The sequence below is a fragment of the Rhinolophus hipposideros genome (genome assembly GCF_964194185.1).
Source record: "Rhinolophus hipposideros genome assembly, chromosome: 14".
NCBI lineage: Eukaryota > Metazoa > Chordata > Mammalia > Chiroptera > Rhinolophidae > Rhinolophus > Rhinolophus hipposideros.
The window spans coordinates 55166825-55238913 of NC_138060.1; the positions used below are offsets into that span (position 1 = coordinate 55166825).

At 39.4% G+C, this 72089-nt stretch overlaps 1 protein-coding gene across 7 annotated transcripts; it reads left to right on the plus strand.

Moving 5' to 3' along the window:
• Positions 1-8694: 8694 nt before the first annotated feature.
• Positions 8695-49749, plus strand: MOBP (myelin associated oligodendrocyte basic protein). 7 transcript variants are annotated; one of them, XM_081072453.1, is made up of 7 exons: positions 8695-8812; positions 12733-12811; positions 29356-29565; positions 29852-30151; positions 38248-38449; positions 45505-45588; positions 45707-49749. In XM_081072453.1, exons 3-5 carry the CDS (start codon positions 29360-29362, stop codon positions 38285-38287), a joined length of 546 nt encoding a protein of 181 aa, XP_080928579.1. In that variant the 5' UTR covers positions 8695-8812; positions 12733-12811; positions 29356-29359; the 3' UTR covers positions 38288-38449; positions 45505-45588; positions 45707-49749. The 7 variants fall into 7 exon arrangements, with proteins under 7 accessions (XP_080928579.1, XP_080928582.1, XP_080928583.1 ...); XM_081072456.1 differs by lacking the exon at positions 45505-45588 and having other exon boundaries at positions 29852-30196; XM_081072457.1 differs by lacking the exon at positions 45505-45588 and having other exon boundaries at positions 29852-30157.
• Positions 49750-72089: the final 22340 nt, after the last annotated feature.

Genomic DNA, 72089 nt, shown 5'->3' on the forward strand with positions numbered 1-72089 from the left:
CAGAGAAAGAACTGATGGTTGCTAGATGGGAGGGGGTTGGGGGATGGGAGAGAAGGTGAGGGTGTTACAAAGTACAAATTGGTGATCATGAAATAGCCATGGGGATGTGAAATACAGTATGGAGAATTGTAATGTTGTAAAAGCTATGAATGGTGTCAGATGGGTACTGGACTTATGGGGGGGATCACTTCATAGATTATCTAAATGCCTAACCACTGTACACCTGCAGCTAACATAAAATGATAATGAATGTCAACTATAAATACACATATATGTCACAGGATGTCAAGTACAGTATAGGGAATATCGCCAATGGTACTGTACAGGGTCAGATGGGTAGTAGACTTGGGGTTATCACGTTGTGAGGGGGTAAATGTTTAATCACTGTTGTTTTGTACTCCTGAAACTAATAATAAAAAAATAAAGCCACTTTTTCATTCTCTAGTATATTGTACATAATTTATTTATCCTTATTTTTCATTTAACCTAATAGTTTTATTAAAACAGGGGTGTTCCTCTCACTTGCATTTTTTAATGTATAATAATGTCTCACGCGAGTCACCCCTGCATGTCAGGTAAGGCTCACTGAAGAAAGCCCCCTCAGCACTAGAAAAGCTCTACACGAACCACAAATTGAATTCCACACTTACTGCCAAAGAAGGCAGTTGTGGAAAGCTTGCTTTGTCCCGCTGTTTGGTGATCAAAGTTTCAGAACAATTAAAATCACCTTTCTAGTCAGTTATTTTAAACTTCAAGTACACAAAATGAGGATTTCTTTCTTTACTGCTGTACTGTATTTTAAAATTTATCCTTTAATCAGTCAGAACACTGAGAGAAGGAGAAAGAAAGGAAGAAAGGAAGGGAGGGAGAGAGGAAGGAAAAAGAAAGGGAAGGAAGCCAGTCATGGTCATGTTCAATCCTGGACCGTGGTGATGTTATATTCATAAATGTTGCATATTTTGTCAGAATTTAAAATAAAACCACTAGGCCCCTGAGACTGTCACTTTACTTACAAAATAAGGGATTTGGTTAAGTGCCCTCTAAGCTCCTTTTTCTCCCAAGTAGTCTTGATGGACCAGGCCTCCAAGTTCCCTGAGTGACTGGATAAAACTTAGCATGGGAATGGACAGATAAAGAAGTGAGGCTGCCTTCCAGGGTCTCCCGGATGCTTGGTGGCAGGATGGAGACTGGTACCTGCCCCTCTGAAAAGCGCAAAGCTCCTTCCATCACACTCCCAGACACGGGTCACAGACAGAGCCTGACTCACCCCTTCTTGGGCTGTAGCGTCAGACAGCCACTGATAGGTGATGGGAAAAGGTCTCTAAAATGTTACTTCATATGACCTCAGGCTGCAGGGCCAGGGCAGAGGCCTGACTGTCCTTGCTTGGCCCACCGAGCTGGGCCCACACTCGGGAGGGCTGGTCCCTCCTGGTCCTCAGACAGTGTGTGTTTCCCATAACTGCCCTCGTCTGCGAATGTAATTTGGGTCCCTGAAGATAATAACTATAAAGAGGGGAGGACTAATATAGTGATTGCAAAAATATAGGGCCTCTGGCTTATGAATTATATAATACACAATCATTCTTGATTCAATAAGTTGTTTACCCAAAAACTGGGTAGACTTGGAAACCACAGGGATCCAATCTTTGTGCTGGTTGCTGGGGCAATACTGGCCAGGATTCAGTCATTTCAAATAACCAACCGCTTTTGCTCGGCTTAGGGACTAAAGTCCCTACGTAACCAATAGAAAATGTCAGAATTTTTCTCTGCTTATGTCCCCAGGCCCATGTCACTACCACCTATGAAAGCTCTAAGCTCTGTTCATACAGTTGGCCTGAGGAGCGCGGGTCCCTCTCCCTGCTGGGATGTCACAGGAACGGTTATCTTTTCTTTCATCACTTTTCTCATGTGGCAGTATTCACAACATTCTTTGGAGAGGAACATATTTTTATTTTATTATTCAAAAATATGTTTCAACAATTGTGAAATACCACATGCTGATAACTCCAATAAAACAGAAAAATGTAATAGCTATTTGCTTTATAGATGTTCCTGAAAAATTCATAATCGCAACTGTTCGCGTGTGCTGCCAACTCCAAATTATCTTATGCTCGAATTATTTATTTTATGGAATATCTATGGGAAAACTTTAAATTCTAGGTTGTGCTTTAAATCCTGTGTTTTAAATCCTGGTTTGTGCTCCAGACTCAACATCTGGAACTCTCTTTATTTTCAAGTTAGTATATTCTCAGAGCCTGTGAACTAATTTGAGTGGCTGCCTAAGGAAGCATAAATCCAGGCTAACAATGATGTTTTCCACAGCTTAAGAACATTTTGCAACCAGAGTTTTCTCCCATATTCATAGAAAACTAGGACTGGCTTAATTGAAATTACAGGTATGATTAACAAGTTACACTTGTTATAGAAAGAGTAAAAAAAAAAAAGCAAAAACAAACACCCAACATCTAAATTCTTTAAATCCCCAAACCTGGGACTATGTCTAAATCACTGAGTACTTAAAGAGCTTTTCCATCTTTAAACTTGTAGAAAAACAGATATTACAGAAGCCATCTACCCTATTCCACAAAGTTCCGCTCAGCTGGAGGTAAAAGGAAATCAGATCACTACTTTCAGCTTTGGTTTTCTTTAATACAACACTCTGATACCTTCTTTTTCTGAGTCTCTCTTTTTGCTAGAATCCTTATATCTTGCTACCCTGTGTCCACCCTATCCTTCTCTAATAGTAATATTACAAGGGGTGAAATCCGTGAATCGGACCCAGAAAGTTGAACAGGAGAAGCATGTTGCCTAAAGAGTAAGTTTTCACACAACAATTTGAATAAAACCCAGTCCCTTAATTATGGAACATAATGTACATTACATAGGGGGGAGGGAGGGAGGAAGGGGGAGAGAGAGAGAGAGAAGAGAGAGAGAGAGAGAGAGAGAGAGAGAGAGAGAGAGAGAGAGAGAGAGAGAGAGAGAGAGAGATGGGTGTGAAACTTGGGAACACACAGAGGCTTTGTCTGTTTGGCTGGCAGCTCAGTTGGTGTCATATTCTGTTTACCATTGAAAGTTGGGGACTGTATAGCTAAAAACCTGTCAGATCAAGGCCAAAGTCTTGGAGGAGACAAATTTGCTCAGAAAGTGAGGATTGGAGGGCAAATGAAAAACCATTTAGGTTTGTTTCTCTCATATTTGATTAACCAATTCATTATATACCTTGAAATAATTAAATGGTCTTATAGCTATTTATCTATTCATGGTTTATCTATCATCTATTATCATAGCTTATCTATAGCTCATCTGTTCACATTTCCACAGGAAAAATAGCATTGTTATCATGAATCTGAAAAATCTCTGAACTGTCTTTTATCATTTTAATCAAAAGTTAATTTTCACAACACATTTTGATACACAATTTTGTTAGGTAAACAGTTATCTAATTGTGGATATAACGATATACATTTAAGTTTTTAGGTGAAATAATGGAGATATCATCTTACCAGTGTCTTCCCTAAGATAACTTCCTTTTATAGATGATTCACTCATTTTATACTAATTTTCAGTAATCCCCATAACAAATGTTTGCCATACCCTCCAGCCCTTTTTATGCTTGACTCTTTCTGTGTGCTCATGTAAAATAGTATTATGTTTCTCTGCTAGTGAGTATGGATTTATTTTTAGAGTGATGAAAATGTTACAGAATCAGATAGTGGTGATGCCTCTACAACCCTTTTGTATATTAAAAATCTCTACATTTTATACTGTAAAATTTTTCATTTTATGGTACATATGTAAATTATATTTCAATGAAAACAATTACTGTGTTTTTGGTTAAAAATGGCAGGTTACTGCACATGCTTATTTTATCCACTTTTTCTTCCAAAAATTTACTAAAATTATAGTAATAAAATATTTTTAAAGGTAAAGAATTAAAAAAAGTTTACTCCATAGGGGCAGTAGAGAATTTTTAAAAAGGTTTTAAACTCCAAAGAAAAGGAAACATAAAAAGAGGATAGATTATAACACAGTTTTGGGAGATAGAAAAAGTGTGGAGGATGGTAACTGACTTGGCAGAATGGAGGAAGTCCCCTTTAAGTGCCTGGAGAGGAGATGCCAGAGAACAGCATGTATACAATTGTCAAAACGCCAAGAGACTCTACACTTGGAATGCCAGGTAGAGTGGAAAGCAGGGCTGAGGCCTGGGGAAGCTGCACATTCCAAATAGATTCCCAGGTTCATGGTACGAATTTGCTCACTGGAAGTTCATTATGAAATTTCCATACTCAAACTGTGGAGAGCAGGGATGATGGGCAGGGCTTAGAAAAGGGACAAGTCCACATATTCATGGGGGTCCCTTATCCACCTTGATCACAGAATATCATTAGCAAGATATTCAAACTCCCCTAACTTCCCTACTGCTGCCAACCTATAAAATGGATTGCTCTTCCTTGAAGAAACTGAATGATCATGGCAAATCTTCCAGCTACTTAGATTTTGAGGTCTGCCCAAGGAAAAACCAGCATGGCTGCCCATTATTTCGCTCATCAACATGCCCTGTGCTTGGAAAAATATTTTACTACTATAATTTTAGCACAGCAAAGCCATGAAGGGAAATTCAGTCCTTCAGCAGGCTTAGAGAACAACCCGTCTAGAACAGAGCAAGAAAATCAAGGATTACAGAAGACAATAAAAGTAAACAATTATCTGACATATCGGAATGCTTGAAAAAATTAATAGTTAATGGACAGATGTGTTCAAATACTTGGAATAAATGTGTCATAAATAAATAAAAAAGTAAGCAAATGAACTGAAAGCCAACACAGAACAATTATTAACTCCAGGAAAAACAAAATTGTACAAAGAAAGGAAACAATCATAATTGATCACCAGGTTGTGTAGGGATATTTACATATTTATAACAATATACACACTGATATAACTATGTTCAGTGGGTGAGGGAAAAGGGAGAGGAAGGACTAGATTGTAAGAAAATTAAACCCTCAATAGGAAGCCAAGAGCCTACAATAAATGAGCACATAAGTGGCTGTTTCTGGGAGTCATTTGACAATAAAGAAATAAATAGAGAAAAAATAGCTAAAAAAAGTTAAACGTGGTTGCCTCTGGTGAGTGGGATAAAGGAGAGGGATGGCGTGGCAAAAAGGGCTATTGTTTTTCAACATAAGCCTTTTAATACTATCATAACTTTGTGCAAGTATTATTTTGATAAATACCAATTAATATACGTATAGAAACTGGTGTATTAGTTTGCTAGGGTCGCCATAATGTAGTACCACATACCATGATTCCCTGAAAATAAGACCTAGCCAGACCATCAGCTCTAATGCATTATTTGGAGCAAAAATTAATATAAGCCCCAGTCTTATTTTAATATAAGACTGGGTCTTTAATATAATATAATGTAATGTAATATAATATAATGTAATATAATACCAGGTCTTATATTAATTTTTGCTCCAAAAGAAGCATTAGAGCTGATGGCCCAGCTAGGTCTTATTTTCGGGGAAACACAGTAGTACTACTGGGTGGCTTAAATAACAGAAATTTATTGTCTCACAGTTCTCCAGGCCAGCAGTGTGATACCAAGATGTCATGGGGTTGGTTCCTTCAGGGGACTGGAGAGAAGGATCTATTCTAGCTCGCTCTCCTTGGCTTGTAGACCATCTTCTCCCAGCGTCTTCCCCTTTATGAGGGTTTCTGTGTCCAAATTTCCCCTTTTTGTAAGGACATTAGCGTCCCACCCTAATGACCTCATTTTAACTTAATTACCTCTGTAAAGACCCTGTCTCCAAGCAAGGTGACATTCTGAGGTACTAGGGGTTAGGTCTGCAAAATATGAACTTGGAGGGGACACAATTCAGCGTATAACATGTAGGGATTGTCATTTGCATCTGACGGTTCTATGGAGAAATTACCTGTAATGGTAACAAGTTAGTTGTTAGTTTTGGCCTTGAGTCCCCTTGGAGTTCTGCCATTCAAAGGAATGACATTGACTTAAATGTGGCCTCCTAAGTTGATTTTCTGGGTCTGAGAATACCACTACATGAAAGGCAAACACCAAAATTTAAATAGGAATAAAAAGAGATGACATAATGAGTGTTCTGTGGGACCTCCATATGTTGGTTGCATAAATTATATGTCACTCCATATATTATGGGGTAGAAGATATGAGGTGGGACTCCACAAAAAATTGCCATTAAAGACTTTTTTCATAAAGGTTTGACAAGTAGAGTCCTTTAACAAAGATGAATCTTTATAATCTACCCATTCTATCTTGTACATTTTTAATAAGAAAAGTATCACTTTATTAAATGTTTAGCAATCAAAAAAATCAAAAAATAAACCCTCTTTGTACATTTCAAAAAAAAAAAATCACAATAACAATAGTGGGTTTTTCCAACTCATTTGCATGTAAAGTTATCAAGTGTTTCAACTAGTCCATTATTTTTTATATATTTACTTCACATCAGAAATATCCAAACATCCCTTTTGATCTTCTGGAAGAACAAGTAAATAAAAATAATAAAAACATTTAATACCACAGATATCTAGAAGTTTCAAGATTGCTTTCTTTGATGAAAATAAATAATTTGGGGTAAAAATTAGTTGATCCTAATTAGATGCAAGCCCTGGTATTAAGAAACTGCCTAACTACACCATTTGAACTATGTGAATTTCCCACAATGCACTTAGCTCCATATTGCTACTGTTATGCCTTCCAATATTGCTTAAAATGTAGTCTGCTTTTATCTTGCACTTTTTAACCAGACTGAATTCATCTCCCATTGTTTTTTTTTTTTTTTTTTTTTTTTTTTAACAGGACTTTATTAGGGAACAGTGTGTACTTCCAGGACTTTTTTCCAAGTCAAGTTGTTGTCCTTTCAATCTTAGTTGTGGAGGGTGCCTTTCAGCTTCAAGTTGTTGTCCTTTCAGTCTTAGTTGTGGAGGGTGCAGCTCAGATCCAGGTGCAGTTGCCATTGCTAGTTGCAGGGGCACAGCCCACCATCCCTTGTGGGAGTCGAACCAGCAACCTTGTGGTTGAAAGGACGCACTCCAACCAACTGAGCCATCCGGGAGTTCAGCCCATTGTTTTTTAACTAAGAACTTATAACTGCTTATAACTTATAACTGCTGCCCACCCCTGTTGTGCAAGCTTCTTTAGGGCCAGAACCACGATAGCTAACATTGATGCATCTCTATGTGCCACGCACGATTCCAACCAGTGTGACATCTTAACTGACTGAGTGACTATCCCTGAGACCTCCAGAGCCCATGCTCTGAACCACCTGGCTCTGCTCTTATCCTTCAAACACAACCGCTGCAGGACAAGCAAAGAGCTGGCCTCACAGCTGGAGTGAATCAACCAGCAAACACGTACAACTGGTTACTCAGATCATGAACGTTTAGTTAGCCATGAAGTCAGTATATGATGAGATGTATATTGGATGTTTGCCGTCTCATTGGACTGCCTCTTCAAGGTCCCCTAGGATGATTCTTTTTTGCATAAACTGTGACAAGAACTTAAAAGGAAACTTAATGACAATGTTGGCATTGATGTCTCACCATCATGCAGGGAGCTATGGCTGCTGATGGTTGGATTAGTTTCAGAAATACCCTTTTATCAAATCATTGGTATGCAGTTCTACACATATGCGTATAAAATGAAATTTAGCAAAAGCTCTGGGTTATAGGACCCGTGAAATTTAACAGAGGCACAGAGTAGTAGTACTCAATGGTGTGACCCCAAATTTTAGAAAAATGATAAGACAATGCCAATATCTGAGACTGAAGCCATGTTAATTGAATGAGATTTATCATTTACAGAAATCATCTACCACATGAGATGTTTTTTAAAACTTTCATAAATTTGAATGCAAATGGTAACTGTTATAGAATCTTCCAGAACCAATCTCAGTTGTCACTAGACTGAGGTACTCCTGTTAAATTGTGTGAGGGAATGCATGTGTGAATGTTAGTCGGGTGTGTGTATGAGTGTGTGTGTTTATGTGGGGTATGTTAGGGAGGAGAGTGTGGACAGGTATTTACTCTGCAAAGAGTATGACAACAGGATCCCAAAGATAAGAATTTGTCAGTGTTATTCCAATTCTGTTCATGGCTTGTGGGTTTGGCTTGTGGCATGTGTGGTGAGGTACTGCATGGTGGGGTGAGATGGTTGTTGTGGTGGGTACCACATTGGCGGAAGGGTGTGTGGTGTGGTGGGGTGAGCTAGGGTGTGGTGTGGTTGGAACTGGCATGTGGTTTGACGTAGTTTAGAGTGGTGTGGAGAGAGCCTTGGTGAGGGGTTTGTCACGAGGCATTAATTACGTGGGCTGTGGGAGGTGAGAGACTGGAATATATGAGTGTGTGTGGGGATGTAGTATAGCTGTGGTTTGTGAGTGTGTGTGTATGTGTGTGAGATATGGTTATTACTAAGCTACAACCATATAGCTTTTGTTTAGATTTTCTTTTGCCCTTTGTTTTGGTCTTTGTTTTGGTCTTTGTTAGCCTTTTGTTTTGTCTTTGTTTCACTCTTTGTTTAAACTTTCTTTGGCTTTTGTTTGGTCTTTCTTTAGCCTTTTGTTTTAACTGTGTGTGGCCTTTTTGTAGTCTTTGTGTAGCTTTTGTTTTTAAGTGGATCTTGGCTGAGGACCCATCAAAAACACCTTGTGTAATGAAAACCCAGGATATATAATCTCTCCCTATATATTCTGCAGGCATTGAGTATCCTCAACCTCCCCAGGGACCTGGTACAGACGTGGAAGCTGTTTCACACAACAACTGCTACTTGAAGGTAAGGGGATTCCATTGGTTTTCATCTTCAAATGGCAAGTGCACATTTTTGTATGGGCCATTTCCTTATAGAGCAGCCAAGATTGGGAGGACATAAAAGGATGGAGAAAACAAGAGCAGAGGATACCAAGTTTATGGTGATGTGGGGAGAGAGCCCTCCTGGAATGTTCTGGCTAATGTTTGGGAACTGGCTGAGCCTTGGGAGAGGCTAACTCAGGTTCTCTCAAGTATCCAGCTTCATGTTCCTGGAGCTAAGATCAATGGGGCTAATGGCTTCTTTTTTGTCTATTTCTTTTTTTGTTATTTATCATGATTGAAAATGAGTTTATCTTCTTATTTAGGAACAATGCCTTCCCGCATACAACGGGGTTTATGTGTGGGGGATACTAAGAACAATGAAGTCCAAATCTTGTAAGAATTTTGCTCCCTATCGATTAGAAACCTTAACTGGAAATGCATTCATGCTTTATCTTGTACAGAATCTCAGAAATCGGGGTTTTGTCAGTTTTGTGGTTGATAGAAAAAGGAAAGAAAAGATTGTGTTAAGGGAATAAAGTCATGAACTTGGCTGGAGTTCTAGGAAGAAATTGGGGAAAAGAATGCTTTGTGAATAAATCAGTAAGGCAGAAAACAGACTGTTGTCAGATGTTCAGCTATGCTATTTTAAATTATTTAGAATAGCAGGAGAATGCCTTGGTGAGTGGATTTTAAAAATCGTTTCATATGTACAGAAAAAATTGGAAATAATACAAAAATTCCAGGTGTATCTAGATTGTTCAAATGTTGACATTTTACAACATTTGCTTTATCATTCTTTCTCTATGTACACACACATATATATTTTTCTGAGCCATTTGAGATTGAATTACAGACATGGTAAAAATCTGGAAATTAACATGGAGAAAGAACTATTGACAGACCTTGATATGACCTTGACTGTTTTGAAGAGTACAGGCCTGCTGTTTTGCCAAATGTCCCTCAGTTTGGGTTTGGTCTGATGTTTTCTCATGATTAGGCCCAGATTATGCAGTTTTGGAAAAGATATGCTTGCATTTGAGGTCATACATTTACAAATTAAAACCTAAATCTGACTGTACAAACTTTTAATTCTTATTTATCTAATAGTAACTGGGATTTTAAATGAGTACCTAAAATCTTACAAGAAAATAGAAAAATTGAAACCCCAAGACTTTTTATTGATAATTCCCCAAATTCACCAAAAGTGTATAAGCACTGCCCTTTATTCATAAATGGTAATTACACTGACATGTAAGTGAACTTGAAAGGTTTAAAGAGAGGTATTTAACCTAGATTCTTTGTATGTGTTGAATTCATGTCTATTACTCTGAGTATTCATTTCATAAATGTGGAAATTCCTTTCTAAGCAAAACAATCTGCTGTAAACAGATACAGTTCAACAAAGAGCTGTCCTAAATAGCCACTCCAGGCTTGCTGGCCCCCTTTAACATGTTGACAGGGTACCTGATAGAAAGAACTTTCATTTTGTTTGTTTGTAAGTGGGAAAATGTCTGTTTGGGGGTGGTTGGCAGTTTTATGATTCTTAAAATAGTTTCGTTAGATATGCAAATATAAATCATCCATTTTTTTCCTCAGAGAAAACTCTGAAGTCATCATAATCATCATAAATGTGGGGAAATTGATGAATTGGTTATATGATCTTTGTAGTCAAGTGAATGTATTATGACTTTAACAGGACTATTTCCTGGATGAGGTAGATAAGTACTTTCAATCCTGCATATGGAATTAAATGAGAAGTTTGGGGTTCTGCATGAGGTGCTATTTAAGCTTGAGGAACTCAGCTTTTGGGAAAATGTAGCATTAGCTATTCTGATTGTCTTATCTGGGCAAGAGAAATCACTCTGGAGTTTGAGAAAGTGTTTTCTACTTAAAGCATGATGTGTTCCTATGATGGGCCATTCTGGGGTGGAAAATGAGGGCCTCCTTCTCTCGCTCAGTCAAAAGAATTGGGGGTCAGGGCATGGAAGATTTGGAAAGCCAGGAGAATTTTGTGGATAGGATTTGAATTGCTTTCCACAACCTGGAAGTCTGGAACTCTAGAGAACCCTAGGATTAGGTTCCATCACGTGGGCTCCAAGAGTGGTCTCTTCTATGGGCTGGGCAGGTCTCTGTGGCTTCCGGTGCTTCTGTTATAATGCATTAGGTAAAAACTTGGTATTAGTTGTGCTCTGGGTGGTTAAGGGACCAATATCTTGTTAAATGTACCTGGAATTTTGTTTCTGTTTAGGTATGGTGAAGCCAGCAGATCCAGAGATGACTGCCATTGAAAAGATAGTTTGTTACTAACAGTTCCCAAGAGGAGGGGGCATATGAGACCAAGAAGGGCCTGATGGGGAAGGACCAGGGTCAGTCAAGAGCCAGAAGGAGCGAGGAAAGCATGGGCCAGAGACTCCATTGTATCTTTTTTGCAGGGAGGACTGAGCAAGGCAGGGTAAGCCATGAAGATGGATGCGATGCCCTTGGTGACAGAACGTAGAATGAGAAGAGGGTATGACTATCCTTTGGGGCACTCCCACATTTACAGGTTAGATGGACAAGGAGTGACTGGCAAAGAATAATGACAAGAGTCAGAGAGGAAGGAGGGAAGCTGGAACATGTGGTATCATGGAAGCCAAAGGGAAGGAAGCCAGAAGAGGGAGTGGTCATCTTTGCAGAATGATTCTGAGTTGTGGTGTGATGTGAAGATATAACGAGTACATTAGATTAAGTGACATGGAAATAGTTGGTGACTTTAACAAGAATTGTTCCCATGGAATGATTAAAACAGGAATTAGAGGGTTTGTGGGGGGAACAGGGACTAAGAAGTTGGAAAGAAAACTATAGTCAACTGAAGCCAGAAATTTGAGATATTTTTGCTCAGTTATCAGCCTCTTAGCAACTGTTTTTTCTTAGGCTTCCCACAGTCTCACTCTGAAATTGCACAATTTTGGTATTGGCTAAATGTCTGAAAGAAACTGTCTATCTATCTATCTATCTATCTATCTATCTATCTATCTATCTATCTATCTATCTATCTATCTATCTATATCTTCTTAGTAGTTCCCTACTATTTGTTACTCTCCCCGCACCCCTTCAGATCCCTGCAGTCTTAGCAACCCGTAGCTCTGATCTCTGTTTCTTCTTCTCTCTGCTTAAGCTCTTTTCCCCCTGTTTAGCAGTTGTCAACAAAGACAACCAATCAGAATAAGAGGTTTCTTTTGGAGGTTATTTTTGTGTCTAGAATCTTCATAATCTTATAAGTCCCCTTTGTCCAAATATCACTTCAATGATCTGATATATATTTTAAAACTATGGGACAATGGCTATGAATAATCTCATAAATCTCCATATTGCATGGGAAAACAAGATTGATATTTTGAAGTTCTCAATTGAATGCTTTATCAAGTTGGACTCCCTCACTGTGTTTATAACACAAAAAACACATCTCTCTTCCAGAGCTAGAGGGGAGAGACAGTCCTTCAACTTCTTTCTTCAGATGTTTTACTTAATTGCGAACACTTGCATGTTTGGATACAGACCTGAAATTTCATTCATTTCAGAAATTTCATTTATTAGTGGTGAAGCAAAAATCAGGTTTATAGAGCTCAGATATACTAGGAGAAATGACTAAAGATTTTTTACTTAATGACAGTGAATTAACTGGACATACAGCATTCTTCCTCTATAATGACAAGATGGGCTTTAAAAAGTTTGCATGTGTTTTGTGATTATTGTGAAAACTTCCCCCTAACCCCCAATTGACTGCCAGCATCTATATCCATCATCAAGATCCTAGAACTGTGAGAGCGAAGCTCTGTGTATAATACACTTGAATTAACTACAACCTAAGTAACCAAAACGTTAAATTAGTAACCAGGACACATTGTACTGCTTCTCTTTCAGGAAAAAAAAGAAGCAAATGATACCAAGACAAGCTCATAACAGAGATCTAATCATCAGATGTGTACGGATGAAAATACAGGTACAAATGAATCCCTTATATTGTTTTAGATTTGCATCTGAATTATTGTATAATGATTCCTAGTATTCAGAATGTCAAAGTAGAATGCAGAATCAGCAAAAGACTAAGCTATCAAACTTTGAGTAAGAGGTAAACACTTTAAATAACTATTTCAGGTGTTTCACAGTATTCTAGGTTTTGGGAGTAGAAATTTGAAAAAAAAAATCTATACATCAGAAGTAGTATGACCTCAGCTACCTTTGTCCAGCCCAGGTACTATGTACTCTGCCTCAATCATTCATTGTCATGCGTGGAACTTGTCAAGACTTGACAAGTTCGTCTATGAACTCTGTCTGTGAATCAAATAGTGCAAACATCTAGGAGCTCATTCACAACCTCCTTTCTTTCACTTGCTTTGTTAAGTGTTCCACTACAGCTCTTCTTCCACTCAGTACTTCAAGTTGATTTGCCCCTCCACCCGTCCATTCATTTAAGAATCCATTCACCTACCATCCATCCTCACTTTTCTCTATTTTCTTCTCATTATGGATAGATTCTAGGATTCATTATTTCAATTATTCTCTTGCAAATTCTTTGGCAAATCCCAACCCTGGATGAAACTATTTGTCTTCTCCATGTCTGCACCCAGGCTGCTGAGAACAGTTGGAGAAAAGCACAATGGGGGCAACTGGTATCACTACAAATTACAACTAGGCTGTCAATCAAAACTACCTGGCAACTTGGTCTCTAAATTTGTGCAAAATCTATTTTAAACCCCATTTTTATTCTCAAATCTCCAGCTTTCTCATTCTCAGCTCCCACTTCCCACTTCCCTGGAAAAATGAAAGGTATTAGATGGGAACTTAATACAGCCAACTGTTTTCCCTCTTCCAACAAAGGCCAACCGTTCTACATATGCTCTGCATTCCATCTCCTTTTTTTTCCCTTAAGAATACTAATTATTTCCACTTTCGGATTTTATTTCAATCTTTTCCTCTCTACTGGACCCTACCCATCAGCTCTTATGTATGCTCTCATCATAACAAAAAAACCCACAAATCAACAAACCAACCAATCACCCCTCTTCCATCCTCAAAAACAATAAAAACAGCACCCCACCCCTTCACCCCACCCCACCCCCAAAAAACACTCTGGAAAACTTTTTTCTAGCTACCATGACTCTACTCCCCTTCATTCTCACACTTCTGGCCTGAGTTGACTATAGTTTTTCTCTCCAAATCCTCAGTCACTGTTCCTTCCACAAACCCTCTAATTCCTGTTTTAATCATTCCATTGGAACACTTCTTGTTAAAGTCACTAACTATTTCCATGTCACTTAATTTAATGTACTCTTCATATCTTCACATCACACCACAGCTCAGAATCATTCTGCAAAGTTGACCACTTCCCTTTCGCTTCCATGATACCACATGTTCCAGTTTCCCTTCTTCCTCTCTGACTCTTCTCTTTATCCTTTGCCAAACACTCCTCATCCATCTAACCTGTAAATGTGGGAGTGCCCCAAAGCATAGTCACACCCTTTTCTCATTCTACATTCTGCCACCAAGGGAATCACATCCATCTCATGGCTTCAATTGCCATCTATACTCCAACAACTTTCAAATTCTACTCCCACCCAGGTTTCTCTCAACTTTCTACTTGATGTCTCCATCTAGATGCCCCTCTAACACCTCAACTCGAATGCATCCGAAACTCAACTCATGACTCTGCATCTTTCCCCAAACCTTCATCTCCAGTAGATGCTTCCACCACCCACCTAGTTGCTCAAACTACATACCTTAGAGTCACCCTTGACTTTTCCTCTTGCTTTTTTAAAAAATGAATGAATAATTTCAATACAACGTGGTAAATATAAAGATAGAGGCATGTAAATTACAAAATGGAACAAAGATAAATTGCGTTTCATCCACCCTAAGCAGTCTACCAGTGTAACTGCCATTGGATGACTCAGATGATGACCTTGGACTCAAAATTTAGGAAAAGGGGTGGCCAGCAATCCAGTGCTTATTTTAGCTTGTCTCTAGCCTGGTCTCTTTGTTTCCCCAAAACTGACACCTTTGGAGAACCCAAGTTACCGTAGCAGGTCTCACCTTCCACTAGCTATCAGTGGTGCAATACAGCAGCCCATCAGGTAATCTAGGTTCTCTCCTTTAGCCCCCTGCTATGACTACAGCCCAAATTAACACTTAGGTTATAAGAAAATGCAAATCTGGATAATTGGTTGGCTTCTCTTCATCCCAGAAGAATTCTGAGAGAGAATTTGTTTTGCCTACATATATGTGCATTCAAAATCCCATCATTTTCAGAGAGGGAGAAACACAATTCTTATTTCGTACATCACAAACAGATTAAGAAAGACAAATAATTATAAAACTAAGCACACCTTGAAGAAATATTTTCTACTGAGAGACCACTTTATGTTAAAATCTTAATTCTTAAAATAACCCTGCTTGGAATCTGACAAAAGCAGCCTGAGTTCTATGTAACACCCCGGGGAACAGAGGCACCTGGGGATTTTTTACAGGCACCTTCAATTCAATCATAGTTAACACTCATTCAGTGAGTGGAGGGCACAGCAGAACCCTTTGGATTAGATAGAAGCCCTTTCCTCAAAGAGCTCAGGCTTGGATCACAGCCACACAGCCGCATTATTATAACATAGTATGGTGCGTCCACCAATAGAAGTATGTACAAATTATAGAGATAGCCCAAAGGAGGGGCGGGTCCTTTGATTAGGTGAGACCTTAACTGGGTTGTTTAGGATAAATAGAAGTTCACCGCACAAACATGGTGGGGGAAAAGGCATTCTAGGAGAAGGGAACAGCATGTTCAAAGGGGCATCTTTTGATCACAGGTTGATGTTTCTGACCTATAGCAGTGAGAGGTGGTGGTGGGAGATAAAGGGAAAAAGTGGGCAGGAAGGGTCTTGTGTGCCATATTAACTAAGAAGCAGGACTTTGCTCTGTAACTGGGGAGAACCTCTGAAGTTTCTGAGTAGGGGGATGGATAAACAAGGAGACAAACTCATGCCTTTGGTTCCTTTTCCTGGCTCCTTTCCTATCTGTAGAAAATTATGAATTATTCATCCACATACAATTCTAGTGTAAGTTCATATGTCCATAAGCTAAAACAATGGATTGTATAATTTTAGATGTTAACAGAATAAATAATGTCATGTTATTTAAATCATGTTCAGAAAATTACTTTACTTTTAACATGTTTATCTGGCTTCACTATAATCAGCAGGTTTTCACTCCTAAAACATTTGCTAAGTATATTGTCTATATGCTAAGGATACCAATCGTGGGTCACACCTGTTCCCTCCTCTAGAATAGCCGAAGTCAGAGGTAATGTTTGTTCAGTCAGAAAGGGCTTTTGCAAAAATCTGTGGGCAGTGTGGTCCTTGGTCCACTTTAATTTGTCCTTGTTGAAGGAGCAAAACAAAGCAATAAGGGCTTTGCTGTGTCTCCCTAGTGGATTGTCAACTCCCAGACAATCGGGACCTGCTTACGCTGTTATGTTTTCATAGCCTCTGCAGTTCCTCGAATCGGTGTTGGATTTTGGCAAGATGCTGCTCTCTGGGTAAAAGCACCCTGATTCAAAATCAATATCTCTATGATGTTTTCCTTACCTGGAACTGGTTTGCAAACAAGAATCTAATGTTTAATGTTCATTGTACTAATATGTAAACATTTTGGTTGCCAAGGGCACAAATGGATAAACCAGGACAAGAAGGTAGATAAAGATATCTTTAGAGACAGCGTGTACCGTGTTTCCCCGAAAATAAGACCTAGCTGGACAATCAGCTCTAATGCATCTTTTGGAGCAAAAATTAATATAAGACCTGGTATTATATTATATTACATTATACCCGGTCTTGTAGTAAAATAAAACCGGGTCTTATATTAATTTTTGCTCCAAAAGATGCATTAGAGCTGAATGTCGGCTAGGTCTTATTTTCGGGGAAACAGGGTAGTAGTTACAACCAAAGTTCACTTCCTACATGTATTTTTGCTGCTGTGGGCTGGTCAACAGGGCAGCCATTGTCTTTTACTGTGTAAATCTGCACTCAGAGGAAAACATTAGCTCCTGACCTGAGGGGGAATTAGCAAGGTTTTAGAAACTATTCAAGGTCTCTAAGGGAGGTGGTGAATGTGGAATGAATTTGCTCTGCAGTGATGCTTTTCATAGTAGAGGATTTGGGGCTGAGCAGACTTTGGAAAGATGTGGGAGGTGAAAGAAGCCAGGGCCTGGAGTGGAAGCTTTGAACCCCCAGTTTTAGTTCCAGAAACAGCTCCCGCATGCATTCTTCACTTGCAGGAAGCCACGGGTGTCCTTCTGATAGTCCAGGGCTCACACGCGGGGACGGTTCCTTGTGGCGAGCTCCAGCCCAGTTCCTGTTTGCTGAATGTCCCTGCCCCCGTGCACTCCCTCCGGTGCTCTGATTGGCTGCCTTCTCCCCACCCTGTAACGTCACCTCCCCCCTATTGGGGACTAATCGGAATGGTCACGAATTGATACTTCTTCGCTGCCATTTCCCTTCTCTTTAGTCTTACAATTAATCATATTTGTATATGATTACTGGCTTTTAAAGATTCGTCTTTTTCTATTATTGTTTTTCAAAAAAATTTATAGTTTGTTTTTTCTTTAAACATTCTGATTATTAACACTTTATACTTTTATGTGTTTGTATAATTTCTTCTCTGCTGGTGCAGCTCTTTTCATTTGTAACTTCGTGGTATCTTTTATTCTATAAAAACCATCGTCTTTGATTTCCTTCCCTCCTCTTCACCTCTGCCATGTTAGAAGCTGCGTGGTTCAGGATTAGCAATGGAGACTAGTCTGCCTTGCTTGGGATCTTGGGGTCCTTTATGTCCTCAGCTTTCTCATTTGCAAAATGGGGCTATTGTGAGGTTGTGAGGATGAAATGAGTTAAATACATAAAGCGCTTGGATAGTATCTCCTGACTTGTGTTTGCTATTTTTATCCTTATTGGGGTCTTTGGTCTATTTTCACTTTGTCTCTCTTTTGAGTAATTCATCCATTTCCCATAAAACAATGCCCCCTCTGTTATGAACCATATTGTTAGGTGGGTGCAAAAGTTATTGCGGTTTCAAAGATTAAAAATAATTGCAAAAACTACAATTACTTTTGCACCAACCTAATACTATACACATGTGGGTCTGTTTCTGGGCTCTCTATTCCGTCCCTTCGATCTATATTGGTCTATTTCCAAGCCAATACTCTGCTGTTTTAATTAGTATAGTTTATGATGAGTGTGGGAACTTGGTGGGACAAGACCTGACTCTTATTCAAAATTGTCTTGGCTCATCTTGGTTCTTAATCTTCCATAATAACTATGGGATCTATCTTATCAATTACATGAAATATGATATTAATTAGAATTGCATTACACTTATAGATTTATTCAGAGATATTCAGCATACTTAGGATATTGAATATATTGCAAATTTCTTCTTGAAGGTCTTACAGTTCTTTCATCAGATATATTTCTACTGGTAGGTGTCCTGTGGTTTTGTGACCAGTGTAAATAGCTTTTTTTATTTTACATTTTCTAATTGGATCTTCCTCCTGATCTATAGAAATGATTTTGATCATAGTATACCGATCTTGGGTCCAGAAATCTCCTTGGACTGCCATTTTAGTTCTAGTAGTTTGTAGCGTATCATCATTTTCATGTTTTATTTTTTTGGTTGTATTTTATTGATTTATTTTTGTTGTTTTGTTTGTTGTATTGGTTTAAATTTCAAGTGCTCTGTTGAATAGTAGTAATGATAACCCTTCTTGGGGTGCCTGATTTGGATGAAATGTTTCTAAGATTTCACCAGCAGTAAGCTGTTACTATAAATATTTTGGTAGCTAGCTTTTTATAATGTTAAGGGCATTCCTTTCCTTTTTCACTACTATAAGATTACTTATCATAAGTGGATACTGAATTTCATTGAATGCTTTCTTAGAATCTATTACTGATCATACTTTTTCCCTTAATCTGTTACTATGGTAAACCATACTTACAGACTCTCCAGATCTAAACTATTTTGAGATTTACCATCTCTAGTTTGCATTATGAAATATTTTACCTATTAGACTGGCAAAAATCTGAGAGTCTAATAACCCACTTTATTGTTGAGGTGATGGGGAAATGGGCAGAATCATATATTGCTTGTAGAATGATAATTTGTACAAACCCCACAGAGAGCAAGTTGAAAAACCTATCAAAATCTACAAAATGACAAATGCATAGATTCTTTGACCGCATTTTTAGATATTCACCCCTCAGATACTTGCACATGTGTGAAGTGATAGGTACACCACTTTATTCACTCCTGCATCATTTGTAATCATAACAGACTGGAAACAATCAAATTGTTCACTTATAGGAGGCTTGTTGAAGAAATCATGATGCTCCCTGACAATAGAGTCGGAGGCAGATAAACAGGAATGAGGAAGCTCTGTGTGTCCTCTATGGAAAGAGTAGTCTACCAATTATTCCACTCTGCAAAAAGTAGTGGAAAAAGGACACACATCAACCCCCACAAACATATATATCTACAAACTAAAACGCAGTGATAACCAATATTTACTGAAGAAGGCTCTCTGTGTGCTAAGAACTGTAGAAGGCACTGAAGTAGAATGGAAAACGAAGTGGCTGCTCTCACGAAGCTTATATTTTCATGAAGGGAGATAAAAATAAATGAATAATAAACACATAATAAAGTTTCTATGGATAAGATAGATATTGCCAAAGACACATCTACACACAGTCTCTAGTTTATCTTCTGTTCATTTCTGCGACTGTTTTTCATTCTAAAGTAAGTGTTTTGAGAGAGGATTCAGGGCCACACAGAGAGATGTAGTTAATGCTTTTAAACTGCTGCACAGAATCCCCTGGCATGAATTTACGCATCTTAGCCAGTTCTCTGCTGAACATGTTCATGTTTTGTGTCTTTTGTTTCTGTTTCGAATGGAGCTGTAGTCCACATTGTTGTATCCACCTCTCTGTGCACATGTACTACGATTCTCTGAGGCATCTACTCAGGAGTGGACTTCCTGGGACTTTACACGCGCACGTGCAGTGTGACTACGTGCTGCTGGGTTCCACACACCCAAGGGGCTCTTCTGAGTGACACGCCCACTGCTGTGTGTGAGGGCTTGTTGGCCTACACCCTACCTCATCTGATGTTAGGCTATTTAACTTGTTTTTCTCTTTCATTTGGTTTTTAATTTTTCTATTACAATTGACATACACTATTATATTCGTTTCAGGTGTACAACATAGTGATTAGACATTTATATAACTTAGGAAGTGATCCCCAATAAGTCTAATCCTTACCTGGCACTACACATAGTTATTACAATATTACTGACTGTATTCCCTAGGCTATACTTTACATCCCTGTGACTATGCTGGAACTACCAATATGTACTTCTTAATTTCTTCACTTTTTGCATCCCGCTCCCTGGGCTATTTAACTTCCACTACTGTGGTAATCTTGTAGAATGATATCTAACTGTTGTTTTAATTTGTGTCTTTCTGATCATTGATGACTTTCAATGTGTTTTGATATGTTTGTCGATCTACTGCTTCCTCTTTTTTAAATTGCCTGTTCACATTTGCCTAATTTTCTATTGGGCTGTCTTTTTCTTATTGATTTGTAGTTCTTTAAAGATTCCGGATAGTAATTTTTTGTATGTAATATGTGTTGTATTATTCCAGTGTTGCTAATTTTTTGTCCATGCTTATGGTTCTTTTGACATACAGTAGGTTTTAATTTTGATGTATAATAGTCAATTATACCGTCTGGGAAGTTAATGATATTAACATTATCTGTTGACAAATCTGCCTTCTCCCCACTGATTTGTAATAACATCTCTATGACATACCAAGTTCTCTTGTATAATGGATTTGTTTCTGAGTTCTGTTTTCTTTTCCACCGATCTATTTGTCCATTTTTGAGCCAATACCAACTATTTTAATTACTGTCTCTTAGCGGCATGTTTTGCTATCTGGTGTCAAAAGTCCTGTTATTCTTTTCAGAATTTTCTTGGTATTTCCTGGTCCTTTGCTCTTTCATCGGATCAGATTGTCATGTTCCAGAAAAGATCTTTGGTAATTTGAGTAAGAAATGCATAGTATTTGTGAATTAGTTTTGGCAAATATTGTATCTTTACGATGTAGATCTTTGTCATCTATGAAAAAGTTTTCCTTTTATTTATTCACATGTTCTTTCATATTTTCATTGAAGTTTTGGAAATTTTTCCCCAAAGGATTTACACATTTTAACTTTTACTTTATTTCTAGGTATCTCGGGATTCTTGTTGCTAGTGTGAATAAATTTTTTTCCCAATTATTCTTTTCCATATTCCCTCTCTCCCTGAGTGTTCTCCGATGTTCCCTTGACTGTAAATCTCATGTATATGTCGAAAACACTTACATTTTTCTCTGTCTCTATCTCTATCTCTGTTTCCGTCTCCATTTCTATCTCCATCTGGGTTTATCTCCTGACCTATGTAGCCAGTCATTTTCTTTCACAGCCACTTGGAGTCTTCCTAAGTTTCTCACATTGAACACACCTGAGACTGAACTCTTGATTCTTCCCTTCCCCCATCCTTAAATCTGTTTCCATCCTAGTAAAATGATTCCTCATCTAACCTAATTTCCCTTGGAGAAATCCTGCTTGTCCTTCTTTCCGGCCTCCATTAACCCATCTGCATGTCTTGTTCATTGTTGGGCTTCCTGTGTCGCTCATTCTGTACTCTGATCCTGAGCAATTTTGAGGCGTATGTCAATGCTTCTGGTACAGACCAGTCTACTGTGGGCACCATCAGCACTAGATATTTATTCAGAAGCATCTCAGATTTAACGTGTTTGGCATAAAGTGGGTGCTCAGTTAATATTTGTCGAATAAATGAATGTCCAAAACGATACCCTTACTCTCCACCCCCGCTGCGTTTCCCACCTCAGCAAACTGCTCCATTGGGCATCTGCTCAAGCCGGACGCCAGGCAGTCGTCCTTGCCCTTTCCTTTCTAATGAAGCCCATATCCAGCTGATCCCCAAATCCTCTTAATTGTGCTTCCAGGGTCCATCTCTGCTGGCCCTGCTCTGGTTCAAGTCCCTGTCCTCCCTCACTGGTCGCCGCGCTTTCACTCCTGCTCCCCTCCAGTCTACATTGCCAGAAGCCTGAGTGATCTTCATGGAACATAAATGGGGAGATTTGTCTCCTCTTGTCAAGATCTGTCAGTGCCTTCCTATTCTTTAGCTCACCGTCAAGGTCCTGGACCGTCTTACACACACCTCACCCTCCAGCCTCATGATGCTCCAGCCACAGCCCCTTCTCTGGTTTCTTGAGCACACCAAGTCTCAGGGCCTTCTGTCTGGGACTCTCTCCTTCCCTGCATGTGGATGACTCCCATGTGCCCTTAAAATGAAATGTTTCTTTTTAAGGAATCCTTCCCCAGCCCAGCCACTCAATCTAAGTTGATCTCATTGTTATATTCTCTCCTAGTACCCAAAGGTCTAGTCACATTTCAATTAGACATTGACTACACTGTTCATGAGATGGTCTGTTAAAGTCCCCTTTGCTGTACCCTAAGCTCCATGATGAATCCAGGGATCTTCTTTGTCTTGTTTACCACTGGCACGTAGTAGCCACTCAACGAGTACTTGAACGAATGGCTGAGTGTGACTATTGTATTTGGCTGCATTTGCCTTCAATACACATTGTTTTACACATGCAGCCTAATGCCACTTGGCCCCCTCTGTCAATGGGGTCCATTATGGTCACTAACTGTCTCCATAGCTCCCACCAACAGGAGCCTAAGATGGCTCCTGGTCTCCAGAGTACCAGTATCTCATCTGTTCAAGGCAGGGTCTGAGTGTGTGGCTCTTTCCTGCTAAGGCCACCCCGGCTGAGGGTTGGCCCATGCTGAGGGTGCTCCCTCTGGAGGTATCTGATGGGACCTGCGAGAGCTGTGAGCACTCTTGATGTGGTTTGCCACTGGCTTCAGCTGGGATAGCAGGCTACCTGGAGTTGATGCCATACAGTAAATAACCTAACTTCCTGCTGCCTTCACTTGATATTACAGAAGTATTTTCTTATGTCAGTAAACCTCTTCATAAACACCTTTCAAAATGACCGCCTAATATAGTTGGTCTTCAAATGGCTACTTAATATTGTCCTGATTCATCAATGATAAGAATATTAATAATTAAATAAAAATAAAAGCTTTTTTGCTTACATTGTATTTTTTATAAAACTGTAAGGATTCCCTTGCCTATCTTCTCTCCTTTAATAAGCTAGCCTGATTTTAAGAAATGTACAGAATTATGAATGGTTCACTTTTTCTTTCTGGCAGTTTCTTGAAAGACCATGACAATTTGGGGTAATATTCAGAAATTAAGTTTGGGATTTTCCTACTACTTCTCCCACCCCTGCCTCTCTGTCCCTACCAGTAAGTAAAATTCCATTTACTCTTCTCATTCATATCCTTACATTATTACTGAAACTATATTTCTGTCTCTCTCATAGAATGAAAGGTTAAAAGATATTGCTGTCAAGGGCATTGATTTTCAGAGAATAAATATTAAATTGTGAAATGGAGGCAGAGTCTAACAGAAATTCATTCAAAATTTATAAATATTTTAAGCACTGAAAGTTAATTCTTCATGCTTTGAACTAATATGGTGTTTTAAATGGTAGACATTTCATCTTGTTCTCGAAACTATAAAAATTGCAATTTCCCATTACTTCCATCTCTTCTATAATTATTCCTAATCCTTTGAGGGCAGAAAGGGCGGCAGTGTAAGTTTTAATGAGAGATTATCACCATGGATAGGAAGAAGTTGAGAAAAGGAAAGAAAAGGCCTAAAAAGAGCATGTCCTCCTTTGCTCAAGGCTTCTCTACCTGGTGAATTTATGGGGGAATCCAGCATACTATGGAGCACAAGCAAAGGGGAGAGAGAAAAAGCTCAGAAGGCCGACACCCAAGTTCTCTCTTTTCTCCAGATGAAAACTCAAAATCATGGTGAGGATGTGGTAGATGTCTATCCAGAGAGGTTTGAAATTGTGTGTGTGTGTGTGTGTGTGATGGGGGGGATCCTACTGACACACTTCCACAGGAATAGTGGGGACAAGCTGCAAGCCCCTGGGGGAGGTCTGCCCTCAGCTACGTCCAATGTGGCCTATGAGTGAGTGCACAGCTTTGGATGGGGAGCTGTCTAGGCCAGTGGTCCCCAGATGGGGCTATAGACTCCCTATATGTAGTGCATGGTCTGCGTGGGAACCAGAATTTACCTGTAGTGGACGTGGATGAGCTGAGAGGACAGCTGGACCAGAACAGGAGGATTCTGAGAAGGGACTCTGACGTCCAGTGGTCATTAGTAACATGTCAGGGGGTTGACCACATGAGGTGCCCTATGGCACAGTCTAGCAGAGGAGGACACCACCCAGGCCAGCCACCCCTTCCTTCACTGCCATGAGACTCCCAGCTTCCCCATACTCCTGTCCACCTTGAGAAGGAATTGAAGGAGGTAAAGAATAGTCTTGTGAGGGAACTGAACTTTAACTGACTACTTATTAGGAAGACAGAGTTTAGGCCAGAAGTGATCAAGGCAGTATAAACTCAGAGGTTCGGTTTCTCTCTCCTTTTCCAGTTCTTTCCCGGCCAATATTGTACTATTGCATCAATTCTACAACCCTAGAGAAATGAAAAAGTTGTGATTTTTTTTTTTTTTGTAAAACTGAACTGAGTTTGACTAAATGTCAAATTTCTTGCTTTGTTTGTGAACCTAATTTTTCCCCATTCCTTAATCCATGTAACATATTAAGAGGTCTTAATCTTTGATTAAGTTTTGATATCTGAAGCCGGAACGCTAGTCTTCTCACATATGGTTCGGGTCCTGGAGATTCAGGGCTTGTCTCCTGCTGCTCCCATGCTGAGTTCGTCATACAAGACAAAAGGCAGGTCCTTGTTCATGGTTCTGAGGGACCTGATTTACAAGACATGAAGAACAGTTCTGTTTTTCAAATGCTGACTGGAATCCACCCTTCACTTTGCAGAGCTTGTACCCATTTCCATATTTGACTTCCTGTGGTTCCATGTAGATGTGAAGGAGTACATGGGCTGCAACATGACAACTTACTACTTGCATTGCATTTCCTTTCCAGAAGACTGCCCAAGACTAGGGCCACATGCCACTTCTATTAAATAATTACCTCACATCCCAGTTGCCTTTTAAGAGAAGATGATAGAAAGAAAAGAATGGTGGATGGAAGGAAGCCAATGCATTTTATGTTCAGGGTTCTAGTCTCCACCTGCAGTCTCCTTAGGGATGAGTGAAGCTCTGTTTAAAGACAGCCACGACACAGGTGGTTACAAGAGATGCTAATGCCATCTCTGGAATGCATAATTAAATGTGTGTGTTGATTAAAGCTTGCTAATTAATTTGCATGAATTAGGAAAAGGTATAGTGGGTTCGTTCATAAAGTCTAAACAATTTTTTGTTTTTTAAAGAGCAGCATTTTATAACTTTCAAGGTCAGTTAGAAAGGTCCTTTCCTGTGTTGCCTTTTTCATTGAACAGACACTGTTGCCTGAGCCAGAGCAGAGGTCTCTGAGGGGACATGGGACAGCTAGAGAGCATCTGAGGACAGGCAGGGACAGGCTGAGGGGCCCTGCAGCTGTTGAAAGAGACACTCTTTGTTTATTCTTTCATTTTCATCAAGCATCTACCAAACATGTGTTCTGAATTAGGCATTGTACAAGGCTCTGAGGACAGAAAATTTAAGAAGACAAAGACACAATAAGGATAACACTAAAGATTCCAGATGCTGTCCTAGAATTCTGTACAGCAAACAAGGTCAGGGCACAAAAGAGGGAGGAGTAACCATTTCTCCTCGGCAAAAGGGAAGGCTCTGGAAAATCTCCCACACGAGTGACTTGACTTTGGGCTCAGCTCTACAGTCGTGGAGGCATTTGTTGTGTAATTGTTGGGTGGGAAGGAAGCAGCGTAAGGACCCCTATGGGACAAGGCCCAAAGGCTTGAAATAATCGTACCTCTTGGGGGCTAGGAACAGCTGGATTGGGATGGATGCACTCACCAGGGGAGAGTCCCTTCTTGAATAAACGCCTTATTATTAAAGAAAACTCATCTTCCCCATGGACTTTTGCCTACATCTCATTGGCCAGAACGTGTCACACGGGGAGTTGTATATATTTAACTGGGCATATCACACTGCCAAAATCAAGGTTTGTTATTGAAGTAGGGTAGAGTGTGTAGTGGCTAGTCAGCTAGTCATATTGACTGCTATAACTTTGCTATTTATTATTATTATTATTATTATTTGATCTTGGAGAGTTCACTTAACTTCCTCAGGCCTTTTCACCTCATCTCTAATATGGGGACAGTAGAGATGACCTGGAAGGGTTATTTTGGGAATTAAAAATAATAGACATAATGCGTCTGGAACATAGTAGGTGTTCAATAAATAACGAGGGGAGGTTCTTGTTCTCCTTTCTTTGGTATCTGTCTACTTCCTTTTCCTTCAAATACTTGCCTCACTTTCCCCTCCTCTTTAATTTTAGACTCTATTGAAACATCTGGAAAGCCTGGAGATTATATTGTATAGCTTCAAATTCAGTTATTTTTCTCTTCATCCTGACAAACAGTTAGTTCATAATTATCTTTGCTCTGTAATGAGTTGGTATCTTCAGTGAAAACATTATGTGGTGTTTATAATGATTTGTTTTTAGCCGCTAAAGTAAAGATGTAACTAATGCTTGAATTAAATGTCATCAGAGATAGATGCGATACATAAAGAGTATGTCTGAAGAATTCAATGGAATTAGGTCATTTGAATGAATTCTTAATAAAGGGGAAATGGAATTTATTAAGCAAGTATTTTAGGTACAGTGTTAGATTCTTTACTTTATTTTATTTAATACTAGCAAAGGCCCTCTGAGTTAAGTATTGTTATTATTATTTGTTATTACCCTCTGTTATGGACCGAATGTTTGTGTTCTCCCAAAATTCGTATGCTGAAATCTAATCCTCAGTATGATGGTATTTGGAGGTGGGGCCTTTGGGAGGTGATCAGGTCATGAGAACAGAGAGCTCATGGGTGGAATTAGTGCCCTTCTAGAAGAGATTCCAGAGAGCTACCTTGCCCACTTTACTGGTCTGTGAACCAGGAATGGAACCCCACACCAGATACCAAACCTTCTGGGGCCCTGATCTTGGACTTCTCAGCCTCCAGGACTCTGAAAAACAAATTGCTATTGTGTATAAGCTGCCCAATTTGTGGCCAAACTGATTAAGAAACCCTCTTCTGGATGAAGAAACTGAATATATTAATTTGGAATTGTATTTGATTACCTGTAACTGAAATAATAGTGGTTCAAACAAGGTGGAAGTTTGATCGTCTCTCATGTTAAAGGTGCTCAGTGTTCAAGAGTCAAGGCTTAGAACAGTGGCTCCAGAGTCATCGAGGATTCAGGCTCCTCTGGTTTTGTGCTCAACCAGGAGGCCTCACCTACAAGGTGGAGCCATGATCCAAGATGGCTGTTGTGCCCAAGAATAGATTGCTAGACTGTAGTTTGTGCCTATTTTTATCTTCAGTAGATAACTCTAAATTGTTTCTAAAAATACACAATCTTTCCAAGCACGCATGGAACATGTAAAAATATTAACTGTGTAGTAGTTCACAAAGCAAATCTCAACAAACATCAGAGTCATGATCATACAGACCACTTTCTGACTAGAATGCACCAGAATTATTAGGTTGATGCAAAAGTAATTACAGTTTTTGCAATTATTTTTAACCTTTTAAACCACAATTATTTTTGCTCCAACCTAATAGAAATCAACGTAACAATAAGAACTCCATACACCTGGAAATTTTACAACAGATTTTTAAAAATAACGGATTAAACCACAATTATTTTTAAACCACAATTATTTTTGCTCCAACCTAATAGAAATCAACGTAACAATAAGAACTCCATACACCTGGAAATTTTACAACAGATTTTTAAAAATAACGGATGAATTGAAGAAGAATCCATCCATATTTAAAACGAAGTGAAAATGAATTATGTTAATATTTGTGGTATGCAGCTAAAGTTGTACTTAATGGAAAGTTACAGTCATAAATGCTGGTGAGAAGCATTTGACTCAAGAATAGAGAAAAAGACAAGAATATAAACTTAAAAAAAATTGAAGAAGTAACAAATGCATCCTGAAATTAATGAACTAGAAAAAAGAGCAAAGGTAAGCAAGAAAACCAAGAGCTTGTTTTTGAAAAAAGATAATAAAGTAAATAACTTATGGCAAGATTAATCAAGAAAAGTGAGAGAAGATGCAAATATGTAAACTATAAAGGGACCTGTGACTATACATTTATTACAGATTTTAAAAGCCATAAGAGAATACTATAAATAAGATTATGTCTATATCTATAAAACTTTTTAAATTAAATGAATGATTTTCTGAGTATAAAAATTTGAACAGTATATAAGGTATGGTCCTACTTTTTATTAAGTATATATTTACATGTAAATATACTAAAAAATATTCAAATATTTTACAAGTGGTTAAGTATGGGATAAGAATTTAGAAATTTTTATTATTTTCATTCATCCAAATTTTCTAATTTTCAACAGTGAATGTAGATTTTAAAACTACTAAGGACCAGTGGGGGAAGAACAAAGGCAACATCTATGGGTCACATTCCCTTCAGGACCCTCTCCACGTTTACGTTCTCATCCCCCACTGTGAACCTTCTTGCTCTAACAGGGAGGTCCTGGCCGCCATACTCTGTGATGTCTCTAAACTCCATTCTCTACCTTTCCTTCTTCAGGAAGCTGTTTCCCCAACATTCAGTCTTCTTACACTAGGACATAGAGCTATGCACCTGTTCATCCTTATCCCATCCCTGGCCCATCTCCAGTCACCCAAAGTCCAGTCTGGACCCAGTGCCTGGACTCTTGCTTCTGGGGGAGGACGGCTGGACACAGGGGCACAGACAGTGCTGGCCCTGGCCAAAGGACATGGGATTTTGGAGTCACACAGACATGGAGTCAAACCCCCTGTCTGCCTCTTACTGGCTTTATGAACTTGGTCATCTTTCTTAGCTTCTCTCATCTTTAGTTTGTTGGTGATAATGCCATATCATAAAAATGAGGTAAAGCGTATAAAGCAACCACCATACACTAGGTACTTTAGCAATGTTTGGTTTTGTAATATTTTTTTTTCTATCCTAAATGAGTCACTAAACATAAGGAAAAAAGAGTCCATTTCCAGCAAACATTACAAAATACACAAAAATTAATAAACCCTTAATTTAGTTTTTTTCCACACAGTTGGGCAGAATGTCGATATTCCAGGTTTTTGTTATGCAGAATAACACCGAACATTAAGTTGGACTATGAGAGTAGCAGGGAGTGTGTTCCTTGAGTAGAAAGTTCCCTCACGTGACATGCTATTTTATGTCTCCCTACCTCTCCCTGCATGGGTGATTTCCAGTGAGATGAGTCAGAAAACAACTAAGGAGGGCCCCAGACTCTCCAAGAACCAGAAGTTTTCTGAGCACTTCAGCATACATTGCTGCCCACCATTCACCTTTCTCAATTCCAAACGCGAGATTGTGGATCGGAAATACAGCATCTGTAAGAGCGGCTGCTTCTACCAGAAGAAAGAAGAGGACTGGATCTGCTGTGCCTGCCAGAAGACCAGGTAAGACCGCGCTGCACCTGGCCTGGGCCTTGGCCTGTTGTCGCTCAGCTCCAAGCCCCGCCCTTCCTACTCTGTGATGCGGGAGCTGGGGTTCTGCAAGCTTCTCTTCCCCCAGCCCCCTGACAATTGGCTCCCTGTTAGGTTCTGCCGTTGGAAAGTACTAGAGGGAGAGTGGAAGGTGGGAGGGGGGCAGGGCCTGCCTTCCTGTTTCCAGCTTCTGTCAGCATCCCTTAAGCAGCAGAGGAGAGCCATGGCTCCAGCCTCCAGCTTCTTTTGGCCCTCTCAGCACCAGCCGACGTGCAACGTCCCCTCAGAGGCCCAAGCACCAGCCAGCTGCACCCCCTGCGGTGGTCAGAGCACCAGCCAAGCCACGGTCCCCTCCGAGGAGGTCTGAGCCACGGTCCCCTCCGAGGAGGTCTGAGCCACGGTCCCCTCCGAGGTCTGAGCGTCAGCCACGCCCCCGCCCAGAGGTCCGACCACCACCAGCCAAGCAGCGTTCCCCTCAGAAGTCCAAGCAGCAGCCGCGCAGCAGCCCCCAAAGAGGGCCAGGCACCAGCCGTGGGGGGTCCCCCGTCAAAGCTTCTAGGTTCTGGTAACACCATCTCTTCCCTTTTGTTCCCCCAGCCCTAAGGTTAGTAGCTGCTTCCTGTGTTGACTAACATCTGGGTTATCTCAATGGCCCTCTCAAACCTGTGTCATCAGTTCCCTGCATTAAATCCCCTCTGTTTGAAATACCTAGTGTGGCTTCTGTTTTCCTCATAGAGACCATTGGTACAATACTTCAGATGGCAGTATGCATGGTTTTCTTTGCCTAGTAGGACCGGAAGTTATTAACTTATCAATGCATAGTATTGATCACAGTAACAGTTTGAGTCAGTGAGGACTTTGATTCCTGTGCCTCAGAGAAAGGAGGGATGGCCACTCTGAGGAATACTGTGTATGTGTTAAAGGAGAGATTCAGCCATTTTGTCCATCCATCCTTCCAACACACTTCATCGGATGCTAATCCCACTTATTCAGTCATCCAATAAACTTGATGGCATACCTGCAGAGTTCCATACACCATGCTGGGGGAAGGAATATGGCAGTGAACAAGCCAGGTTGTTTGTGGTTCACCAGGACCAAACAAGAGAATAGCTAGTCCTAGTGTAGGGTGTAAACGCCCTGATATTATCACAATCAGTGTGTACATTGGGTGATAGGAGCCTGGAGCAGGATTATGCTTCACAGAGGAGTTAGGCTGGGATGAGTAATGAGTAAAAGCAGGGTGATCCATGGAGAGAGAAAAGGTGAGCCAGATTTTCATCTGCTCCGTCTTAGGCAGGTCAGCTTTCTTTTTTTTTTTTTTTTTTTTTTTTAATAGACTTTGTTTTTTAGAACCGTTTTAGGTTCACAGCAAACTTGAGCAGGAGGTACAGAGATTTCCCCTATACTCCCTGCCCACACACATGGCAGGATAGCTTTTTAGTTTTTTTAATATTTGGAAATGAATCCGTTTTATAAGTTAATAGTGGGTGTTCATTGTATTTGTATAGATTCTCACATGTACTCTGATATCCGGCCCCTGTATAGCGCAGTATTGCGTGCACATGTCACATGATGTTTACAGATTTAGTACGCAGAAGAATCAACCGGAGAGCATGTTAAAGACGCCCCCAGAGAATCTAATTCCTTGAGTCATTGGTGAGGTCTGGAGTTTCAACAAGCCATCTCCCCTCCCCCAGCAGAGTGACCTGGACCACAGTACACAGGCCACACTTTGAAATACAATGTCCTACATCATTCATAAATCAATGATCCACATTATCTGTGATGTGTAGTAAAGAAATGTGGAAGGTGACACATTTATGGTTCCAAAAGTGAAAGCATTAAAGAGAGCAAGATCAGGTGGTTAATTTGTGAAGGAAGTAACAGGCTACCAGTCACTAAAACTGTAATAGGAAGTTGTATGCCAGGTTACCTAGTCACGAAATTAAGGTCTCCTAAGGGGCCTGAGTAAAAGGGGCCTAGGACAGGTAAAATTGGATGTATGGAAGTGGTTAGGAAACGTGCAGTGGAAATTAATTGTATAAGAGACATGTCATTTATGGTGGTGGCTTCAAGCCATCATCTAAAGTGAGTTGTGTGATGGCTTTGGCAGATGGAGTTCAAGTAGGACAAGGAAAGGAGATGGGAGACAATGAAAGCAAACCTCATGGGAGCCAAAGACTGATGTGGACCCAGCCTTGCTGGGTTTATTTACCTAAACTCAAAAGATATTTTAGTGTTGGCGTATTTTGACTCCCTCAGTTAACTGTTCTCAGAAACTATCAGAGGAGGCACCATTACATGTTGTCATTGCCTCCTCAATCATCGTCCCTTACCTGGGACCCAGGGACCTGATGGGCTTCATTCATAATGTCCCACAATGTCACAGGGCACCATCTAAGCCCTTCCTAAGACACTCGTTTTTCCTTCTCAGATTCCCAGAGGTCCTAAGGTAACGCATTGGAGTCATCACTCCATCATGTTTGTTTATTCCTTCTGTGGATACTCTTTGGCCCTTCTAAATCAGAGGGTGAGGGGAAGTTTAATGGGGAAAGAAATTCACTCTTAAGCAGAGCTACTAAATTGCACTTGAAGAAAGGGTCACAACAGGTGTTCTGAAACAGCCTTGCTTTCTGAAATGGTGCCATTCCTGAGGTGTGACCTTTAGAGGTGAAACAACTTTGACAAAGGCCTTTTGAGTATTTAGTAACTCTCTTGGATGGATCTTCTCAAAATTTAGAGAATATTTAAATTTTGGATCCAATTTATGACTCCCTGTCTCCGCACTGAACATAGTAGCGTTCTCATATTTGATGTGAGGAAACCCTGGTATCTCCCTCTTAGCTTTTTCTGCTCTCTTCATGATTTTAGGATTTCACAGGTCGTCCTTGCTTCGGGGGTTACCATGAGCTTTCTGGGCTGAGCCGCTTTTGGCTCTTCAGTCTTGCACTTCTGAAAGTTGGGATCTGTGGTTGTCTGAAAACCACTGTGGCTGTGAGTCACACATATTTGGGCAGTGCTGTGTGTGCCCTGAATGCTTTTTTCACAGCATATCTTGTACCAAATCGAGCCCTGCACGCCAGAAGCCTGGAGGACCGACCTATGGCCTATTCATGAAGACCACGGGCACAGCACTGCAGCAGGCTCTGGGCAATCAAGGGAAGCGAGGTCCACCCTGGGGCCAGCTGCTTGGTGGGGTTTACAAGTGGCCCATCCCTTGGTGATGCTGCTGTCATTCCAGAAACAACCCTGAGCTTGGCCGTCTCCACCCTCAGCCGATCCCTCACCGCCATTCCGTTGTCTCATGTCAGTAGATGAGAAAATCAAAGCCGAGGAAAGATAACTGATGGTTAGAAGGTACAGGTTCTAAGTGGGCTCTGGCTGCACGGTAGTTAGTCTTTAGAAGACAAAGAATGCTCTAGTTTTGAGTCTCACACTGAAGCCAGCAGGTTTGGGGTTTTACAGACCACCCACCGTCCGGCCACATTGCTTCTGAGGCTTAGGACGCACACACCAGCTAAATGACTGTGTGCTGGTTACACTGGTAAATGCAGCAGAAACACTCCCTTTCGCCTTGTAATGACAGAAGATTCCTGTTTGTATCTTGCTTTGGGTTTGTTTGGAATGATCAGGACTGCCAAAGGATATGTACTATATACACTTATATACCTCACAAGGTAGCATTTGCTTCAGAAGAGCACTGACCCATGAGCTAGTATGAGGGCTTGGAGAATATGCACTGACAGAACCAGGTATTGGGCCAGCTGCTAAGGTCCAGGCTGTTAGGCAGAGGTAGCCTGCCTGCTCTTCAGCCACGCGGACCCAAACTTACCCCAGACATTTTCTATGGCAGGACTTGTCATCCTTTTGTCCTTCCTAATGCCAAGAGGTACACTCTACATTTTCTCCTTCCAGAAGCCACGGACATTCTCTCCTCATGCGAGATTGGGTAAACTGGCCCTTCCAGCCCCTTTTCTGAGCCCTCCCTCTGTTTCTCCAGGCAACAAACACTGACTTTATAGTCATGTCTTAGAAAGACCTTCTTTCTTACATGTTGGTGGGAAAATTCCATCCAGGCATATATTATGCTTAGTTTTACCTCAATGGTTATGCCCTGGCAATCAGTTTTGGTCTCATCAGCCAAACAAAATCAGAAATTCACATGTCATTTTCCAGGGAACAGCCGTTAGGAAAGTGGCCTGAGCACTTTGTTCTCTTGCCTTGCCTGCCTCTCAGGTTGTATTATTGCGTTTGTGAGTTTGGATGACTGATCTCTTGAATCTTGCTCTACCTAAGTCATAAATTCCTTCCCATTCAGGAGAAGGCTTCTGCACCCATGGCGGTCCCTACAGCACAATGTCTACAGAGCAGGTGCTTGTGCAGAGGTCTGGGTTAGCCAGAGAGGACTCCCGTCCTATCAGCTGTGTGTGTTTTTTCTGTCGGACAGCTCCTGCCTGGCCACATGTCCTTAATCTAGACCATATAGTTAATCAGTCTCTCCTTAATAGCCTAATCCCACAGTTGCCCATCCTCCTGCTACCCTCATTTCATAAATCCCTGATTCTAGAACAAGCTGATGACTCACCTGCACGACTGTAGTTTCCCAACTGCTGAGCCCCATTATGGATGCTAAGCATGGCAAGGAAAGGCCTTATAACCTTAAAAGTTGGTGCCACCACAAGTGGATGAGCCCCAACCCCTCTCCAGACTAGCCTGCCTCCACCAGCCCTCTCACATTTTTGGGGATATACATCTGTCTTTAAATCCTTCCCTCAGCTTCAGCTTTACAGGACAAGGCATTTTTTTTTCTCCCTGATCAGGTCAACCCCTTCCCCTGAGATTTTCCTCCCCCCACCTGTCTCCTCCAAGGTCTTGCATATACATGTATGTGAGATACACATCATCACCTCCCCACAAACATATCCCACATATATCAGGTTTATTATGATATAATTTGCCTGCAGTAAAATTCAGCCTTTTCAGCAAATAGTTCTATGCACACAACCACCACCACAATCAAGATACAGAATATTTCCATCATCCCCCAAACTTCCCTCTTACTTCTCCTTTGCAGTCGTCCCCCAAACCCCTGAAAACCAGTGACCTGTTTCCTGTCCCTAGTTTTGTCTTATCCAGAGTGTCATATAAATGAAATCCTACAGTATGTACCCTTTGAGTCTGGCTTCTTTCACTTAGCATAATGCATTTGAGATTGAACCATGCTGTAGTTCTTTCATTTTTATGGCTGAGTAGTATTCCTTTGTATGGAAGTACCTATCACAGTTTTCCATTTGCCAGTTGAAGAATATTTAGGTTGTTACCAGTTTTGAGTGATTATGAATAAAGCTGCTATAAACAGTCAGGTGAGCATAAGTTTTCTTTTGAGTAAGTAACTAGGACTGGTATTGGTGGGATGTATGGTAGATGTATATTTAATGGTTTTCCAAAGTGGTGGTATCATTTTGTTCTCTGACCAGCAATGTGGGATGCTCTGCATTCTTGGTAGCACTTGGTATTGTCAGCTTTTACAATTTTATCCATCCTAAATAGTATCTCATTGTAGTTTTAATTTTGCATTTTCCTAATGACTAATGATGTTGAGACTCTTTTAATGAACTTGTATATCACCCATTAAAGACATTTATTGGTGAAGTCTATGCTCAATCTTTTCCCCATTTTAAAAAGCGAGTAATTTTGTTATTACTGTGTTTTGAGATCTTAAAAAATATATCTGGATACAAGTCCTTTATCAAATATATGTTTTGCAAATATTGTCTCCCAGTCTGCGGCTTGCTTTCTCATTTTATTTAGAGTCTTGTGTCGAACCAAAGTTTCAAATTTTGACAAAGTTAAATTTATAAATTTTTTTCTTTTATGGGTTATGCTTTTTGTACTGTATATAAGAATTCTTTGCCTAACCCAAGGTCACAAAGATTTTTCTCCCTATGTTTTCTTCTAGAAATTTAAAATTTTAGGTTTTACATATACATTATTATGCATTTTGAGTTAATTTTTTCTAAATAAGGTGAGGTATGGATTGAAGTTCAATATTTTTCGCATGTGCATTTTCAATTGTCCTAGCACCACTTGTTGAAAAGATTCTCCATGAAATTATTTTTGCAATTTTGTCGAAAATCTGTTGACCATAACATGTGAGTTACTTTCTATTTTGTTCCATTGATTTATGTATCTTTCCTTTCTCCGACATAACACTTGATTACTGTAGCCTTATAGTAAGTATTAAAATCAATTAGTGTGAATCTCCAACATTGTTCTTCATTTTTGAAATTGTTTTCAGCTATTCTAGTTTCTCTATTTAAATTTTAGTGTCAGTGTGCTCATTTCTACATGATATCCTGGTAGAATTTTTAATGGAACTGTGTTGAGTTTATAGATCAATTTGGGGAGAATTGTAACACTGTTGAATCCATTAACATGGTATATATCTCTCCATTCATTTAGGTCTTTTTTGTTTTATAGTTTTCAGTATACAGAACTCGCACATATTTTGTTTGCTTTATATCTAAGGACTGTATACTTTTAGGTGATACTAAAATAGTACATTTTTCAATTTCAGTTTTTAATTGTTCATTGCTAGTATATAAAAACAATTGACTATTGTATATTGATCATGTATCATGTGCTCTTGCTAAACTTATGTATTCTACCTTTTTATTTTAATTGGTAGACACTGGCATTTTCTACATTGACAATTGTTGTCTGGCAACAGAGACAATTTTACTTTTTACTTTATATCTGGATGCTTAGCTTTTGCGTATGGTTTAAATTATTATTTCGCTGAGAACATTGACTTCTGAGAAATATTTTAACAAGATTACATGCTTGACAAATTGGCTTTCTGGGTCACTCAAAAGGGTTAGATTCCCAAGGTTAGAGCCCAACCAGATGAGAGCAGATGACCACCCCATCCCTGGGCTCAGTTTGCACCTCCACTGCTATGTTTCAGATGCCCAAGTGTCCATCTGTCTTGCAGGAGTGTGCATGAGTCAGGAGTAGGCACGCTCTCTTACACTCACAACCCCAGGGCCTGACACAGGGCGTGGCTGATGTCATGGACTAAGTGAGGCCTAGAAATACACCTCGTCTGGCCCAGGGGGAAGGGCAAGGGCTCTGGCATCAGGTCTGAGTCTGAGCTCTTCTGCGGGTGCAAGTTACTTATTCTCTCAAAACCACATTGTTTTTCCATCTGTAAAACGAAGACACCATCTATTTCATTATTTGTCATTATAAAGTGCTTCGTTTATCACCTTCTAGTACTAGTACATCTAAGTGGATGTCACTAGAACTGCTACTTCATGGATACAGGGTGTCGTTTAGTCCTAACTCCTAGCAGATCCTCCCCAACTTAGTGGCTTCCACTTGTTGAAATGGAATCCAAGGGCTTTGAATTCCACTGATGGCCACGCCCAGGCCATCAATGTGGTTGCCAGTGCCAGTGAAGTGCCCAGCAGACAATTAGATGCTTATATTATCTAAGATGCCATAGTGATTGACTGCAGTGGTACCTGAACAGGTTGATGCCCAGGATCTGTGGGCTTCTATGCCACTGTCAGCATCCAGGGTTGTATGTTCAGAAGGATCTATGTGGAGTTCTAATAGGAACAGACTGTCCCATGTTGGAAGGTCATAGAGGCAATCCAAAATGTAAGGATTCCCTCCCAAATTTCAAGGGACATGTTCCAACTGTCCAGGCTACAACTCACTCTGCAAATTTTGGTAAATGAGTCCTTATTTTTCTTGGTAGCTTCAATCCTGCCTGAAGGGCACCAGCGTGGTTAGCTTGATATATAATTTGGGGTTTTGGAACATGCTATTGTTAATACCTGGATATGAACATGAATTTTATTTCTAATTTTTTAAACCCCTCAAATTATAGGAAAAGCTGTGATTCCTGTAAGTTAAGTCTTTAGTGTACAAATATTCCTGCATTCCTAATGCATGCATCTCTGTGTTCTTTTTTTTTTTTCTTGTTTTTTAAATTGAAAACCTGGTTGATGTTCTGAAACTATTTGACATAGCCTCATTTTGAAAGTTGTCACATAAAGCTCTGTTGTATAAAATAAATGGAAGTTAATAGATAAAATCTCTCAGTTGGAGAATAAGCTTGCAAGCAATGCTTGTCTGGGGGCCACATATTCATAATATCTTTCCTGGGTTTTGTTTTTTTCCTTCTTGAACACAGTCTGTTTTCCACAAAATAGGAACATGTCAATATGGTCACAATTTCATTATGTGAGTGCATATACCCTATGTGTATATGTGTGTACATTTACGTCCTTTTATGTATGGGCAGTAAAACTAGTTTCTTTACGACTGGGTTGGTACTTTGATTTCCTTCGTGTTTTTCTGTGTTTCAAAATTACCTGCAATGTTTAAAGACAAAAGCAATAAAAATAGATGGACTTTTAAAGGATATCTTTCCTAGGCTCAGGCCAGGAAAAAAAATATCATATTATTTTGGCCAGATTCTACCAGAATTGAAAAATTGAAGAGAGGGAGTCTAAGGCTGGATTTCCCAGGATAATAAGGAACTCAAAGCTAGTCTACAAATTCACAATTACATTAACTGAACATGGAGAGAGAGTGTATCACTGACCAGTGCTGTGGTTTTTTATGTTTCTCGTTGCAAATAAGATTGAAAAGGAGGAGCAAGCCGACCCCAAGAAAGAAGTGACCAAAGAGGAGTTTCAAGTGAATGGATGGCCTCAGCTCATGGACTCACTGTTTCCTGACCCTCGTGCCTTTGGGCAAGTTATCCAGCTTTGAATATGATGCTGAGGTCGACACTTGCTGATGCGCCAGCTGCCCATGCCCAAGCCGGGCAGCCTGTCTGGAGGTGAGAGCGGCATCTCTGTGTTTTGCTCTAGTCAGTGGGTCCGAGCAGCACCCCTTGGCCTCCATAATCAGTGCATGGCTCTTTGGGTGTCACCTGCAGTCCTTTTTCCCCCAGGCTGTGCACAGACCCCAGGGTCTTTGGATCAGGATGGCTCAAGTGCCAGCCCATGTGTGGTCCTCCAACTTCTACTCCTTCCTGTCCCTGGGATCCTGTTCCCAATCCTTGATGCTGTTTAGATCCTTAAATGCAGATAGTCCTAGATTTGCGTTTCTCTTTCCCCTGTGCCATTTGCTTTCCATTTGGCCTCCCTAATCAGTTCCCTGTGCTAGCCCACAGTCAGAGGCACAATGCCCTCTGGGGAAGATCCACATTCTTTCTGAGTAAGATATTTGGCTAGCAAATGATCCAGAGACGCAAAGAAATTCCCAGGGGGGGTCTGACTTTTCTAAATCTATATGTCAGATGCAGATAATGTGCTATGTCAGAAGCTGAGAGAAAAGGCGTGAAGAAACAGCACCCTCCCATTCCCCAGGCGCCTGTCTCCAACCTCACCCAGGGATTTGGGAATGTCTCCTCCTTGTCCCTGCCTGGGTGACAGCCAATACTCTAGGGCACTGCTTTTGAGCTTGCCCAGCCCATCGGGATGGCCTCAACTCCAGAATTCATTGCTCTGTGAATTATGTAGCTTTGGGCAGATTATCAACAGCACTCATGATGCCGCATGCCCATCCTCTCTCCTGAGGGCTCCTCTCCTGAGGGCTCCTCTATCCTGCTAAGATAGAGCCTCCATGAGGCAGGAGATAGTGCCCTCCTACCTGTTCACTTTGCCACATGGACAGGTGACCCAAGGGCACTTTCACAGAATCAGAAGGGGTGCTCAAACAGCTTCTGTTTCCAGGTCATATGCCCCAATTGAAACCTGGTCCTTTTGTGCTCTCTGTAGCTGGGCCCCTTCATATTTTGGTTTGATACCACAGTGGGATCAGGAGAAATAGAAGAGGAGCTTGGCCTTGGGGAGAAGATAATTAAGTCGAACTCCTTCCACTTAAGTGAGTTAGGGGTGGTTAAGCAGTCCAAGACTTCCCTCCCTGTGCAGAAGGCCATTCAAGGGTGTGTGAGGGTCTGAACCCAATTATAATGGAGCAGGGTAGGGGTTGACTTCCCACCTCTCCTATGTTTTACTCCACTATCTGTAGCCCCAGCGTCTTGGGAAGAACTTTGGTCTCAGGTCTCTCTTTTAGGGCCATAGGAACTAAGCCCCTACACACAAATATCTGCAGGGAGGGAATTTGCCCACAGGTTAAATGGAGACTCCTAAGCTCATCCTGTAAATTGGTGTGTGTGTGTGTGTGTGTGTGAGTGTGTGTGTGTGTGTGTGTGTGTGTGTGTGTGTGTGTGTGTTGGGGAACTTGGCTTTGGGAGAAAAGCTTTGGGCTCTCATTTTCTCTCCCAGGCACAGACACTGGAGAGCCCCTCCAAGTCCCATGTCGGTTCCGTGTCCTTGAGGACCCTGACCACTGAAGATGGTCACAAGAAGAGTGCACTCTAATATACTCCCTTCAGGGTCCTGCCTTTGGCTTAGGATTGCACTGTGTGCCCAGCAGTGGCCTTATAGGATCCTCTCTTGGCCATTTTCCCTACTCAGCGTAGAGCTGGGGTTGGAGTGGATCCATCTCTCTTCAGACTCCAGTGGGGTTCATTCCAGATGCCACGCTAGCTTGTTTTAAGCTCAGGCTTGGCTGATTTGTTTATTGACTCTTAAAGTTGGAATTAAAGGGTGAAAGATGCAGGCAATAGACACTTCCCCCACTTCTTCCCACCTTCTCCAACACTTTTCTACTTAGGAGATGCATGGAGGGGATGTGGAGCCAGGCCCCAGACAATGAGGATACAAGCTTCTTGGGTCATTTCGCTTGTGACTCAGCAGTGCTTTCCCTACCCAGAAGACCACATTTCCTTGCCTTCTTTTTGTTCTTTCCTTCTGCATGTGTAAACAAGATGTTGTCATATCTACTCAGTGCTTGTGCCCATCTTGGGGCTCTGTTGTTGTTGCTCATTCTGCCTTTGATGCTCTGGCCTAATATCTTTGCACTGGTGCGTTCAGCTCAAATATCACCTCAGAGCTGCTTCCCTTGGAAACACATAGTGGTTTCCATAGTTACTGTCTAGTCCATCACTTGAGTTTGTCTTCACAACACTTATCACCCTCTGGAATTACCTTGTTCATTCTTTCACTTGTTTATGGCTTGGCTCCCTTTCCCCTCCTAATGTAAACTCCAGGATTGCCAACACCTGTTTACTATTCCGTCCTCAGTTCCCAGCACTAGTAAGAACTCAATAAATGCTTGTTGAATGAATGGATGTTTGTTGTTTTTTCATAGGAATAATTTTTCAAAAGCTTAGATACTTTTGAGGAGTCAGTGGTATTGTATTTAGTAATAGGAAATTTGGTGACTGGTAGAGCATCCTCTGCATGGAACCAATGGGAAATGAGGAACAGGAATTCATGAAGGTAGACACAACCCCTCAACTAAGCTTGATCACGAAGGGCAAAAGACAGGGAAGAGCTGGGGTTTTCCAGGAACTAAGGAGACACTTGAGCATGGTGAATGCTGCTGTGAAGAAGGCAGCAGAGTGGGTGTAAGAAAGAGGAGGAGATAATTCATGACGTCAAGAACTGAGGATGTGGGAGGGGGAATCCAGGACATAGACGAGGGGATCAGGCGTTCCTTTTCATTGGAAACAGGACGAAAGGAAACTATAGACTCCAGTGGGTTTGCAGGGTCAGTGGCAGGAGCTTGAGTCAATTCCTACCTATGGCTTTGATTTTCTTTTGAAGTAGGAGATGAAGTGGCCTGTTCACAAAGAGGGGTGCTGGTGTCGGGGTCAGAGATATGAGACAAGTAGGGAGGATTATAAAGAAATCACTTCATCCAGGTCTTTGAAATCTTCTAAAAAAACCTTCAGATGAACTAAATTAATTAATTAACAATTCAAAGCACTATTTTGCCACTATGTTGATGCCTACACTTTCATATTTAGATGTAAATCCCAGATCTAAACTTGAGATCTGTATGTTCTCAGAGGGAAGATGAAAGTGCTGGATAAAGAAAGGCAAAGTATAATTTTCCTAAGGAATAAAGAATCACAGGGAAGCTTTCACTATGGGAAGTTGCAAAGTTTCTGACAGTTCGCAGAGGGATGGAGCTATGCTGTAGAGACAGTAATTTGCTGACTGTCATCTGGGATGCTGTTCTAACATCAGAGAAATGTGGGATCTCATGCCTGGAAGGGTCCTAGGATGGCTTCCTGCATGACTCCACAGCACATGTCTCAGTCCTATTAATAACACCATGAACAGGTACTTATTACCTCTGCTTAAATAAAACAAAGTGTTCTGAATGAACGAAAATGATTCTGTTGATCCAATAGTAGGGTGTACAGTTGTAATTTGGAGAGGTTTTGCATATTCACTCTTCTTATTTGTACCACAGTACATACTTGCAGGAATGTTGGTTAAGGATAGTGAGAAAAATAGCTTCTTTTTATTGAGCCTCAGCTATGGATCTACTACAGGGTGTTTTGCATTTGTAAATGGGAAAGGTTGGTCCTGGCTCCCAGGATCACTGAAACTATGACCTTGACCTTATCGCCGTCATGCTGCAACCTAGAAGTTTCCAATCTGAGCTTAGTAGAACCCAAAGGTAGTTGGAGAGGCCACCTTACGAGATGAGAGGGGATGAAGTAACAGGGATACTGGCCACATCTTCACATCATCCAAGGCAGTTTTTAGGGTCTATGTCAACTTCTAATTTTATGTAGATAAAGGGTTCCCGTGGGGTGAAAGAGTCTGACAATCTCTACTTTTCATGATTGAAAGCAAATATTGATGGAATACTTACGTTAGTGATTTTCTAATTGATTTATTGAAGAGTGTACTATCTGGCATTACATCATAGGTGTGGGCTGAGTTGACTGGTATTTTGGTGACTACTTATTTCTTCTTACGCAACAGTTCACCTACCACCAGGCTGAATGTTTTGACTTTTCATCAGCTGGCTAGGTTTATTCAAAGTACAATGAGCAGAAGCATAGATTAGCAAACAGTCTTGATAATTATACCTATACTTTTACTTTTAAACAAATTTATGTAAAACTATTACATTCAACATGGTACTAAAATTTATTTCTTTTGCATATGCTCCATTAACTGTATAAACTACATTACTAATGCATAAAGCAGGTTGGAGGAGAGTGGAGAAAATGGGAGACCGCAACTAAAGTGGTGGCCTGACTTCATAGCAAATCAAATATCTATCAGTTTTGAATGATTTGGCTCAAAAAGATCTCTTCACAATAAAACTAAGTTCTAAAAAAATGTTAACTCTAATTACCAAAGTGATATTCACATTGTATTTTGAAACACATTCACTGTCCTGGGAGTCCATTGATAACCTGTGGATAGAAGCCTGTGGGACCCAGTGGTGGTATCTGGAGAGGCTGGTGGGCTCCTTTCCATAACCCAAATGCTATAAGTATTTTGTAGAGAGAAAGGTGTATAATCTCAAGTAATTAGGGTCTAGAAAGAACATATTGTCTTGCAGCAAGAGGATCTAAATTTCTAAAGATTCATTTAGTCAGGAGCTGTAAGCTCACCAGGAAGACAGGGTGGGAAAGAATGTCTGGGTCCATTTTTGGGAAGATGGTTGATGGTGGTGGAAGTCCTTTCTGGGGTGGGTGAATGACAGACATTCCTGATAAAGATAAGAAGTTATTTGCAGCACCGAAAGTTATTTGCAAAAAGTAAGGGCTTTTTGGGCCATTCTTGATTAATGAAGCCACACTCGGGCCAATATTAAAGGTAGATATTTTATCAGATATTGAAAATAGTAGCTTGGCCCAGGTGGTGGTCCATGAAGAGCCCCGTGTTGACATCCAGGCAAATTTATTTGATTAATGATGAAATGGAGATATCCCTGTGTCCACTATTAAGGAGGGTTGGGTAGTCTGTCATCAGAGAGTGTGGGACCCACTAGACATTCTGGAAACTGCTCATGAATTAAATCATGTTTGCATGCAGATCAGAGGGTATTTTTCCTGACACCTCATGTGTTCCTCTACCTAGGGGCAAGTCTACTCACAGCTAATTCATTTCTAGGCATGCCTCTCACTTATCAAGGAAAAGGTGATGGTACAGTGGGGAACAGAGAGCCCCAGCAGTCACCAGGAGTGTCCCATGTGAGCGAGCCTGCTTCCAGGACCTCTTTTGATGGGAGTTATTTAACAGATCTTCCTGGATTTTGTTTTATTTCTGAGATCTCTGAAGTAAACCAACCTTTGGGTTTGCGACCTGCACTTTCTGTCTCAGGAAGGTAGCATCTCTCTTCTCTATAGGAAGAAATTTTGATGCACCAAAAAGAAAAACGCCTGGTGTTCTGGGATTTTTTTTTCCCCCACATGGTGAGCCATCAGATTTTTACATAATCTGTTTTCACTATAATTCACCCTCCATTTCTTAAATTCTCTATGAACATCCCCCTTTGCAACTGACAGCTTTTGTTCTTTCTCTTCTGGCTTATAAGCTTTCTGACTCAGACCCTTTAACAGAGTCTTAGTTTTCTGCTGTTGGCGATCATTAAGGATTTCTATTGCCAGCTGCAAGGTTTTGCATTTATTTTCAACCAGAGCTTTGGCTGCAAGCAGTAAAAATAAGAATCATTTTCTAACTTTCTTCTTTCAACTAATGTCTTGCTGATACCTCATTGTTTGGCTTGGCATCTAAATGACGTTTGCTTTCTTCAATTCTTGATAATCTGGATTTTGGTACCACCTGACTTCCCTGACTTTTCATCTTCTTACTATGGTAATCTGTCAACTAACTCTTTATTTTTAAAACAATCTTGTCCATTTCCTTTCCTAAGATTTTTCTCCTCTGATGCAAAGATCAAGATCACGTGGTTTCAGCTGCATAACATATTTATTTAGAATGTCAACTCCATTAGTTTTCTAAGCCACAGCTTCTGAGACTTAAGCTCTTTTCTGATTTGCTCACTGATCTCAGTAGGTAGGACTGGGAGGGCAGGAACAGCTAGGGGCAGAAGGAGACCATACCCTTCTCTCCACTTCAGGGGCTTCTGTAATCTTCAACTGCCACCCTTCTTTTAGCTTCTGTCTTCCTTCCATCGCTTTCCCTCACTCTTCTGTTTTTCTACAACTTCACAAAAGATCTTGAATTCTGGCAGAGCTACTAACAATCTTTCTACATTTTCATTGTCCTGGGATTCACACTGTCTTCACTGTTTTCTTCAGATCTTGTTTCCAGGTATTAACTGAGATTCTGCCCAAACCAGCATCACTTTGACTCATGCAGGTTCCCACTGTCAGGTGACCAAGAATGGCCCCTCATAGGGCTGCTGACCTCCAACCAGGTACATTCTGACTTCAGATCTCTAAAATCCCAGTCTATTCACTTCCCCAAAAGGCCTGGTGCCAAGGTTCAATCATGTCTTGTAGATGATGGTTACAGCATTGCTGAATCTACCTCCTTAACTTGTTTTCACCTATAGTTTCAATTTGCTGTTACTTGTCTTAAATCTCCAAAAGACCTCAGCCAAATGCTTGAACCCAGCTTCTCATGTGATATCTTCCTCTTCTTATGGTGTAAGTTTCCCTTTGGTGAGCTATTAGGGTCCTAATAAGAGGATATCTGTAGTCCAAAGCATTTAGCACCAAAGCTTTTCTTTCTTCCTTGAAAAGCTTCCTCTCTGAACTCTCAGATGCAAGGGGCCAAAACAAAGAATATACATCTTCAAAACATGGAGACAGCAAGGCTGAGAGTGTCCAGACTCTTGCAGTCTTTCCTTATGTGCCTACTCTTGCCAATCATGTGACTAGAGGGAATGAGCTCCTAGGATTTACCCAGCTCCAGACACCTACCCACCCTTTTGGTCAAGAACAGTATATATTTCTGAAGAAGGTGGGGGAGATTAACCAAGAAGCACTAGGAGAACAATATAGAATTCTACTTTGATAGGTTTTTTTTGTTCCCCCAACAGCATTTTGAAGATATCATCCTACTGTCTTTTGACCTCTGTAATTGCCATAGGGAAATCTGCTGTCATTCTACTTGTCCTTCCATTGTAAGAAAATTGTATTTTCCATTTGGTTGTTTTTAAGATTTTTGTCTTTGTCTTTGGTGTTCTAAAGTTTCACTATGTTGTCACTAAGTATGGACTTATTTTTATTTATTTTTCTCAGGACTCAAGTTTCATCAATCTGAAGATATTTATCTTACTTCAGGGATGTGCAGAGAAAGATATTGTGTTACCGTTATAATGGTCAAAAGCTAAAAATTATCAAGTGTTGGCAGGGATGTGGGGAAAATTTTCATAAGCTCCTGATGAAAATGTATAAATTACTACAATACCATTTGGATGAAATCTGGGGATACTAGCAAAGCAGGATATTGCATAACCTATGATCAAGCAATTATGATCTTAGGCACCAATACTAGAGAAAACTTGCATTCATAGAAAAAGAAAATACATATAAATCTGTTCAGTGAAACATGGTTTGCCATTGGAAAAAAGAAGAGAAAGCCATAAGAAGAAATTAATAAAAATGTCTACCAATGAGAGAATTAATGAATCAATAATAGTATATTCATAAATAAAATCCTAAACAGCAGTAAAGACAAGTGAATCAAATATACCCATACTAGGAAGATAAATTTGGGAAAACAAAATGAGGAATCTGAAAAGCAAATAGTAGTTGTTAAATGCAATATGATGCCCTATGCATAAATTTGAACAACCCATAATACTATAATTGCCAAAATAAGCAGAAACCATAAGATCTCACACTTTCTCTATAATTCAATAGTATAAAAAAATGACAACAAAATAAAAGACTGTTCAAGAAATAGCTATTGTCTTGGAAATCAAAAAAAAGATTGTCGCCCAATAAACTTTAGTTTAAAGGAAAGAAAAGGAAATAATTCCTGGTTTGAAGAAACAACAGAAATGAAATGCTATATAGAAATGGTCAACAGTATTAGCCAGGCACAAATGTTTTTGGAGAGATGAGTGGGAGACTAAAGATAAGCCTGGTGTCTTTCCAAGGTTACAAGTCTTAGAACACAAAACCACTTGTTCTGAATCCATTTTGGATCTGGATTGTACTGTGGCTTCTGCAGGTTTATGACACAGGGGATAAAGGGAAGAATTAGAATACCCCCTCCCTCCCAACCTCACTTTAGTAATAGGTAGGAAAACACAGTAGAAGATAACGGAATGTGGCAGAATGTGGAGGGATGTAAGATGGGCAGTATTAGGTGGAGTAAAGGAGAAAGAGGGCATCTGGAACAGTCTTGGGTTGGGAGCCAGGGTGGCCAAGCACAGGCAGATGCCCGAATCTCCCAACAAGGCATGGCTCTGCATCCTTGAGTGAACAAAGCCAGAACCAGCCAAGTTTAAGGGGCAAGTACATATATGGGGGCAATGCCAGAGGAAGTCCGGTTCAAGGTGTGAGGCTGGGGTGAGAGGGAATGCCAGCGAGTAGGGAGGAAGAGTGGTAGACTTAGATGAGATAGAGCTCAGAATTCTAACCCCCTGGAAAGAGGAATCCGGACAAGTACTGTCCCCAGGCAGCCGGAGGGCGAGGCCTGAGTGTCCTGGCTTCCTCACTTGGGAAGGCCATCACTCTCTGGAGAAGTGGCAATAAAAAGGCAGGTGCATTCCACTACACAGAGCCTTCAGGTAGAAATGTTTTTTTCTGCCTAAATTCAGGTGCTAAATGAACAACAAGATAAGAACCTCTACTATAAATAGTTTCTGACGTTGAGTTATCTGAGGCCATGATGTTCCTGGGAATAACACCAGGGGTACCATGACAGACTACTAGAAAGAACAAACTGGTGGGCCAGTCCCACTCAGACCCAGTAAGGAAACATAATATTTCTTCTGTCCATTTTAGATTTGGGCAAAGCCAGACCCTGTACTCAGAGCTCGCTAGGCTCTGTCCTCCCTATCATCCAGAAGATACGCAGTTACTGTAGAGTGCAAAATTGGGGAGGAGAGAGCATAGTGTGTATTAATTCATGGAAGACATTGGATGTTAGCACAGAAGTGTTAATAACTAGAAATTACTGAATTCTCTATGACTGTCTGTTGTGGAAATAAAACCCTCTGGAGATGGACCAAAAAAATCTGGAAATTACTTGAAACTGGTGGATAACTAAATGTAATGTGCCTTGAATATTATAACTAAAATCTACCGTAGTCTAATTGTGTTTTTTGTTGGTTCTGGGGAGCATTATGTAGTGAATATTGCAGAAATTATATAAAACCCCAAAAGCTATTCTATGTAAACTTCTTGAGTGAGAATTCTTAACCATAATGTTTGGTGTATTACTCTGATAATTCTGGACGCTAATTGATTTTATGTTCTGAAATTTTGACTGGTTTTGGGAAAACTGTAAATGCTTAACAACTGGCTCTCTGGGTGAAAAATCCTGATTTACAGTGTTCGCCAATTTCCATGGTGTAAATACTTCCACTGTGGCTGACTGCAAGCTATAAATGTGTCTTGGGCGCGAAATTGGGAAGAGATGTACACAGTTAACTCTTGCGTTGGTACAGACCACCGTATGTACCCATAGGCCTCGGTGAAGCTACAGTTTTTTACTCAAAATTCTGTTCCATAAATATGCAAAGGCACCAGTCAAAGGAAAAATCTGAAGGGAAAATAAAATAAATTCAAATTGGGGAGCTCAAATGGAGCTCAGATTTTTTTTTTTTTTGGAAACTTTGAGAAGTGGTATTTGTCTATAATCTACATTTTATTATTATCTTTTATTAAGCAAACAAGCTATCTATCACACTGAGTGTTCTGAACTCTTAGTTTCTTTGGTGTTCCCCTAGAAGGAGGCTGGGGTTTCTTTTCTTTCAAATATTGGTGCTAAGGAGATGCTGACCAAACAAATCAGTGGGACTTGCATGGTGAGCCACTTTCAGGATGGCTGAACTGAGGGTCAAGAAAGAAGAAAAGATGCAGAGCCTTCTGAAGTTCGGGGAGGCAACCCTGAAACTTAGAGCTCTGATTTGGTATGATAATACATATCATTTTAAAATTAACATTAATGAAAACAAGAAAAATAAATTGTTTGAAAACTGAAAAAAAAATGGATTCATAAACTCTTCTATTAGAGTAAGTCAAGAAGAACTTGTTGAAATAGAGGTGTAGTGGAAATATCAATAAGAATGCACGGACATTTTTAAAGAAGGCTCTATCTGTCCTGTCCCTGTTTATACTATTGAATATCTTTGCTGCCATTCTGCCAAATCCTAGTCAAAATGTGGAACAAGCTTATTTGTACAACTAGTGCCTGTGGCTTCTAAAACTATTCTCCGAATGAAAGGAACAAATACCCTTGGAGGATAGTTGATTCCATATTTCCGGACAGGGCGGGAAAAAAAAATCAGGATTAGTTTGTGAATTCTAGACATTGAAAGAAAGCAAAGTTGCATTAGGGTATCAGAGAGTCATAAGTCCACAGTGATGCAAAAGAGAAGATAAAACAGAATTGCCTGAAAAACACACCCGGTTTCTGAAATTGTTTACTGAAGAAGCTGTATATTGCTTAACACATGTTATATGAGACTTATGCTTAAGTTCTTATAACTAACAGTTTGAGAACGCAGGATGCTGTTATGTTCTATAAGGAGAAGAACCTGGACACAATCAGAAGGGGTATCACAGAACATTATCAGTATTCCAAAGATCTCTGTGAAATGTGGTTTTATTTGATAGAAAAGGATGCAAGCAGATTGGAGAGAATTGGCATTTTGGGCGGGTGCCAGAGATGATATTTCAGAGTTGTTTCTCTTATCTTCCCAGCCGTAAATTCCTTCCCAAGCATTGCCAGCCATGGTTGGATATCAGATAGAGGCAATCCCTGAAAAACCACGCTGAGTTTGATCAATTGGCCAGCATGTGCACACTATTGCCAGTTACGTCATTATGCTTATGGCCATTTATCCAACAGCACTTCACGTTGCCCAAGCAGGGACTCTTGCTACATTATCTTTATTACCATGTGGCTGTGCACCTCAGATGGCAAATCAGAACCAGCTCCTCTGTTTGCAGGAGACCTCATTATGCTTCACTACAGGGGGATGAAATTTTACAGATGTCATAAGATGTGAAATGGACACTGATGAACAGGAAAAAAAGCATATTCTTGAAGAAATATCAAAACTAGTTAACATGTAAAAGGAAAAAGATAAAATAAAGGGAAACTATGCCATAAAATACAATTTTTAACTGAGCTTCTCTTTCTAATGAGATTTTAAAATGAAGGAAGTATAAGAAATAAGTGAAGGAACCGAAAGTCAAATGATAATGGGTAACCTTGGGAAAAATACATTAATATAATGCCAGTTGATGTCTATAAGAACTAAATGATAAAACAAGAGAAAAACAGGTCACTTTAACACTGATGGATGTCTATGATAACACGATAATACTTGGTACTTTGCAAAACCTGTATCTTTGACACGTAGGATGGTTTATACAAAATTGGAAGAAAACCAACTAACAATAGGTATCTCATCAATGAAGGACAGCACAGTGCTAAACCTATGCAAGTAGGAGGTCAAACCTTTTTCCCCAAAGGAGGAGGTGGTGGAGGCCTGCTTTGGTCCAGAAGTCAGCAGCACATGGGACTGGTCAGTGGATGGTGTGATGGAGGTAATGGGTGGGAAGTGGATGAGATTAAGGGAGGAACCTAAAGGAGGGATTTGGGCTTTGTAAAAAAACACCAGAAATCCAAGGATAGGTGTTTTTGAGCCTCTGAGAATTGCCCACGGTCGCTGTATGTCACTCAGATTGGCAGGCTTGCCTTGCAAGTCTCCTATGGGTGTCACTGTGAGAAATCACGCTTGGGGCTTCTGAGTCAAATTGGATTCGTAGTAACTGAGACATCCCATGGCTCTAAACAAACTGTCTTTCTTATTCCTGGCAACTCTGAAGGAAAGCTGGGACCCCTGGAAAGAGGGTCAACAGGAACATCCCTCCTTTGCTGGCTCTTTAAGCCACTAAACATAATTTGTGGCAATTTGGGGGGGTCCTGCTCTGGACTCCATTGAGCCCCTATTGTCTGGACATATGTAAAAAAAAATCCAGAAGGCTCCATCTCTAGACCTTCAGTAAACCAAAGACATGGTGGCCTTTGCAGATGGTGAACATCAACTTGAAGAGAAGAAAAGGCAGACTGTAATGACAACTGCTGAGGAAGGCTGGTTTGTCAGCCCCACTGAGATCACTCAGAAAATTAGGGGTATTTTGAGGAGTTCAAATTCCCTCCTTCACAGCTGGGGACTTGAAGTTGTTTTGGAGTATTAATATAATATTATCACATTTCTGTAGTCACAGGCTGGTGAGACAAAATGATGTTCCACATAGAAATTCACACGCATATCTACCCCTCACTCTCCTACCTCCCTTGCTTTGCTTCCTTACTCAGACTGAACGGATTTTTATCATGTAGTTTTGGATGCTGCTCTGCTTCTTCCTGATTCTTGCATCACTATCTGAACTTCCTGTAGCCAACCCAGCTTTCCTTCTAGGTCTTGGGCAGTGACTTCTTTCTTATTGATACTGAGACTGTCCTGCTCCATCTCCTGCTTCTGGCTTTGCTCCTCTAACAGAATTCTAATACCTATGGTCTCCATGCCACCATCCCAAAATACAGGTGTACCACACTGATTGTCTCTCACATCACCCGGTCAATCTCTCTCTGTTCTCTTATATACCCCAAAACATTTTGCCGGAACTAATTGGTCATTAGCATTACTGCTACACAGAATGGATTCCACAGTTTTTTATAAGAGCCGCGGAAGTTTTGGAGTCAGAAATGTCTCCATAAATAGGCATCATCTACTTTGTAATCCAGGTAGTAATTACAGACCTATAACACAACTATCGACATTGGAGTTGATATAGTCCAACATGCCTAATTTACAGGTGAAGAAACTGAGGGCCAGAGAGGGTAAATGATTTTCCCTGAGTCTCTCAGAGAAGTTGTGCTGGAAGCCACACTTCCTGACCCAGTGTTCGAGACATTTTTTTTTTAATCATTAAGAACAATTTAGTAAGTTCTATCATTCTTGAGGCTGTGAGGACAGATTTGAGTGGGGAGAGACTCACAGGAAAAAGAAATAGAAGGCTGTTGCAAATGTCCAGAAAAGAGCTGATGAAGGAATAGCGTCTAATGTTGAAAGAGCAGATAGCACTTTATCCATTAGACTTAGAGTAAATTTCTTCTCCTGCATATGGCATAGGGACCCATCTTCCCTGTCCCTATGCTTCCCAAGGAGCAGACATTCCAAGCTTAGATAATACTGTGTATGGTCATGCAGAGGCATGAAAGGGTCTCCATCTTGCTCAGTGTGGATGGCAGATAGCAGGTAGCAAGTGTGTAGGATCAAAACAGGAGATAAGTCCACCTCCATGGAATTAATATTTCCTTGCCAAGTCTGCTCATTTTTCAGAAGAAGGGAAATGGTAAGACTAGTAGGTGTGGATCATTTTTGCTTTCGTCCCAAAGATAAAGCCAACTCTTTTAGGAGAGCCACATAATTGGATTTCCACTCAGGAACTTCTGGGAAAGAAGGATCAAAATAAATCATTCTGAAGAAAAATACATCTGGAATTTCAACATGAACTTGTTTATGTGAGATAGTAATTTTTTGCTCTTGTGTATCATAAAAAAAGTAACACATGAGGGAGAACTCTATTAAACATCATTTTAACAAACCTAGAGCTAGATATGATCTAAGTTCCAAAAAATTTGGGCTGAAAGGGTAACTAAAATAAACTCAGAGATTGCTTAGGGAAAGGGAGTAAAAAGATGGCCCTACGACAGTGGATAAACATATTTCCCGTAGATAAGGATAAACACTGGAGTGATAAACACATTTCCTGCATGTGTCAAAGGCTGAGGGATGGAGGAAGTCAGGGTGGAGATTGAGTGGAAACTATGTGGGGATGGGAGAGGAAAGGCAATGGAAATGTATGGTAAATAGCAAGCTATGGCGAATCTCAGAAAACATAAAAAAAAAAAAGAAAACCTCAAAACCTTAAAAACATACACCTTCTGCAAACAGACAGACAGGAAAATCGAACTAATTCAATGCTGAGACAAATAAAAAGTAGCCAACCCAGCATAAGTGCAAAGATATAATTTTAAAAAGTCAGCAAAATTTATCAGATAAGGAATACTAGAAAACTTGCAATGTAATAGATGAACTCTCTAATTAAATATTTTGTCATTAGTTAAAAAACAATCTTGAGAAATCAATTGAAACTATGAAGGAATGTGACCACGTGGAAATGCAATACCCATAGGAGATATAATGTGAGTTGTCACATAGAAAAAAGAAGATGAAAAGCAATAACTCAGTACAAAGGAACCCTCCAATATCCTCATTTATCTTTTAACTAGTACATTCTATCAGTCAATATTTGTAAGATTTCCAGCCAGGGTCAAAACTAACTCAAGCAGCTCCAAGGAGGGAGGGACAGGTGCAGACCCATTATAACCCCATCTTTCCCACAAACGTCCTGAAGAAGAAACACACACACACACACACACACACACACACACACACACACACACACACACCCCGAACTGCAAAACTTAAAAATATGGAGAAAACATAACATTTAATGACATGACAGAACCAAGCTCAAATATATTTGTTATATTACTAAATGTAAATGAGTTCAATTCACCTATTAAAAGAAAAATGTTTTCAGATTGAATCAGAAGCAAACTACAAAAAAAAACACACCACAACACATCTGAAACAGAATGATTCAGAAAGGCTAAAAGGATGAGCAAAGATACAGCTGAAAAACTCCCTTCACTAAAAAAAGACGAGGAAGGTAAAAATCTTCACCTCAAACAAGAATATTAGTGACTGTGAAAAAGCATTAAGTGAGACTAGTGCTCTTGGACAATTTTATATAACTAGCATGCAGATTTACTGCTGTGTAGTGAATATCTCTGCATAAATAACAACATTAACATTTAGTCAACTGGAATTACAGGATATGAAAGTAAACGAAGATCAAAATACAGTAGTAGATGACTTTAATTTACTTTTCTCAGTCCATAACAGAGCAAAAAAGAAAAAAAAACCCCAAGAATATAGAAGTGTTAATAACCCAAGATAATAAGAGAGATGTAATAACAGGCATGAATTTATGATTCCTGAAAATATAGGTGACTATGGAAGATCAAGAAAATAGACGATTTTCCAAAGACAACATATAAATGGCCCACAGGTACCTGAAAACATGCTCAACATCACTAATTATCAGGGAAAAGCCAATCAAAACCCCAATGAGCTATCACCTCACACCTGTTAGGATGGCTATTATCAAAAAGATAAGAGATATAAATGTTGGTGAGGATGTGGAGAAAAGGGAATGTTTGTACACTGTTGATGGGAATATAAATTGGTGTATCCACTCTGGAAGACAGTATGGAGATTCCTTAAGAAATGAGGATGATCCAGCAATCTCACTTCTGGACATATAAGTTCTGACAATTAAGTTCGCGAACTCATCCTAAAAAAAAGTTTACATCCCTCATTGTTGAATATTACTCTGGTCACCTACGGTGCACTCCCCTTGGGAAGCTATGCACCGACGCCAGCACCTAGTCCACCCTGCAAAGCAATTTGGGAACTCTTTTTCTGGAATGGCCATCAGAGCTGTCGTCGTATTACCCTTGATATCCTGAATGTCATCAAAATGTCTTCCTTTCAATATTTCCTTTATCTTCGGGTAAAGAAAGAAGTCACTGGGGGCCAGATCAGGTGAGTAGGGAGGGTGTTCCAATACAGTCATTTGTTTACTGGCTAAAAACCCCCTCACAGACAGTGCCGTGTGAGCTGGGGCATTGTCGTGATGCAAGAGCCATGAATTATTGGGGAAAAGTTCAGGTCGTCTAACTTTTTCACGCAGCCTTTTCAGCACTTCCAAATAGTAAAGTGCTGATTGATTAAGTGTTTGTCCAATTAGTACAAATTCATAATGAATAATTCTTCTGACATAAAAAAAAAGTTAGCAACATCATTGGAACAAGTTCACGAACCTAATTGTCAGGCCTCATTTGCTATCCTTATGCAAATACACTAAATGAAGTGGAAAGAGGAGCTATTCAGGCTACTGCATTCAGATAGGATGGCTCTAGTCCTGATGCATGGATTATTTGGTCATTTCTGATGATTATAGACCAACATGATGGTACTAATATACTTCCTGTGGGCTGTGAAATTGTCTTGTTTCTCATCAATGGTGGGAAACTTTTCAGGGTGGTGTGGAGACCCACAGGTGAGAGACAGGTCCCAGCAGCATCACTTTTCATCTGTGAGACTCTGAGCACGTCTCTTCTTGAGCCTCAGTTTCCTTACCTGTATAATAAAATACATTATCTCCTCAAGAAGATGTTTGAAGGGATTAGAAATAACGAATGTAAAGTGTTTAGCACAGGTCCTGACATTTAGTAGGTGTGCCACAAATGATAACCAGATAGTAATACTAATTATTATTCATGCATCCATTTATTTATATAATCAATGTTCATAGAGCATCTTCTCTGCACAAGGGCTTTGGGGGACAGAGATAACTAAGATATGCTTCCTGACTTCTAGGAAGTCGCTTTAGTCGGGGAGACATAATTTAACTGTTGTACCCCGACTTTAAGTCACTTTGGATCCAAATCACTAATACGAGACCCAAATCACTTATTTGTATAGTGGTGGAGTATTTTCAGTGCCGATTCAATGGAGGAAAGTCACTTGTTCTAAATAGAAATTTCAACCCTAAGCTTGGGATTACTTACATCCCATTCCAGGCTATTGACCCAAACCAGACAGAAAATCGCCCCTGGGTAGCTCCTTTGGTTTCAGTCCACATTTTGGATTGAAAATCATCAATAGCCTATGTAGTTAGACAAATAATTAGGGATTCTGTCTTACTGGTTTGTGACAGAGAATGACTCAGAGTGACATTTTGGTTATAATGCAAAGGCACAATGTTAGAGGCCAGTTACTATCGTGGGGATCCGGTCATGAATCTGTATGTTAAGCTCAGGATATTTGCTCTATCTCTCGGAGTTGCTGTGAGGATCCAATCAAATGTGATAGTAAATGTGAAATGTAAAATACAATATCAGTACAATTGATATTATTTTTTAGAATATATTTTTTATGTTTGATATATTTTTATGTAGTACTTTTAAAAATCAGTGATGACAGACCTCACTTTTCTTGTGTTCATCCCGGTAAGTAGACTGATGTCAAGGAGAGCTACCTTCCACTGTTACTGACTGTGGAACAATAATTTTCGATTTTCGTGATTTTTTTTTAAAGCACCTTGAAATCAAGTGTATTAGAGTTCCCCAGAGAAACCAACAGAATTTTATATTTATATTCGAATGGCTCACACAATTATAGGACTGAGAAGTCCCAAGATTTGCAGCTGCAAGCCGGAGACACAGAAGAGCTGATGTTGCAGTTACCATCTGAGTCTGAAGGCCTGAGAGAGTCAAGAAGTATATTTCAGTTCAAAAGCTGCTGGGCTCAAGGTCCAAAAGCCCAGGCAGGATGAGTTCCCTCTTATTCAGCTTTTATGTTCTATCTGGGCCTTCAACTAACTGGCTTAGGGCCACCCACCTTAGGAAGGGCAATCTACTTTACTCAATCTACTGATTCCAATGTTAATCTCATCCGAAAACACACAGGTACACCCAAAAAAAACAGTTGACCAAATATCTGGGTGTCCTGTGTGTGCCTCAGTCAAGCTGACATAAAATCAACCATTAAGTTTTGTTTTCACTTACACAAATATGATTTTCAGAGGTAAGAATATCATAGTTTTCTATAACCTGAAATGGGCTGCAAACGATTTAGTTGGAAAGGCAAATAATGACTCATTAAACAGTAATAATAAAGTTTTCAGTTCTGAAAGAAAAGGGGTATTTCATTTCCCCAAGAATTTGCTGTCCAAATAAACAGCCATTAGAGGGCGCTCTGGTTGCAGCTTACAATCAAAATAATTCCCCACGAATTGATGCTAAATTTAATTCCAAGTTTCTGTGTTTTAACGGAGACACAGAGAATATATATTAAAAAAAAACTAAACTAAAAAGTAATAAATATCCTTTCACACTACGATTTAGTATATCTGAACTCAGTGAGACTAAACTTGCTTCATGGGGTACAAGAGCCAAGATGGCCCAGAGACGAAGCTGGATGGAATGGGAAAAGCACCGGGGTTGAGTTCCAGCCACGTCACGAAGCAGCTGTGTGCCCTTGAGTTCGTGGCTTCCCCTCTCTCCTGGCCTATTTCCTCCTCTGAACAACGAAGAAGATGACGGAGATTAGTGTGTATCACACATTGGTATCTGTGGATGGGGGAATTCTAGGAGAACTGAAATATTTTTCTGTTTTCAAAAGACAATCTTCCTGAAAATATTACGTTCTCAAAAGCTGATCGTCTTAACAGGATTGTTTGAACCATAGTCTCAGTCATGTGGGTGATACACTCACACTCCAAGCCGGCTTCTGCCATGCAGTTTATGAGCTGTGCTAACAATTATGTTGGTACCGAGTGATCTGTCTCTAAGTGACAGCACTGAACTTTTAACACGAGGCCAAGCCTCTGGATGACTTTCGGTTGGTGTTGTCAAAATGACAACAGCCGGCTTATAATTACCATTGTACTCATGTTATAAAGACCAATTTTCTCTCTAGCAGCTATAACATGCATTTGAAAGCATTGTCACAGGAGAAGGCTTTAGAGTCATAAGTTATATTGCAGACTGAGAGTCTGGCTCGACATCATAAAAATGATTGCAAAAGAGGAATGTACTTACCTTTCATTTCATTTCTTTCACTTCTTAGGCTAATGCGAACAGAACAATATTACATAACTAATTCATCTGTGCAAGTGAAAGCTGCATCACAATATACTGGGCTGAATAAGCCACATTCAGGAAAGAGTTGTGTCGTGTTTGCAAAGCAGAAAGGAGGTAGGAGAATTGAGTCCTCACTCAACACCTCTGTGATAGACAAGCTGAACTCAAAAGACCTCGATCACAACAGGCAGAAATATACTGATGGAAAGGAAGAGCCTTGTGCAGATCTCATCGGTTTTTGTTTGTGGGTTTTGTTTTGTGCTATCAACTCAAAACAGTTTAGTAGCAGCAGCTGTGAAGGTTTTCAATATATTCTCATTATTTGGACTGCACGATTTGATTGATTGGGTCATTATAATAATGAACATCATTAAATGAAAAAATAGCAATGACTCAGCATGCTCGAAAATAAAAATATGCAAACAAGTTTTCAAAAACCAAAACCTAAACACCCCTAAAGTCATGTTTCTATTATTAAGTCAACACAAATGTTTTAGTTTCACAAAACAGCATCATCCATTAAACTTGTTAATTTGAATGAAAGCAGTTTTGTAGGTTTGCTTCTGGACTCTGATCCAGAAAATGCATCAGGCCAAGAGGAGAGTGCGAACCAGGTCTTTACTTTCATATTCTTACATATCAAGTCTCCTTGCTGCCCATTAAGAGTCCACTTGCCGTGGCCTCTGAGAGTCTCTGTTCTTTGGTCTTAGCTTTCTTGTTCCTGCAAGACCTAGAACCTGGCTAGATGCAAGGAAAAGAAGAAGTACTGGAGTGAGCAGGAAAGTTCTCCCAAAGCGGTTAATCCATTTACAAATCACTGGGAATGGATTGTGTTATGCTACTCGACATTCTGGTACTTCCTGCTAAAGTACCAGATTGCAGAGATGAGAGATGAAGATGTTTGGCTGGCACATACAGCTTTGAGCTCTTTTTGCTAGCTTGGCCCTAACTCAACAAAGTCTCAACTTACAAAAGATGCCAAGAAGAGGATATGCGGGAAGATAGTAAGCAAACTTTGGAATTACAGAAAGAGTTTTGCATACGACATTCTTAAGTGTCATGGTTTGGGACTAAAAAGGAGAAGACAAGTCCAGGGGGCCACAGTGTACTGGTACTTCCCAGGTGCCAGGTCATTTACATTTTAGAAGAAGGGGGAACTTTCTTGCCTATTCTTTTCCTTGTTGAGAACTCTTATATTGAACTTTTGCTAAGAGAAGCAGTCAATCTTATCTAGAGTGATTTTATTTGTCTCATTGAATTTTGACTACCCTTCACAGAAAGAAGTTGAGATTAGGTCTTCCCAGCCCTCACCAAGGACTGTGGCAAGATGGCACTGGGTCTCTGGGGAGTAACAGAAGTAGGAGGAGACCAAGGGAGGAGAAGCTTTGGGTACCCATCTGAGATAAACTCTGGATGGACTGAATGTGGCCAGAGAACAGTAAAGAATGCCTCACATCATCTTTAGGACTCTGAGGATATTCACGTGGTAATGAAACTCTGTGGAATACAGTGATAGAGTTAGGGGAATGTGGTGGCATTTAAGTTTCACAACAATATTGTGAGGTAGGGACTATCATACCCCCTTTAGTGTGTAGGAAACTGAGCCTCGAAGAGGTTAGGTGAGTTGCCAAAGGTCATACAACTAGACTTCAACCCCAAATCTGTCTGGCCCCTGCTCTGATGCTCTTTTCACCACCCTACCTGGCCTTTTCTCTTCTCAACAGGTGTCTCCCAGACTCTCAATCTGTCTTGCTCATTCTCACTTGGATCCATTCTGACTGATGGGAAAATACCTTGATGGGTTTTAGGGTTATGAAATGTGAGGACTTAGATAAGTAGAACAGAAGGAAAATTAATTGCTCTAAGAAATAAAGCAACACATTTAGGAGTTACCCTCTGACAGGGAGGTTTGGGGGCTTTTGGGGACTAGAAGTGCAGAGATGGAGAAAATCTTGGTAAGAAGGATACTGCTAAGCAGTGTCCCAGAGAAAAAGGCATCACTCAGATGAATCTCTGTGGTGGGAATGAATGTAAATGTCAAATATTCTATTTTTGATGTTTCCTGTCCCCTGTTCTGCTCAAGGTGTCTTTCATTTTCCCCAATTAACCACTTTACGTCTGTAATCACATTAGGTTGGTGTTGGAACTCTGGGAAGTAAAAGGGGAGGGACTTTCCCACACTAAGAACAAAGTAGGGAGGGGAGGGCAACAAGACTGGGAGGAGGTACGGTGACCAGAAGTCAACAGGACAGGGTCTCAGGGTAAGAGTTGCTAAGTGTAGGTAAACTTCCTCTCTCTGACTCCTTATCCACCATAGTCCAGAATCTTCAGTAAGGTAGTAAAGACCTGTTTTACACACCTGTTTGGGTTAATGATGCTCTGAAGAATGGACGTAGAATGGCTGTTCCTTGTTTCCGGCAAAGTGAGGTGGACAGAGGGGCCAAGACAACAAACAGGGTTATCAGCAGGAGGAATTTGGAGTGAGTGTTGGTTATCTCCTATCTTTACTATGAACGTTTGTGGCTGGAAGACTTGGGGACACTTAGGTTACAGATACAAGGTCATTTAATTCATATAATTTAATGATTTAATTCTCATTTAATCTTGTGAGATTAATTTGTTTTACTTCATTTAAAGTTTTATTTATTTATTTATTAAATTTATTGGGGTGACAATTGTTAGTAAAATTACATAGATTTCAGGTGTACAATTCTGTATGATATCATCTATAAATCCCATTGTGTGTTCACCACCGAGAGTCAGTTCTCCTTCCATCACCGTATATTTGATCCCTCTTACCCTCATCTCCCACCCCCCATCCCCCTTACCCTCTGGTAAGAGATTAATTTTTATTTTCCCCATTTTACAGATAAGAAATTGGAAGTTAGTGTGTTTCAGTATCTTGCCCAGTATAATGTAGCTAAAAAGTGACTGAGGAAAAATTTGAACCCAACTATGTATTACTCAAGTTATCTACAACTTGTATTCTGATTTTAGTCACTTAAAACATTTGCATTTGGGAGGACTTTCCATCACCATAAAATTGTATGTTTTAAAAGCAGCATTAACGGGCTCCCAAATCCTTCCTCTCCAGTTTTGCTTTCTTTGATCTTACTCTCTTTGTAGATGGGGATGAGGCTGGAGCAAAGAATTTCAAAATGGAGCGTAATCCTATAAACATTCTCTGTCTTTAGTCTTTCCCCATGACTTATGCAGTTGGGGTGACCTAGTGTAAGGGGGGTGCCAAAGCAGATTCCATCTCTTTGTGTCTTAAATAATTGCCCTGTCTTGGGCTTCTGGAGCTTTTGGTCAGATGAGTGCAGACCCCTTGGTCAAGCAGGTCAAATATTGTTGTGTGTGTGTCTCTCTCCCTATTTAGACTGAGGTCCAGGAGGAAGGGCAAGAATCATATGAGGTTCATTTTTTAACTCCACACAAATCAAACCCAGTGCTGTGAAAATTGTGCGAACAACAAACACTTGTTAAAACTGAAGTGGGCTGAACCCTGCTTCCTCATAGTTAAGTCCATCTGCCATTTCCTCAGAGCCTACTGAGAAATGGATGTGAAATAAAACTCCAATCCATAAAGGCTTAATAACAGCTCTCTCCAAAGACTTAAAAAAACCCTAAAGATCTTACATGTGGGGCACCTTGACACACTCAATTCTCTGCACAGAATAAACCTACTCTGGGCCTTCTCTGGCTCTCTACTTTCCTACTGCACCATTTACTCTATTCGTAGCAATGAGATCTTTGGTGTGGGCAGATTACTTGGGGTGTTACTGATAAATGTAAGCCAGATTTACATCAAATCCTCGCCAGAGGTTTAACACTTGGAGATACCTGTAATGGCAAAATCCACAATGGTTGGAAAGCTGAAATATTTTTTTTTTTTTGCAAGCTCATTTAGCTGCATAACATGGTCTTACTGAAACTCATTTGGGGAGAACCTGATTTGAAATGACATGAGGCTATTTGCAGCCTTTAATTTTTCCACTAAATGTGCACATTCCTATGTCTCACTGCAGCAATAATGTGTTTGAGAAAATCCTATTTATAAACATGTAAACAAAAATTATAATATAACTCTTTTGGGAAGACAGAAGAGGGGAATGAGGGATGAGCATGAGGCATGGAAATGCAAAGGTCTCAAATACCTTAAAAAGAAGTTGAGGCATCTAAAACTGATACATCAAGAAATGTCAGGTAGTTATATTATTCAAAAACATGGTAGCAAATACCCAGATAGTCTTATGACCACAATGGAAAGTAGGTGTCCAAAGAACTTTTTTAGTAATGTCTACCAAACAGTCAAGGAATAAAGAATTCTAATCTATAAAATCTCTGAGATAATATAAAAAGGACTTCTCAGTTCATTTTAAGGAGGTAGCTTATCTTTAATACCTCTCAGACAGCATGAGAAAAGAAAATTTCAGTCCAAGTATCACTTATGAACGTGGATTTAAATTATTAGCAAACTAAATCCAGCAATGTATGAAAGAGATGCTACATAATGATTAAGTAGGGCTAATCTAGGAGAATAAAGCTGGTTTAACATAAGAACATTAATATAGTATGTACCCCACCACAGGAACAGATTAAAGAAGAATAATCATAAGATTGTTTTGGTTAATACAGGACAAGCCTCTGATGAAATTCAGCATTGATTTGTAATTTAAGAATTAGCAAATCCACACTAGAAAGAAATTCTTTAATCTTATGCAGAGTATTTATGAATAACTCACAGCAGATGCTATTCTCAATGGTGAAAGATTAAAAGCTTTATCTGGGAGAACAAGACAAAGGTGCCCTCATTACCACTGGACTCCCAACATCTTAGCCAGAAATGAAAATAAAGAAACAAAATTGACATTTTAACAGATATGTACACTGAAGACTCCATAGATAGATTAGAATGGATAAGAAAACTTTGCAATTTGCTGGAGACACACACACACACACACACACACACACACACACACACATGCTAAATTGATTTATATATTCCAATAGATTGATTTAGTGGAAATTGACAAATTTATTTTAAAGTTTATATGGAATTACAAACAGCTAATAGCCAAGAGAGACTTGAAGAAGAATGAGGTAGGACTTACCCTACCAGATATCACGATTGATACAAAACTTTAGTTGTCAAGACAGCTTGGTATTGAAATAAGGATAGAAACATATTCCAGTGGAACAGAATAGAGAGTCTGGAGGCAGACCCATTCTTATACGAACATTTTATATCTAAGGAAGGAGGCATTGAAGATCACTGGAAAAAGAAAGACTTTTAAATAAACAGTGTTTGCTAGTCCATACAATAAAATAAAAAGGAATCTGATACATTTTGACACCATATACAAAAGTCAATTCCAAATGGATTGAAGTGAAAACTATAAAGATTTTAGAAGACAATATAGGAGAATATTTTCATGACCCTGTATAAGGAAAGATTTTGAATATAAGATACGAAAATGCTATCCAACAATGTAACGAATAATAAATTTAACTACATTAAAGTTAAGAGCTTCTGTTTACCATTCTAAAGAGAGCAAATGTTCAAGACACAGAGTGAGAGATGTATGTAACTAAGAAAACGCTAATATCAGAGATGTATAAAGACTTGCCACAAATCAGGAAACCTAATCAACATGGACAAAAGTTTCAAGAACACATTTCAAAAGAGAGGCAATGCAAATGGCCAATAATCATGAAAAATTTCTGTCTTAAACTAATAACATAATAAATTAGACTATACTTAAATATCATTAAATGTATGGATATCCATCCCACAGCCAATAGATTGATACAGACGATAAAGTCTGACAATCTCAAGTGTTAGAATCCATGTGCAGCGTGAAGAACTTTCACTTACTGTTAAAGGGAGCATGAGTTGATACCATCATTTTGAAAAACTGGTGTCATCACGGGGATTTGACTCAGCATTGTTACCCCTTAGTACCTATTCTAGACAAAATCGTGTTCATGGGCACCAATAGACAAGTATAAAAATACTTATAACAGTACTGCTCATAATAACCCCAAATTGGAAATAACTTGAATGTTAATCCACAGTAGAACTAATAATAAATTGTGGATTGATAAATGGTGGTTGATTATCACCAGCATAATAATGAGTAAAAGGAACACGGGATGGTCTATGTTGAGGTTTGTAACTACAATGTCCAAACCTAAAACTTTATAAACACCACAGACAAATGAAAGACATTACTACTATCCTGGCTTCTCTCTCACTTCACATATGAATTTGGGCAAGTGAAGCTTTGGACATAGAGCTCTGGTTGCTTGAGACTCAACTAAAATAGGTGGAAATGACTTCATATTGGGAGTTCTTGGAAATGTCAGTCTTCGTGTTGGCATCTTTCTAAAGAATGTGTTGACTGTAAAATCGACTTCTTAAATTTCAGAAATAGGTCAAGGTTAAAAGGAGTTTTAAGAATTTCAAGACTCAGTGGATGCCATGGAGAAAGAAGACTGAAAATACATTAAAAGTGAATATTTTGAGGACAGTGTTTTTAATAGAAAAACGGAATCATTTTCAAAGGACTTTAACTCTGTTCTTGGCCTTTTCTTTTACAGATTGTGATATGCTGGAAAGAGAATGAGATTGGGGCTAGTCAAAACACGTAGGAGATCCAATCAAGGGAGTTTAGACAAACGGATTGAACTTCTCTAACAATGGAGGCAAGGTATAACACGCACAAAATTGTCAGCAAATGTTCATTTCCTCCCTTTGCAGTGTTTTTATCTTCTTTTATATTTAAAATAAAATGTATTTTAAAAATAAAATAAAATGTGACGATAAAATAATCACTTTAATTCTTTGATTTTTCAGTATAATTGCAACTCATCTTTTGCAACTGGTGCACTTTGGATTAATTTATAGTCTACTCATAATCCCAGAAATAAGAAGAGTAGTTACTTTGTTTTGACGATAGTTTAACATGAACACCACTATCACCTATTGATGCTTATCAAGTATTTTCTGGTTTGGTAAAAAGACAATTGATTATTTAAAACTCTGACATCAAAGCAGCCATGTTCCCTAGGCAAGCAATAGAATAAATGAAACTAAAGCATTTGTGCTTCTAAATTATGAGGTGATCCCGATGTTTTCCACCCACATTTTACGATTACTTTTTAATATTACCCTTTAATCTTCTCTCATATATGTTCTATCTGTCATCGCATGTAATTTGACCCGAGAGACCACTTTCGGAAATCATTTGATACCCTTTTACAGTCGAGGAAACTGAGATACACATGCACACATGCAAAGCTTTAGTGTCTTGCCTCTACTTGTACATAAGACAATAGTAAAATCAGAATGCAAGGCTCTCCAGTGCTGGCTAGGATTGTTTTATCCCCAGAGGAGCCGGAAGCCCATTAAATGCTCTGTCATTTGCAGAAAGTATTTGCATATAGTCCTGTATGAATATCATTAATATTAATGTTATCAACACCATGAAACTATTTTAAGGTGCTCCAAGGTAACAGTCTGCCCACATGCATTATTTTCTTTCAGGTGCTTTAATCATTCATAAGATCTAGTCAATAACTATTTCATTATAGATGGATTAGTGACCATATTAGAATCACTACTACCTGTAGTTACCACCCTTGGGAATCCTTCTTTCTTGACCCTTTATTAGGAACTTTAGAACTCTTAACATAATGTCAATGAAATCAGATTAGTTAAAAGTGGTTGCTGGGGCATTGTAATAGCCCCAGGTTGCAAATGTATGTTCGTTATTTATAAGCCCTTTGAATATTACTACACATCGACAGTAAGATTTACTTACAAATGTATCATTAAGCCAGCCTCTAAATCAAGGATTAACAGTCAAATGATCCTCCATAAATTCATAAGTAATATTATCCTTTAACTCAAAGACAAAGCAACTTGGAATCTACCGCCAGATACGCACAAAGGCTCTTGTACCAATTTTAACCTCTCCCACGGGAGCAAACATTACAAGAAAAGGACACAAAATTATAGATTTTTCTCTTCTCTACCTTCAGACAAACATGAAAAGTACTCCCAATGCCCAAAGAATGTAATTTAGTTCAATCTTACCTGGATTTCCATTTGTGCTTCTGTCAGGCATCAATGAGAAGAGACTGCATTACGTGCCCACAGCCTAAAACACTTTCAGTGGAACACTGGTATGTTTCCCTACCAATGTGTCTAAAAAGATAAAATCTTTCTGCAAAGTAACAAATTACTTGTGGGACTCAGAATGATATGCGACTTTGGTCAATATTTCTAGATGACAAAATGTCAGTAATTATTTATAAAGGTATGCACACAGTAATAAAATCTAAGTGAAAGCATATATGAAATTAAACTTCAGTTTGAACATTAAGATTCCCTGAAACTAATTTTTCCTCTTCTTCTGTGATATTGTAATACATTTTAAAATTAAGCTTTACATTAAAAAAATTTTGTTTCATATTGTCATTGATAATCTTTTTTGTTTAAAAATCTATTTTGTCTGAAATTAATAAAACGACTCCAGCTTTCTTTTGATTAGTATAAAAAATGGTATATCTTTCTCTATCCTTTACTTTTAACCTATTTATATCTTTATATTTAAAGTGGGTTTTCTTACAGACAGCATATAGTTGAGTCTTGCTTTTTTTTTCAATCTGATAATGTCTTTCAACTGGCATATTTAAACCATTCTTTGAATGGAATGGAAATGAAAATGCAACATATCAAAATTTGTGGGACATAGGTAATGCAGTGCTTAGAGAAAAATTTATAACATTAAAATACTTATATTAGAAAAGAAGAAAAGCCTGAAATCAATAGTCTAAGATCCTACCTGAAGGAACTAGGAGACAAAGAGCAAAATGAAATCAAAGTAAAAAGGAGGAAAATAATAAAGATAAAAGCCCAAATCGATGAAATCAAAAACAGGAAAACAATAGACAAAAATCAGTGAAACCAAAGCTGGTTGTTTGAAAAGATCATAAAATTGATAAACCTTAAGGAAAACTGTAAGATGAGATTTCATTAAAGATCCCATAGCCATTAAAATAATAATAAGGAAATATTATGAAAAACTTTACGCACATAAAATCGACAACTTAGATGAAAATGAACACTTATTCAAAAGCCATAAATTGTCAAAACTCACCCAAGAGGAGGAAAGAATTCTTGATTCAGTCTATGAGAGCCAGCATTACTCTGGAACCGAAAACAAAAAATAATAACATAAGAAAAAAAATCTACAGACCAATATCTCTCATGCGCAGACAAGCAAAAGTTCTTAATAAAACATTAACAAATCAGGCTGGGATTGTCAACCTGATTCAATATTTGAGAATCAATCAATATGTTCCACCATATTAATGGTCTAAAGAAGAAAAACCACACAATCATAGCGATTGGTGCAAAAAGTATTTGACAAAATTAAACATCCATTCATACAAACTCTCATGGAGTTCTATTAGAAGGAATCTTATTAACCTGATAAATGCTATCTACCTAAACCTATAGCTAACATTATTTAATGGTGAACGACTGAATGTTTTCCCCTTAAGACTGAGAGCAAGGCAAGCACACCTGATCTTACCACGCCTATTCATCATCACCCCAGAAGTCCTCGCTAGCTCATTGAGGCGAGAAAAAGAAATGAAAAGCATAGGGATTGGAAAAGAAGAATAAAAATGCCCCACTTGCAGATGACATGATTGTCTTTGTAAAAAAGTCCCAAGACCTGCAGAAAAAATTCCTAGAACTTAAATGAGTTTAGCGTGTTTGTAGGATACTAAGTCAATACACATGAAAATTTTCATGACCTACATGTAAGCAAAGAGTTCTTAAGAGTTCTCTTAAGAACTGGATGTAAGCAAAGAATGCTTAAGAGTTCTTAGACATGCCACTGAAAGCATGGTCCATTTTTAAAAGTTGATAAATTTGACATCATCAAAATAAGAAAAAAGGACTCTATGAAAGAGACTGTTAAAAGAATGAAAAGACTGATAACACCAAATGCCAAAAAGCGTGTGGTGCATTGGGAGCTTGCACACCTCATTAGTGGGGGTAAAAAACGGTATAGTCACTTTGGAAGATAGTTTTAGAGTATACGGAGTTGCAGATAGTTTTACCACATGACCTAGCAATTCCCCATCTAGGTATTTCCCGGGAGAAATGAAAAATATATCCCCCAAAAGACTCATACAAGAATGTTCATAGCAACCTTATTTGTAATAGACAAAACTTGAAAACCCAAATACTCACGCGTAGGACAATGCATAAACACGTGACTCTATTTACATGATATTTAAGAGCAGGTACAGCCAATCTATGGGAACAGAACATCAGTTCCCTATGGTGGGTGGGGAATGACGGGAAGGAGAAGCACATGGCAACTTTCTCAGATGATAGACATGTCCTATATCTAGATCAGCATGGTAAAGACCATCTTCCAGAAATTATCCTAACAACATGTCCTACTCTGTATGCTCTTTTGTAGTGTGACTTTGACACTTTTCATACCATAAGTGTTCTCCTTCCATTGAATGTTGTCTAGTGCTCTGATGGTTTTTGACCAACCAAATGAAGAAGTGATGCTGTGTAACTTTCCAGGCTGGGCCTTAACAGAGCTTCCATTTCATCTTTGCCTCTTGGACCCCAGCTGCCCAAGCAGCCACATGGAGAAGCCAACATTGAGGAGAACTGAGGCCCAGGTCTGTAGTCCCGCTGGCAGCTGCTCCTAATTGCTAGCCTGTTGGACCCTCCAGCTATCTCAGTCACCAACTGACACCAAGAGAAGGTCAATCCATCGAGTCTTGAGAAATAATAAATTGCTCTTAAGTCACTCAGTTTTGAAGTAATTTGCTATGCAGCATTAAAGAATCAACATTTGGGGGCTATTAGTTACATTTGCAAAACTCATAGGATTATATACTTATTCTCTGCATGTTAACTTAATCTCAGAAAGGAAAAAAAAACCAAAAGCAAAACATAAGAGTGTTATTTACTGATGAAAAATCAGTGGCAATCACCGTAACAAATGGAAAAAATTTAAAGCCAGTGCTGTTAATAATCAGGAAGTAGAAAGGAGTGCTCTGTGATTTAAAATTACTTTGAAGATTTTAGCTAATACAATATGTAGGAAATTGAACTCATACAAGTTTTGGAAAAGAAGAGAAAAATATTTTTATTTGCTGGCGTTAAAACTGTGTACTTAGAAAACGCCAAGGATTCCATTTGACAATATGAGAATTAATAAAAAATAGAGTGAGGTGACTGAGTTAACTGGTAAATACAAATGCTAGTGGCTTTCTCTGCATAAACAATAATCAATGAGAAATGGAAAAATTTTAAATCTAATACTCCATAGTAACAAAAATATAAAATAGAAAGCTACAACAAGTAGAGAAAGCCACAAGACATTATTGGAAATAAAATAAAATACGAACTGAGATATGCTTCATATCTGATTGGGAAAATACAGAGGGTGCCAAAAAAATGTATATACATTTTAAGAAGAGAAAACTGTATTAAAAGTGTAATACTCAATATATACTGATAACAAAAGATGAATACAAGTCACGTTTGACTTCTGCAATTACAAGAGGTGCTCGAAGTGGTTACCATCAGTGTCCAGACACTTCTGATTACGGCGAACATGAGCAACGCTGACCAAAGTGGCCACTTGTATACATTGTTTTGTACCCCCGGTATATTATGAAAATATTAATATTTCAAACTATATGTATAGATACACATTTAATACAACTCCAGTAAGAATCCTAACTATTTTTATTAGTTTCAGGTGTACAAAACAATGTAACAGTTAGACATTTATACCCCTCACCAAGTGATAAATTAGTGATAACTCAGCCTACCACTCTTCTGACATCTTATGTAGCTATTGCAATTCCATTGACTCTATTCCCTTCACTGTACTCCACATCCTGTGACTATATATGTATTGAATTATACTTGACATTCAATATTATTCAGCTTCAGCCTCAGGTGTGCACTGCAGTGGTCAGGCATCTCCACTGTCCATGAAGTGGTCTCCCTAACAAGACAAGTGCCCATCTGACACCCTACCAAATCTTTACAACATTATTGATTATATTACCTAAACTGTCTTTCCTATCCCCGTGGCAATATTGTGGCTACTGATTTGTACTTTCTAATCTCTACCTTATCTCCCATCCCCCCTCCCTTCTAGCAACCATCAGTTTTTTTTCTCCATATCTCTGAGTCTATTTTTGCTTTGTTTGTTCATTTATTCTGTTTTTGAGACTACACATATAAGTGAGATCATGTGGTATTTGTCTTTCTCCGTCTGACTTAGTTCACTTAGCATAATGTTCTCTAGGTCCATCCACATGCCCGCAATTGGTAAGATTTCCTTCTTCTTTATGGCCGAGTATTACTCCATTGTATAAATGTAACACAGTTTCTTAATCCAGTTTAAGAAATGTAACACAGATTTTTAATCTACCGATGAGCTACCTTATAACCCAGCAGTTCCACTCATAGATATTTATCCAGAGAAAACCAAAACACTAATTCAAAAACATATGCACCCCTATGTTTATTGCAGTGCTATTCACAATAGCCAAGACATAGAAACAACTAAAATGTCCATTGATAGAAGAATCCTAACTTTTTAAATTAACTGGTTACTTTACAATTCATAAGGAAGAATAGCTAAAATACTTTTGAGAAGTAAAGTGATGGCTGCATATTTGCTTTACCAGCCATTAAAATTCATCCTATAAAACTTACTGATATTAAAAGTCAGTAAATGTGAGTCAGTAAATAATAGTAAATGTGAGTCTGTGAGGCAGAACACAGAGTCCAGCACAAACCCTAGAATATATGAGAACTGATTTGTGACCCAGTTGGCATTTCAATTCAGGTGTTGAAATATACCATGCTGGACTAAGTTGTTTTTTATCTGAGAGAATGCAATATTAGGATTCCTAATCTCCACATACATGAAAGCATATCTTAATAGGTGAAGACGAAGGTATTTCAGACTGGGGAGTTTTATCAAGGGCGCATATCTATTCCTCTTAAGGGATTTTTTTTTTTGTATGGAGAAGAACTCATGGTTTCACGTTGCTACTTCTGAAGACCCTATTGGGAATGAGAAAAGAAATATTGGCTCCATACACATATGAGCACACAGATGTGTGCACCGTACACACATGCCAATCTACTGAATTGTCTGTCCCTAGTTATTGCCCCCATTTTACCTACACTTTCCTCTCTCTCCAGTGTGGATAGGCTGCTGCTATGGGGAGGTAAGGGAAGGGAGAGATGGAGAAAGAAAGGGATTGGTACAAGCAGGAAGGGAAAAGGAGAGCCATGGCAGTGAGCACTCAGTCTGAAGTGAAGAAATAAACAGGATACTGTGTCCTCCCTTCATCTTCAGCCACATGTTAATTAAATCTGACAGACAGCCATGACGAAGCAGAAGTTTCTGAGCTCTGGTTCCTACAATGAGCTTGTCATACAGATGGCGTGTTTCATGTTTTAAATTCGAATAGTCACAAAGCCTTTGAAATTCTGCAGAGCTATGTGAAATCCTTTGCTGTCTCCTATTTGTTACCCTTTGTGGATAAGTAGGTGGTTGAAATACAAGTTGCCTATGGTTTTCTTCTTGGTTGGGGGTAATTCTGTTCAACACAGCTTGCTGGTTATTATTATTGTATCTCATCTAATAAGATTCTATCAGTTGTAAGTCAGACCATTATTTTATATGCGACTAAAAAATGAAAACAAAAGCAAAAACATTGCCAGTTACAGTAAGAAGCAGTCTTAACAATGTTCCTGCTCAACGCATGGGTTGGGCACACCATCTTCTTGGTTCTTTGAAATGTCTTGCCTTTGTTCTGAGGGATTTGGCAATTTCTCCTGCCTTCGGTTGCCTTGTGTTGGTGGGTGATAAGCCATTTTTGTGCATTTATCTCAGTAGCAAAGTATACCACAGTTTCTTCCACCTGTGGGTTTCTAAAACACTTAGTTATTGCTTTGAAAGAAATATGAGACTGCAATCATTCCTTCAACAAATATTTGCTTCATTAATATAAAATATATACTCCACTGCTCCGTTCCCATGCATTTCTGCATTGTATCTCTGACCACACGTAATTCAGTTGAAGTGACAATATTGTGAACAGCAGTGGCCAAGTTTGTTTATGACAACTATAGTGGTTCTAGTTGGCAGACGGTGATGGTGAAACACAACCTGATTTCACAAATGTTAAACCAGGAAGAAAAAAAAGGTATGCTCTAGAGTCAATGAAATACAGTTGATCCTTAAACAATGTGGGGGTTAGGGGTGCTGATCCCCCCACATAGTGGGGAATTGACATATAACTTTGGACTCCCTAAAAACTGAATTACTAAGAGCCTACTGTTGAACAGGAGCCTTACTGTTAACATAAATAGTCAATTAACACATATTTTTTATGTTTTATGTATTATATATTGTATTCTTACAATAAAGTAAGATAGAGAAAAGAACGTGCTATTAAGAAAAATCATAAGGAAGAGAAAATACACTTACAGTACTGTACTGTCTTTATTGATACTATAAGCTACATCGTCTGTTTACACAATGCATGGTCTGACAGTCAGTATCTACC

What these genes read in the sequence shown, in the direction of transcription:
- MOBP (XM_081072453.1), top strand. Translation starts at nt 29,360, where the DNA reads ATGAGTCAGAAAACAACTAAGGAGGGCCCCAGACTCTCCAAGAACCAG. An exon ending in TGTGCCTGCCAGAAGACCAG is followed by an intron (nt 29,566 to 29,851) that starts GTAAGACCGCGC and finishes TGGCCCTCTCAG; the next exon opens with CACCAGCCGACGTGCAACGT. An exon ending in TCCCCCGTCAAAGCTTCTAG is followed by an intron (nt 30,152 to 38,247) that starts GTTCTGGTAACA and finishes GTTGCAAATAAG; the next exon opens with ATTGAAAAGGAGGAGCAAGC.